This window comes from Corvus hawaiiensis, chromosome 19 (genome assembly GCF_020740725.1).
Source record: "Corvus hawaiiensis isolate bCorHaw1 chromosome 19, bCorHaw1.pri.cur, whole genome shotgun sequence".
Taxonomy (NCBI): Eukaryota; Metazoa; Chordata; class Aves; order Passeriformes; family Corvidae; genus Corvus; species Corvus hawaiiensis.
The window spans coordinates 1,489,575-1,559,357 of record NC_063231.1 but is presented as its reverse complement, the minus strand read 5'-3'; the positions used below and the strand labels follow the sequence as shown (position 1 = coordinate 1,559,357).

The 69,783-nt window shown below is 58.0% G+C and overlaps 1 protein-coding gene and 1 long non-coding RNA gene across 2 annotated transcripts; one reads left to right on the top strand and one right to left on the bottom strand.

Moving 5' to 3' along the window:
* Positions 1–9,077: 9,077 nt before the first annotated feature.
* On the top strand, positions 9,078–17,902 carry LOC125336038 (E3 ubiquitin-protein ligase RNF113A-like; the record flags this gene model as incomplete). Its single annotated transcript, XM_048324147.1, is given in 4 exon segments — positions 9,078–9,186; positions 9,189–9,291; positions 9,293–9,699; positions 17,703–17,902. Coding segments are annotated over 4 exon segments (819 nt in total), but the record flags the coding sequence as incomplete, so codon positions are not given.
* A 10,205-nt stretch (positions 17,903–28,107) lies between these two features.
* On the bottom strand, positions 28,108–69,529 carry LOC125335926. Its single transcript, XR_007207590.1, has 3 exons — positions 69,300–69,529; positions 62,918–63,391; positions 28,108–28,882 (listed from the first exon to the last, which is right to left on the bottom strand). It is a non-coding gene; the product is annotated as an uncharacterized LOC125335926 (long non-coding RNA).
* Between the last annotated feature and the right edge of the window lie 254 nt (positions 69,530–69,783).

Below are 69,783 nucleotides of genomic sequence, written 5' to 3'. Positions count from 1 at the left end.
TTTGGGAACCCCCCCTGGCACCCCCCAGCCGGAGGAATGTGGCAGGGGCAGTGCTGGCTGCCCATGGAAACCTCTGGCTTTGCACCAAATGCAGAACTGAAACCATTCCCTGGCCACCTTCTGCCCCTCCACACCCACTCCGCGCCATGGGAGGCCAATAATTATTTACCCAGTGTTCTATTAAAGAGAGTGAAAAAAAGCAGGGGTTTAGGACAAGCAGAGCTGCTTATCATTTCCTCCAATCTAGGGCTGGGTTTTGGAGAGTCATTCACCTACAGGTGACTGACAGCAGGGCTTGTGATGAAATCCTGGGTGCAAAAACATCTTGCCTCAAAAAGGCTCTGGCAGAGCCAACAAATTCCAGCAGCTGAGCTGGCACTGCCACACCAAGCCACTGCTCAGGGATGCAGCTGGACAAACCTGCGGCGGGGAGCTGATCTAAGGGATATCCTCCAAAATCCTGCCTCTTTGTGACGAGGAAAATCTGATTTGAATACTGCTCTGAACACAGCCTGTCCCTGGAGAGGTGGGAATGTCACCGGGAATGTCGCCAGGAATGGCAAGGCACAGCAAGCCCTGGTCCAGCCCTGCATGCCCAGGCCAGGAGCCCCGGGGTGCCTGGTGGCCCTGGGCACGCTGCTCCCTCCCAGGAGTGCAGCAGGGAGCAAACAGCGTGCAGGGACAAGACTGGACACGCTGTTCCCTCTTTGTGGTGGCTCTGGATGCCGCCAAGCAGCTCCTTGGAAAAATCCATGTTCCAAGTGGCCCGGACAACAGCAACGCAAAGGCACAGGGGGATTTATCTGCTCCTTTCCCAGATCCACTCCTTTCCAGATCCGCTCCTTTCCAGATCCGCTCCTTTCCTAGCAGGAAAAGCGACAAACAGACTTTGCAATGTGCTGGCAGGGGGGGAGGCAAAATTGCAGTTCTGCACAGGGAAAACAGGGATACACAGAGGAAAAGGGGTGAGCCCAGCAGCAAAAATCAGGAGTCTCTGCATTCCAGGACACAGTGTTGTATTTTTAAGGGCAGAAGCCCCAGAATGTTCCAAAACCGAGATTCACCTCAGAAAGCAGCACAGCAGGACATCCCTGCAGTTCATCGTTCCATCACCACACTTAGGTTAAAGGAAATCATTTGAGAATCCCCAAATAAGAGCAGGTCAGTAAAAACAACCCTTTTTAAAAGCCCGAGCGACCCACGAGCTCAGCCTTGCTACGCCCGCCCTCTGCCAGGTCTGATATCACAGAATCCCAGACTGGGTTAGGTTTGAAAGGACCCTAAATCCCATCCCATTCCACCCCTGCCGTGGGCAGGGACACCTTCCACCATCCCAGGGCGCTCCAAGTCTCATCCAACCTGGCCTCGGAAAGCCCCTTTTAAAAAGGGTCTTTAAAATGGGCTTTTAAAGCCAGTCCTTAATGGGGCTTTGCTCTTTCAAAGCCTCCCGAATATCCAGAAAGCCTCATCAAAAACGCGGATATGAGCAGAGAGATCAATGCCACCCCTGCGTCCCAGTGTGCCAAGGACTGTCACACCTGCTCGGAGAGGAAAATGTCCCCAGGCACGGGCGTCACCTCCCCCAGCCCCTGCGCTTCCCCTGGGAGCCCAAGGAGAGCTGGCAGCCGGCATCCATCCTAAAATACAGGTCCGGGCTGGTGGCTTGACTTATCCACTCAGCTCAGCTCCCTCACTGCTCCCTGGCTAAATCAGTTGTGACAGGTTTGGCCCCGGCCGCATTCAGGCAGCCTCACGCAGCAGCTCCCGGTGCCGCTGGATTAACCCCGCTGATAAATCGCTAAATCCCAGGGCCACCCATCCCGGCCCCACAGCCTCGGGGCGCTTTGAGTCAGCCCAAGCCAGGTCCACCCTGCTCACACCCCTGGGAGACCTCAGAGAGCCGCAGCGGGGTTTGGAACCGAGAGAACTTAAAAAAAAAAAAAAAAAAAAGAAAAAAAAAAAGGAAAAAGCAAGCAATTATTTAAAAAGAAACCTGCGCGAGGTGGAGATTTTGAGGTGATTAACCCAGCCGGGGTGTTCCCCGCACCTGGGGCTAACGTGGGGGAGCACAGGGAGGAAAGGGAACAGCCCATAATATGCAGCCGGTGCTTCGCAAAGGTTTTTACCTAAATGTTGCCAGGGTGATGTGTACACAAGGCTGTCCTGGCTCTGAGCCGCACCCCCGGCCCGGCAGCAACACCCGGCTGGGATCCCGGCATGGGAACTGCCAGGGCAGCACAGCGAGGGTTTGGGGGTCCCCTGGGGGGTCCCGGGGGCTGCGGGGAGCTGGGAGCACCCCGTGAGCGCTGCTGCCCCTCATCCCACCGGGAATGCTGAAAACACGGGGGAAAACGAGCTCGGGGGACAGCCGGACCTGCAGAGGCCAAACCCGCCCAGTCTGGGAGGAGCTGGGAACTGGGAGCCCACGGGAAGGGGCAGGGAGGGAATCTTGGGGGGTTAAAGGTTTTCCTGAAAGGTGGTTGACAGCATCCAGCGAGAAACTCCCTGGGTGTGACCAGCAGGGAGATAAATTTGAGGGGGAGTCACTCTCAGAGCGCCCCAGCTCTGGTGGGATGAGTTTGGGACAACACTCCAAGGAATCCTGAGGACCAAGTCCAGTAGATGCTCAAATATAACCCAGCCGAGCTCCCTGATCCCGCACCAGCCTTCCCACAGCTCAGCGCCCAGCAAGGACGAACCTCCAGGACCAGGCAGGGAAAAGCACCAGGACAGAACCAGACCTGCACCGATCCTGATGCCAAAAACTCCTCAATAGCTCCCTTAGAAAACAGCTCTTCCAGGACTCGGCTCCTATGGATAACCTCCCTCTCAGGATTTTCCTGCAGGGAAATCTCTAAACAGCCAGAAAATCACCAAAGCCACTGGCCAATATTCCTCCTTTTCCTACAATTCCCAGGAGCTGTGAACATTGGGGTCCTGCTGCTGCTTTAGGTTGACAGAGGGGAGGATGCTCCATGTGGCAGGGAAGGACAGGGCATGGAATGGGTCCCTTTGGAGAAGGATTTTCCTGCTCTGTTGGTTCTCCACCAGCCTGGGATCCCATGGATCTGAGGCAGTTTTGTTGAAACTGGCAATTTAATTAGTGAGGGGGGGAAAAAATCTCCAGTATAATTCAGGAAGAAACCTCATTTCCAAGTTAATGAGAGAAATATTTTAATTGCGGCACTTAACAAGTTATGACTTTGCCAAGATGTTCTCTCGGGGAGGCTGCACGTATTTTCCCTGAATTTCAAGCAAGGGAGAGTGGGAGAGGAGAGGGGAGGAAGAGAGGAGGAAAACCATGGAGAGGAAGAGGAGCAGCAGGAAAGGGTTTGGTTAAAGCAACAGGAGACTTTTCAAACTGAAGAGAGACCAGGGAACATCAGCTCAGGGGCTCTCTGGTGATCTGGGATAAGGATTTAGGCTGGATTTAGATGGGATACTGGGAAGGAATTCCTCCCTGTGAGGGTGGGGAGGCCCTGGAATAGAATTCCCAGAGGAGCTGTGGCTGCCCCTGGATCCCTGGCAGTGTCCAAGGCCAGGCTGGACATTGGGGCTTGGAGCCCCCTGGGACAGTGGGAGGTGGAAGTGGATGAGCTTTAAGGTGCCTCCCAACCCGAATCATTCCCTGATTCCCTGCAGGCTCTCCCCAGGCCCGCGGGTGCCACGTTAACGCTGAGCCCTTGGCAGCTCCCAGGGCAGGAAGTTCTTCCCTTTGAAGGCGGCTCCTGGGGGTGAGATTTGTTTTCTCTGCACGGCTCAACAGAAATATCAATTTCCTCCTCAAAGCTGCAGCCCTGGCTCCTGGCAGCTCAGGTTTCCTTCCCGGTGAAGTCCCTCCACGGCAGCCAGGTCTCTGCTCCTCTTGGGGACACTCTGGACTCACCCAGCATCCCCAAGTCCCACTGCCACCAGACACCACCATAAAACCAGCATCGGTTTCAGCTTGAGATGAGCTCAGCTTGATAAATCCACAGTATCTGGCAGATGATTCATCGATCCCCATGACCTCCTGACAGCTCCTCAGGCCTTTATTGGTCCTGAATCACATCTGCTCATAAATACCAGAGGGGTTTTTCACACTTTGCATTATTATTAAAGGAGGACTCGTTTCGGCTGCCTTTGAAAAATGTTTCCTGCTCTTTTGGGCTTCTGCAGGATTCCAGGAAGGGCCTGGCAGCAGAGCCTCCCCCAAACACATCCATGCATCTGCTGGCACTCCTGGCTTCAGCCACAGTTGGAGGAATAAAAAAGTTAAATAAGAGGAGAAAGAGAAAGGACTAAACCCAGCCAGAGTCAGTGTTTACCTCCCGTGTTGGTTTGGAGACGATACCAAGCTCCAGAGCAGGAACTCAAACAGCAGGGACTCACCTGATGATAAAACACATCCTTCCTCCCTCCTGCATCTGGAGAGGAGCTCCCGCAGCTCGGGATCCCCTGGAGTGAGGGAGACCGGCATTCCCAGCCCTGCAGAGCTGCTGAACCTCTCCCTGTGCCCGGGCTGGCACATCCCAGGGGCTGCCAACAAGGCTCAGACAATTCCCTGTCCTCCTTGGGAGCCCAAAACCACCAGAGCTGGAGTAAGAGAGGAGCTGGGATCAGAGTGAAGCAGGGTGGACACTGGGCTGCATCCACAGGGGCATCCAGAGCCTGGAGTTTTCCAGAAAAACATGAAAGTAAAACTTCCAGCCCATAAAGTGTTCCCCCAGCCCTCATCTAAAGGTACAGGAGTAGGAACAGCCCAGAAAAACTCCCCCCATTCCTTGTTCGGGAAGCAATGGAGGGATTTCCCCTCTGCCCGGGGGAATGACTGAGCCATGAAGGAAATGGAATTCCCTGGAGCCAGCGTGGGAAGTTCACCCATGAGCAGGGCTGGCTGCAAGGCCAGGAGCCCAAAAAGCCCCAAAGGCCTGAGCTGACAGCCTGAACCCATCTTGAGCAAGCCCCAGCACAGCCTGCCCAGGTGGGTGACACCGCCCGCCAGGGCTGCCCTTGGCTGTCACCCGTGTCACCTGTCCTGTGACAGCTCCCAACTTCCTGAAACTGGAGAGCATTGTTGGCTTTGGCCCGGCTCTGGAACATGCCAGAGGCTCCTTGGGAACGCGGGATTTAACAGGAGACCCAAACAGCCTGACTCCAGCCCCACTCCAGGCTGGAAGGAGGCTCCAACAGCCTTTGCCGAGCTGCATTTTCCTTTGGAATCCTGCCCCAAGCCAGCAGCCCAAGCTCCAAGCAGGAACTGGGAGCTGGGACAAAGCCACTGGTGCTGCTGGTGCAGTCCCACATCTCTGTGTGTGCAGCCCTACCCGGCTTTTTCCAGCTCTCCCCCAGCCCAGAAAAACCCCAAGGTTTAGAAACCAAACGGAAAACCTTGGGAATACACCCAGGATCCAGCTTCACCCCCGCATTTGGGAACACCTCCCTGTAAAGCCTCCCAGGCAGAGCCCAGGCGCCTCAAGGACGGGCACTGGGCTGCTCAGATTTGGGGTTTTTTTCCCCTCCACGTGGATATGGAGCAAATTTTCCTAATTTCAGGATCCGCAAAGCTCCAGCAATTGTGTGAGCTGGGTGAACACAAGGATTAAAGGAGGGGGTTCCCAAAACTACACCAGAAAACAGCTCGGAGCTGGAGCCAGGCCTGGCCAGGAGGGCTCAAAGCACAGCCTGGTCATTGATTTCTCTATTTGGCATTTGCCAGGGAACATTTTGCAGGCTGGGCAGGCCCAGCTCCCTGGGAAGCTGGACACGGATGGGTTGGGATGAAGCGAGGAGAAAGGGATGATTTCCTTTGCCCAGAGCTTTCCCCCCAGGAGACTGTTCCACTCCTTCCCTGCTCAGCAAAGCAGTGACCCCGACCTCCCTCCTTTAGTGCAGCCACAGCCTGGGAATGTTCCTCCTTTTGTCCCGTGCCACATCCCAAGGGAGTGCTGGCATGGCGCTGTCCCTGGCCAGGCTGTGCTTGCAGGGAAGGCGTGCAGGACACCTCCAGCTGGCGCTGGGGGATGCAGGTGCTGTCCCTGCCACTGCTTTGGCTGATCCAGCCCTGGGTGTCCCCCCCAGGCAGGACCTGGCTCCAGGAGCTCCCTGAAAAACGCCCGGAGCTGGAAGGAGTTAAAACCCCCTCATTGCTGAGGGATTTCTCCCTAATCTGTGCACATGTCCGGGGGATCAGGGCTGTGGGTGGTAGTGCAAGCCTGTGGCAGTCGTTCGGGCCCATGGCCCAGCACCTGACTGGCTCAGCAAACCCTCTTAGCCCAGCACTTTTCAAATTTAATTAAGAGGCTCCTCTGACAGGCTTAAGGCCGCTGCTGTGCCAGCTCCAAAGCGCTCCCAGCAGCCTGACAAAGGCAGGAGGGAGCAGGGACACTTGGCTACCACGGGAAGGGTTTGCAGAGTTTCACCCAAACCACAAAGCAACAGCAGGGAGCAGGGGGGGGAAATAAAAAAAAAAAAAAATCCCTGAAGGTGATGGTGAGAGTTCGGGGTCAGATTCTTTCCTGCAGAGGTAATGGGGGAAGCAGGAGGAAATCCAGGTTAATAAAAAACGGGCTCTGGTGGTTAAAGTTTGCCAGCCCAGAGGATCTGCTCACCCTGGGATGTAGCCAGAGCTCCTGATCCGTGGGGCTCACAGGGCAGAGCTGCTGCTGGCACTGCCAGGGGGCACGGGGAGCCCTGCAGGTGGGAGAACTCCTGCTTGCTACAGCTCAGGTGCAGCAATCCTCAGGGATCCAGTCCATCCCTCCTCAGCCATGCTGGTAAGAAGCAAGCCCAGGGCACATCACAGCACTATTTCAGTGTCTCTCCAGGAGAATTTAACCCAGGAAAATCAGCTCCATCCAGGCAGGGACCCCCAGTTTGGCAGTGTAAAGGTGAGCACCTCAGAGCACCATCCCAGGTACCCCAAACAGCCTAAAGACACTCAGTTCCCAAAATTAGTCCTAGGCCAAGCTCCCACGTGGAAGTTACGCCAGGAACTGCAAATTCAATTACCTAGATGACAGCAGCTCCATGCCCTGACTTGAAATTTAAACTTTTGGGTTGAGGAGTGTGGGTTCCCTCCGCCCAAACCCCATTTTTGGCTACTTGGCAAAGTCCCCCCAGCAGGAAATTCGGAAGAGAAACAGTCTCAGTGTCAATAGTGCCCCGAGTCTGTTTACCCAGGGCTATTTGCACGAGATAATCACTCCCAAGTGTCTCACCTCCTCCACTCTGCCACAGCCAAATGATGTCATGGAAGTGGCATCCAGAGCAGGAGCCAAAGTGAACCAACATAACCCAGGCCCAGCAGGAAATCGCTCAGGAGCCTCTCCACGTGCAGGGAATGGAGCTCCCCTTCTCCCCAGGGCTGTCCAGGACAGGGAATCAGCTCCCCTTCTCCCCAGGGCTGTCCAGGACAGAGAATGGAGCTCCCCTTCTCCCCAGGGCTGTCCAGGACAGGGAATCAGCTCCCCTTCTCCCCAGGGCTGTCCAGGACAGGGAATGGAGCTCCCCTTCTCCCCAGGGCTGTCCAGGACAGGGAATGGAGCTCCCCTTCTCCCCAGGGCTGTCCAGGACAGGGAATCAGCTCCCCTTTTCCCCATGGACTGCCCATCTCCATCACAGAAGGAAAATCTATCCCCTCGCCCACCCCAAACAGCCTGGAAAGCATCCCTGGGGATTAAATGCCTCCATAAAAGTGTCTGAGCAAGCCCACAAACCCAACTGTGCACAGGTAATTCCATGAGTTCTGTCCTTTCCCTTCCAAGGAGCCCAATTAGGGTCATTAATCAGGAATTCTGCCAGATCTGCAAACCAATCTGAGCTCTGTCCCCTTTGAATTCTCCCTGGTCAGCGCCAGCCCTGGCAGCGGCAATGCTGATCCACCCACACACGTCCGAACACTGCCTCAGGGAGCTGCTGCCCAGCTGGGGCGCTTGGATGGGGATCATTGCTGGGGAGAGTTCCCAAACCCCAGCCCAGCCCTCCCACGGAGCTGCAGGGACAGGGCAGTGGGCTGAACCTGTTGGAAATGATACAAAGTTTAAATATTTTATGTCATTTCAGTCATAAAAACTAGGTTTTAATGAGTTTTGCTCGCCTTTGCCCCCCCGGGAGGGAATTTGAAGTTTCTTTTCAAGGCATTGTTCCACCAGGCTCAGCCTGATGAGCCGAACATCTCAACTGACTGGGAGTAGCAGAAAAGAGACACGAGAGATAACGACCATCAAGGACAATTAACAAGCCTTAGCTCCAAACACCACCCCTGGCATGGTCAGAGAGGCCTGGTCTGGGAAAAGACCGGTAAGAGAACCAAGAACGAGAACCTGATTAACACCGATGGGATCAATAACCAATAAGAAACCAAATACTAAGAACTGCACAACTTGGGACCAATGAACATTGAACCAATGAATCTCTGTGGGTTTTGGCTGTATAAAAATGAGAAAAATCAGATAAAATTCACGTGTGATGGAAGGATTTCCTCTGCACACCTGGGCTACGTGTGGGTGAAACGGTTTCTGTGTCACAACTCAGCCAGAACAGCAACCTGGCCAGAATAATTTTCACTGCAAATGTTGTTGGGAGAGTTTTTTGGTTTTCCCGCAGTTTCTGTGACAATTTTGGCGACCCAGATGGGACGGGGCTTTCAATGCTCTATGCATTCCGGGATTGTGAGGGGCTCCAAGTGCACACAGGAAATATCATCTGGGGAGGCCTCGCATTCCCTGAGTCAGGTGAGTTCAAAGCAAGATGGAACCCTAACCCCAACCCTAATGAAGAGGTGTCGAAATCTGTTGGCCCTGAAGGCACAGGAGCCACAGTATGGTATGAACAGGAGGAGGAGGAGAAGGAAGGAGAAGGAAGGAGGAGGAGGAGAAGGAAGGAGGAGGAGGAGAAGGAAGGAGAAGGAAGGAGAAGGAAGGAGGAGGAGAAGGAAGGAGGGGGAGGAAGGAGGGGGAGAAGGAAGGAAGAGAAGGAAGGAGAAGGAAGGAAGAGAAGGAAGGAGAAGGAAGGAGAAGGAAGGAGGAGGAGAAGGAAGGAGGAGAAGGAAGGAGGAGGAGAAGGAAGGAGGAGAAGGAAGGAGGAGAAGGAAGGAGGAGAAGGAGGAGCTGAGAGGAAAAGAAGATGATAAAATTTCTCGTGGCAGTAACAGCTGCCAGCAGCGTGTGAAGCCCAAGGACACACGGATGGGAAACGCCTCTGCAGGAACAGGACAGGGCCCATCCGTGCTCTGGAGCACTCACGGGTGCACTGGGACACCCGGCTCCAGACCTGCAAGGACCACAATGAGAGCGGGTTCTGTGCCTTCGGGGCAGCTGCGAATTCCGCACGAGCGCTGGGACTGCAAACACGGCTGGCAGATCCCATGGGAGCCGCACCAGGGCCGCGACGGCGCCAACGACGATGGAAACGACGAGGTGAGCAGCCAGGAGGGGGACCTGCCCTTCAAATGCTTCATCTGCAGGGGTTCCTTCAAGAACCTCGTGGTCACCAAGTGTTGGCGCTGCTTCTGTGAGAGCTGTGCCCTCCAGCGCCGTCGCAAATCCCAGCGCTGCCGCATCTGCGACAAGCAAACCAACCTGTGTTCCTTCAACCCCGCCAAAGAGCTCATGGCAAAGTTGGAAAAACACAAAGAGGAGGAAGGAGAGGAGCAGCAGTCAGAGGAAGAAGAGGAGCAGCAGTCAGAGCACGAAGAGGATCCGCAGCAGCGGAGCGCTGGTTTGTATGTAACTGAACACAGCTTCTGTGAGAGGAAAAAAATAAATTAAAAAAAGTTAAACTTTGTATCATTTCCAACAAGCACAGCCAGGAGGGTCCTGCTCGGAGGGCACCTCTGCACCTGGATGGATTTCCAGGCCTCGTTAAAGCAAGGACAACTGGGACGCTGACATTCCCTCCAGCTCCTTTCAGCTCTCCGCGTTCCCAAAAGCTCAGGGACCACAGGGACAGCCCGGCTTGGCAGCCCTCAAAAAGAAACCTCTTGCCATTTTCTCCCATTCTTTAAAAAACTAAAAGCCAAGAGGGAGGTGGAGACTGGGAGGGTATCAGACGATTAAATATCCCCAGCAGCCTGGAGAAAGAGGAGCACAGGAACAAAGGGGAGGAAAAAAATCTGCTTTTTATTATTAAACTATTCTCTCAAATTTCTAATAAGCAGGTTGAAGTTTAAATTACCAGATCTCTGACAAAGTCAGGATCCAAACAGTTCAGGAGCTGCAGATAACAATCGCCTTCCCCAGATCGCTTTCAAGGCCTTTTCTGCCGAGACAAAGCTCCCATTCACAGGGGCACAGGGACCTCGGGGCTTTGATTTCCCTCAGCTCCGGAGCCCCAAAGGCTCCGGCAGGGAGAGAAGCAGGTCCTGCACCTGCAGCAGGATGGCACAGAAAGGACCAGGAATGCTGGAAAACCAAGGATCCACGGCAGCCCAACCCCTGGAAGTGCAACCTGAACCCCTGCCCAACGCAGCCTCACAAATCTCCCAGATTTGGGGAAAAAAGGGGGGAATGAGGAGCCCTGGGGGCACACAGACCTGGCTGCACCAGCGGGGAGCTGCTGGAGAAAGCAGCTGTGGTCCCACAGTTGGGGTGCTGTGGAGGATGAAGCCAGAGCCAAAGGATGTGCCACAGCTCATCCAAGGTGGGATTAAAGCTGGAAGCATTCCTGCCCCGGGAATCTGGCAGGAAGGATGTACCAAATCCCTGATAATAAAAGTTCTGATGAAATTTAAGGGGAAGAGACATTTGACAGTGGATTGGGAAGGTGAGACCGGGCTGGGAGAACCAGAGGTGAGAAACACGGAGAACCTGGGGCAAACAGCAGTGACATCTCCATTTCCAGCACCACAAATGGATCCAGGTCCCAAATGGATGGAAGGATCTGCAGATCCCAGGCTGATTTTACCTAATTCCTGTGTCACAGTTCATCTGGGATCTGTCCCCAGCTGACACAGGGTGACAGACACAGACACCCACTTCCAGCCACGGGTTTGGATGTTCCAACCCCATTTTCAGCTCAAACCCATGGATTGTGTCACCACGGGAGCCTCGAGCAGCTCCTGGTGCCACCAGCTGCTGGGAGGGCTGTGCCCCTGCTCCCCTCAACCTGTGCCCCTGGAGGCACCAGCACGGGGCTAATTGGGGTTAATTAAGCAGGTGCAGTAGCGCATTGCAGTGCCGCGGCCAGAGCTCGTCAGGAGCCAGCTGGGGGACCCTGACTCCAAGTCACAGGCTCGGCACTCATCCCTCGGGATCAGCTGGCCGGCAGGAGACGGCAAACACAGCATCCCCTTCACCCCCAGCAGCACAGGAATTGAGGATTCGCCCGGAATTGTCATCCCTTCCATCCCTCCCCTCGCCCCCAGCCTGCTCCCTTTCCATGGCGAGGGAGGAGGAGGAGGAATCTGCTTTCCCCGTGGGTTTTCCCCTGGCTCCCAGCTCCCCCCGCTCCCCCCGCTCAGCATTGAGGCCGATAATTACGGCTGAAAAGCCTCCACATTCCCATGCTGCCAGCCTGCCCTCCCTTCCCACCGCCCCCGGAGCGGCTGGAAGGAGCAGGAGCCGGGCTCAGGGGCAGGCAGAGCCCTCGGCCCGGCTCACCCCGAGCAGGTGAGATCCAGAGGGATGCCAGGAGCCAGCACGGACACTGCCGAAAGCAGCAGGAATTTTCCTCACCCTTCCCAGGAATGTGTTGTTCCACCTGCCCAGCAGCTCATGGAGATGCCAGCGAGGTAAAGGACAAGAACAAACCGACATCCCCTAAATTCTCTTCTCTTCTGGAGCCTGGAATTGAGGCTGGATTTCCTCCCTCCCGGAGGTGCCAGAGCCCAGCACTGCTCAGCTTCAGGGTGGTGTGTCCCACCTGCTCCACTTCAATGCCAGTGCCACACACACCAAAAAAAACCCTAAAAATAGGGAAAATGGCCTGAAGCAGCATTTGGGATTTGGGACAGTTTCCCCAGGGACACACTGTGCCCAGGACCATCACCCCTGCCCACCCCAGTCGTGGCTGAGAGCGGCTCCAGCAAACAGCCTGGGAAGGCAGAGGAAGGAGATTTAATTCCTGCTCTGCCAACAAACCATAGATCACCCTGGAAAACTTCCCCCACACCTTCCCGGCCCAGCCTGCCTTCACAATTCCTCTAATTAATTCAGGAGAAAATTAATTACAGCAGGATTTGCGGCAGCACAGCATCTAATGACCGACTCCTCTGCTCCAAAGCAGATCATCCCAGGCTCCCGCCTGCGCTGCCAAACCTGGCCCTGCCGCCTCCCCCTTCCCAGCCCAGCACAAAGCCCTGCTCTAAATTAGGCAGGGAAAGAGTGGCTTGGCAAAAGCGAACCAGAGCACCGAGGTCAGGCCCTGAAAAACAACAGCGGTGCCTAAAGAAACCCCGGCGTTAATCCCGTCATGCTTCCGCCAAAGATTCCCCTTTTCAAGGGTTTTCTTCCTGGTAAACAAAGTTCTCTCCACTGGGCTGTGAATTTTAGGGCATGGTTGCTTGGTGATGCCAGGCTGCAAAGCAGGAGGTTTGTGCTCCCCAGCCTGCAGAGGATGGCGCAGGGTTCAGTGAGGAAACTCAAAAGGAGTTGGAATCTCAGGGCAGGCAGAGCTGATCTGCACCGCGATTACTCCAACCTGGAGTCGAGTTTTGCTCCTGATAATTTGGATTTATGGGAAGATGCTCTCCCCATCCCTCCCCTCGGAGCTGGCTCTGCCCATCTGCCCTTGCTCCTGAGGATGTTCCCAAAAGTTTGTGATGCTGAGTGCCCAAATCCCAGGATTTGCATCTCCCGCAATGCCCCGGCTGCCCCAGGGCACCGCTCCAGCCTTGCCCTGGCTCTGCTCCCCTCACACAGGGGCTGGGGCAGCTTCTCCCCAGTGCCACCTCCCTGCCCAGCTGTAGAGCGATGCCTCCCTCATGGCTGTGTCCGCCCTGCCTCTATTTCCCTGTCCCTGGGGCCACTTGCACCATCTCAGCCCCCTGCACACCCACGCTGGCACTCGCAGTCACCCTTGCCCTGCAAGCCACGTGCTCCCACACGGAACAGAACCCTTCCCATTCCCATGGAGCAGCTCCTCCTGCCAGCATCTCCCACATTGCACCGGGGAGAACGAGCTGGGGCACCAGCCAGGGTGGGGGACGAAGGAAGAGCACGAGGTGGGAATGCTGGAGCCACCCCGGTGTCCCTGAGCATCCTCCAGTGTCATCCCAAGGGAGGCGAGGGGGTCAGCGAGGGCACTGCACCCACAGGAACACAGGTTGGCACAAGCCTGGTACAAACAGCGAGAGAAACACTCCCTGTGCCTGCCCTAATTAAATCCCAGCATGGTTCCAGCAGCTCTGGGAGCTCAGGAGGACATGGAGATGCTCTTGGTCCCACAGCTGAGGCCCCTGCACGCCGTGGGCTCCCAGCAGCGCCCACGAGGAGAGGCCAAACGCCGGCGCCGCGGCCCAAAGGGCTCCTGGCAACCTGTGAGGAGCAAACAATCCTCCTCAGCTGGCCTGAAACAGGTCAGGAGCCTTTCAGTCCCGGGCTGGCACAGCCTCCGCTCCCAAAGCCTCGATCCCACCGATTCAAAGGCAGCTCGGCGCCGAGTCCAGCTGGCCCCAACTTCAGAGCGTCCCCCGAGTCTGAGCGGCTCCGGGGCCGCTCCTGGAGATCCCACAGCTGCTTCCGGTGCCCCCAGCCCTGCAAACAGCACCCCGGGCACCCAGTGCTCACCCTCCCGAGCCCCTCCGCTGGCAAAGGGCTGGAAAGTTGTTCAGCTGCCTCAGGAAGCTCGGGAGAGCTTTTGGGGGAGGGTTTGTTCCAGCTCCTGGCTGGCCCTGCCAGTCCCACTCAGCCATTATATAATCGATGAGAAATGCCAGTGCCTGAGCGGCACAGAGGGCACCGCCAGCGGCCAGGGCTGGGGAGGGGAGCAGCTCCAGGGCCACCCCAGCAGCAAAAATACATTTTCAGCCCTATTTACCCCCTGATCGTGGCACAGACAAGATCTGGGGAGATCAAAGCAGGCTCTCCCTTATTTCAGCCTCTTAAAGCTCCATTAAATGTTTGATTGTGCCACTTTGCCTACGGTGGGGTGACACCTCCCTCTCCAGAGGCAGCAGGGGCAGAGGGGCTCAGAGCATCTCCTGATCCCACCTTCCCCCCTCCCCAGGTCTGTTTTTCCCAGGTTTCTGCTGGAGGGAGCAGAACCAGGAGCGGCACCCCTGAGCAGAGCTCTGAGCTCACCAGGAAATTTGCATTTTATCGGTATTCCCGCTCCTCGAGCTGCTCCAGGGAAATCAGCCAAGGAAACTGAACAAAGTTCTAGAAAGGACCGGCGGATATTACAAAGTTACCTTTAAAGTTGCTTGGAATTTTGGGAAGTGGGGGTGTTTCTCATCAAAAACAGCAACCAAAAATAGACAAAGCAAACCTAACTTGGTGCAAAACTCAGCTCTTCACCCAAACTGCTTCTAAACCCAGATTTGAATAAAAACACGGTAAGATTTTATAGGGAAAACAGCAGAGATGATAGCAGAAAAAGCCTCTCCCTGCTGAGAAAATGAGGGTCCATAGTGCTTCCACAGCTTCCAGCCAGCCCTCTCCTGCTCCAAAAACAGGGAGTGAACCCCAACGCCCGAGCGTGGAGCCCCGAACGTGGGAGGGAGAAGGTGAAGCCCCGGCTGTGCCTCCTGCGTGGGGCTGCAGCCCCTCCAGGCCCCCTCCAGCACCCCCCAACTCCACTGGCTGTTTGTTTTCCCAATTTCTCCGCAGCAAACCAGGCCAGTTGGAAAGAAAAGGAGTAAAAAACAGAGGGGAGGGGGAGGGAAGGAGGGAGGGAGGGAGGCGGAATTAACTCTTTGCCACCGCGTTGTCCATCTCCAGCAGATTTTAATGCTGCCGCAGCAAGGTCAGAGTTGAAGCCTGGGGTAAAGGGCTTTGTTTTGTCCTTGGGAATTGCGTGTGACCAGCGGCAGCCGGGATCAGCTCGGGGCCGTGGGCTGGAGGAGGCAGAGCACAGCCCCCGCTCCGAGAACCAGCTGCTCTTACCTCCCACTGCCATTTCCAACGCCTCACCCTTGAAACTGTGGGGTTTTCGCTAAAATGTTTCTTTTGTAACGTTTGAAAGTTTCTTTTCAGCTTTGTCCTCCCCGCAAGGCAGCGGTCGGGGCTTTAAGAAGAATGATTTGGGGGCTGGGGAGAGATTAAGTCGTGCTGAAGGAGCTGAATGCAGCTCGTTTGACTCCTGAGGGACGCTGAGCATGGGAAAGGCTCCCCCCGAGCCGAGCAGAGGCTGCTCAAGGTGCGAGCTGGGGGTGTCAGCTCCAGGGGAGCCTCTCCCACCCCGCTCCAGGTGTCAACGCATCCCAAATCCCAGCAAAAGAGGCTTTAGGAGCCATAATTGATGGCGCACGAGTGATTCCAGCCCGGGCTGGGCGCGGGGTCCCCGCCGATCCCACGCTCCCCGCGGGCAGAGCGCGCATCCCGTTCCCATGGCAACGCCGCATCCCGGCGGGATGGGCGGGGATGGCGTCATCGGCCAGGCAGCCAATGGGAGGCCGCCGAGGTGATGTCATGGCCGCGCCCCCGACCCCGCCCGGCGGGAGCGACCCCCGGGCCCCGCGCGGGTGGCACCGCCGGGGGACAAACCCAGCCGAGCCCAGCTCGGCTCTGCACCCACAGGGCTGCAGCACCTCGAGGTCTCTGGGGCTACGGCCAAGGTTTTATTTCGCCTGTTCCCTGAGATTTTACCCCGAGCTCGGACAGAGGTTGGGAGCATCCCAGGATGTCCCCAGGCTGAGCCCTGACACGAGGTGATGCTCTCAGACAGCACAGCAAGGTCAGGAGGTGCCACTTGGAACCAAACGTGGAACAGGGAAAGGCCCGATGGCACCAGGAGGGACACGAGGCCTGGCAGAGCCTGGGCACCACCGGGAAAGACGCTGCTGGAAAAGGGGAGAACAGGGAAAACGAGCAGAGACATTTCCAGGCAGCGCTGGGAGCACACTGGGAAGGAGTTCAGCAGTGCCAGGAGGGCTCCGGACCACGCAGCTGGGTCCCAGCAGTGTCCCCTCTCTGCTCCCCTCCCTGGCAAGGGACCGGGGTGACTCAAAGGGTGACTCAGCCCCCTCAGCCCCAGCCAGCCATGAAGCTCTGGTTTCAGTCGGGCTTTAGATTAACCCGGGCTCCTAAAAGCCTTTGCAGGGAGGGCCCCGTGCCCCGCTCCAGGCTCGGGACCCCCGCAGCCCCGGCTGGCCCTGCCGCGGTGCCAGCAGCAGTGTCACGGCTGTCCTTGCCCGGCTCACCTGCTCAAACACTCCACGCGTCACTCCCCGCCTGGCGCTGTTGCCAAAACTGCGGCTCGGCCGCTCCCAAGAGAGAGGAGGAAAACCTGGCCGGGCACAGGGCACGGGTGGTGCCACCCAGCCCCTTCACCCACCCCGGGGGGACAGAGAGGTGGCACCCGGAGCCGTTTCCCGCTGGCATCCCAGGTGGGCACGGCCGGGAAGGTGCTCAGAGGAGACACTGAGGGGAGGCAGAGCCCCAGAGCCGAGCCCAGCATCACCCCACAGAAAGCCCTGCTAATCAGGGCATCGCAGCACAGGAATTTTATCACCTGGGGACAGTTCCAGGCAGGTTTCTCCTCGTGTTTATCAAACACCCGGCCTGGCCAGCACAGCACGGGCGGGTCCCGCTCGGCTCCGGTTTAGGGAGGGGGGGTTTGGCTGCTGGGTTTTGTCCACCTGGCTGAGCCAGAGCCAGAGCTGCGCCCTCAGCTCCTCATCCCAGGAGAGCATCGCTCCGTTTTCCCAAGCTCTGCAATTCCAGGCAGACACAGATGGGTGGATGAGTACCAGATACCAAACACGTCCCCAAGTCGGGCATTTATTTTTGGCAGCAGACAGGAAAATCCCTTCAGAACCGGGAGTTTGGGAATCAGGCAGCCAATGGCTCAAGCTGCAGAGTCCTCAGCATCTCTGCTGCAGCAAAAGGGGCCAGGCCATGCCCTGCTCCCAGCACAGCTCCAGGATCTCCCTGTCACACGAGACAAGTGCCTGGCACTGCAGTTCAGCATCCCAGAGCCTCGGGAAACCGCAGGAGGTCTCTCCAGGGATCACCTTTCCCTCCCTTCACAGCCCGCTCCCAGACATGGCCACCCAAGGGCTGTCTCCAGGCCCCGGGAATTGGAGCTGGGAATCAGATGGAGACCTCCAGGCCTTCTCCAGCACGTCCCAGCTGCTGACCATAGTTTTGCTGCAATTTCTGGTTTAGGAGGAGATTTGGGATTGGATTAGAGGGGGATTGAGGATGATAACGCTCGTGATACCATGGCTGGTCAGCCATAAAAGGCCAGAGTGTCACTGTGGACTTCAGGGTAGCCCAAGAGCCCTGGTTCTCTGCCGAGAGGAGGTGAGAGCACCTCAGCAAGGACAGCTGGGCCAGAGCCCTGCCCAGCCCCTGATGTGCCAAACAGGGTGCCCAGAGCAGCTCTCTCTGCTCCAAGGCTGGAACCAGGCCCTCCCCGTCTGCTCCACCGTGCCCAGAGCAGCCTCTCCCCGTGCCCGATGAACACCAACCCCTCTCCAAAGAGTTTCTCCTGCACACACAAAGCCTCGCTCGCCATCCCCAGAGCGCGGGGAGCCCCAGGGCTGCCCCCAGCTCCAACAGCTCCGGCTGCCAACCAGCGGCTCCTCCCTCGCTTGGCTTCCCCATGCCTGCCATTCACAGAGCCGGGCCAGGAGGAGGATTTGTCAGCTCCAGTCCTGCCTGACAGGTTTGCTCTGCTGTCCCGCATCGTTCCTGCGGCCGTGAACCCCCCCGGGCGCAGCGGGGCACGGCCGGAAGCGATTGCGATCGGCTGCAAAAGCGTCGGAGCAGCCCCGGGGCTCGCCCAGGGCAGCCCGACCCCCCCTGCCCCGGGTCTGTGAATGGGGAAAGCCTCGTGTTCCTATAAAGGCCGCGATAAATCACCTGGGGCAGTCCCCTCCCGGCACGGGCAGCCGCAGCTCGTTAATGGAGACATCAACCCCAGTCACGGAATTCTTTTCTTTTCCGGCCCGGGGTGGGGGATATCAAAGGAAGGGGCAAGGATAATGCCCGGAATTCCAAAGGTTTAGCCTTGCCCACCTCACCTGCAGGCGTCCTGAAGGGGAAAAGCCTCTGTGGCCGCTCAGAGCTGCCCTGGGGTCGCAGCGGCAGCACCCAGCGGCTTTGGGAGGAAGGAGGGCAAGGACAAGGACAATCCACGGCTTCCTCACTCCAAGGCTTTGCAGCCAAATGGGGAATCCTGGTGGCTCCAAGGGACACCCAAGGGTCTGTGAGCACAGAGAGCTCCAGGAGGGGCTCAGCTGACCCTGCCCAGCCCCTCCAAGCACTCCCCACCAGCCTCTCCTGGATCTGCCAGGACAACGATCCCTGGGCCAGGACTGGAATCACAGCTTTACTTTGGGAAAAGAGCTGTCACCTCCTCACCAGGCTCCATGAGAAGCCATCCTATCCCAACAAAACCCGCTCCAAGGGGACAGGCTGCCCTCCCAGCACCCTCGGGATGGGTCATCCCCGCTGCTGCTTTCCCTGGAGCTCAGCTCTGTTTTCCAAAACACACTGGGAAGAGGAGCAGCTCCTTCCCCACCCATGAGTCACCTTCTCCCAGCATCGATCAAGAATTGCTAAAAATAGCCCCAGATAATGATCTCAGGCTCAGGTGTTGGCTCCCTGGCACGGCAGGAGAACAGGGAGAGAGCCGTGGGCTGTGCTCCATAACATCATCCCACAGCTTTGACTCAGGACTTGGGTATGGAATGACAGCCCCAGACACCCTCCGGGGGCTGCCTTCGGGGGATTTGGGGGAAGAACAGGATCATCCCAAACTGCCAACAGCATCTCAAAGCCCTGCACCTCTCGGAGATGGGGTGAGGAAGAGTCAGGGCACATTCCTGAGCCCTCTGTGTGCCAGGGTCCCCAGAAATCCCAGCTCAGCTCCCGGGCTGGGAGCACATCCTTTAGTGGGGTACCCTGGGTTTGGGACTCCGGAGCAGCTACCACATCTCCGGCTGGATCCCCACAGACACAGCCCCAGAAATAAAACCAAAGCCAAGCCTACCAAGCCCCTCCAGCTCCAGGGGCTCCCTTCAGGCCCCAACTCGTCCGGCAGGATTGCTTTGGGACCGCAGCTTATCCAAACACCTTCATCTCCTCCATAAATCCAATCCCTCCTTATCAGCCCTCAGGAGGAAAGGCGGGAGCTGGAAGGGAGGGAAGTGTGGGGAAGAGCCCAGCTTGGATTTACCCACCCAGGCCCCGGGGGTCACTCCCAGCTCAGTCCCGGGGGATTCATCCCCATGTTCCCAAGCACGTCCTTGGAGCCGGGCTGGAGGGGGCAGCTTCCCTTTGGATGGAGGAGGGAGCAGGGAGGCTGCAAATGCTCATTCCAGGACTGCCAGTTCCCAGGATTAATAGGAGGCTGTTGAAAAGCAGCAGCTCTCCTGAAATCCTCTGGAGCCGTGGGAATGAACTGAACCCCAACTTTAGGCTTTGGTTTAAAAATTAAAAATGACATTTCTGTAGCTGCCAGGAGGATTTTTTTTTCCATGGAGCACACCCCAAAGGGCTGATTTTAATGGCAAATCAAAAACGCCCCAAAATCACCTTTAAAAGGGAAATATTTTAGGTTTTCTATGCCCATTTCATACATTTTAGAGCACGTGGAGTAGGAGAATTTTTAGGGAAGCTGTGTTTGCTCCTGCACCCACCCCAGCAACAACAGCAGCTTTTGCAAAGGGCTCCTCTTCAGCAGGAATCTCCCGAGGATTGGATTTCCTGCACCACAGGAATGTTCACTCCCGGCGCACAGCGAACCTCCCGGGATCTGTGTCACTGCCCAGGTGAGGGTTCCCAGCGCCAGCCTCGGTTCACAACCCGGGCACTGATGGGTGTTTGGCAGCCCTCAGCCCCCAGACACCCCTGGCACACGGGCAGGGAGAAGGGCTCTTCCAGAGGGGGGGAAAAAAATCCTCATTTTCACTCTGAGCAGCCCCATTCCCCAGGACAAGGTGCAGCAAGAGGCGCTGTTTAACGAGGCATTAGCAGCGGAGCGCAGGGAGGCTCCTTTCCCACACCCAGACATCCTGGCACGAGCCAAACTCACACAAAACCCTCCAGGATGCGGCCAGGGAGACATCAGCACCTTGCCCCAGGGCAAACAGGAGCTGAGGGCACTGGGAACGGGGCTTTGTCCAGCACGGGAGCTCCCGGCTCGTGCCATCCTCAGCCTTATCCATGGGCAATTCCCTGCGGGCTCTGTGCAGACCCTTCCCACCTCTCTGTGGTGGCAGTGGCCATTCCATGTCCCACCACTCTGCTCCAGGATGGGGATGAATCCTTTCTCCCACTCCCCAAAAATCCTCGCCCACCATCCTCCTCCTCATCCCAGCCGTTTGCAGCTCCTTGTCCTGCTCCACCCCCAGGGATGCAGGGATACCCCAGTGGTTTGGCCTCTGCATTTATGGATGCTTTTCTCCTTCCCACCAAGGGCTGATCTCCTGTTCCCACCGCCCTCAGCACTCGGGAGCTCCCTTTCCCACATTCAGAGAGGTGGAAGCAGCAGGTTTTCCCCAAAAGCATTCCAGTCATCCCAGGATATTGAAGAGAAGGACATTCCCTCCAAACAGAGGGGAAAGCACAGGGAGCAGGGTCCTGGCAGCACAACGGCACCAGGTCCTGGCTGGCCAAGCTTCCTGGAGCTGGGATGGAGCTGTTGGCAGAGGGATCACCGTGGGAGGAGAAGGAAGCCCAGAGTGAGAGCCTTAAAAACCACGGAGCAACTCGGGGCTTCCAGCAGGAACAGCAGGAAAAGACTCTTTGGAGGATTTTCTCCTGCTACTTCCCAGTTTTCAGGGGTTCCACCAAGCCCCGTTTCCTGCTCCAGAACCTCTGGAGTGAAGTAGGCAACAATCCACAACCACAGAGGCCACGCGGGATGCCCCAAAATGCAAATCCCAACTTCCCAGAAGCATCCTGCAGCCCCTCTGCATGCGCAGAAGGGCCAACGCTCCAGTTCATCCCAAAAAACTGCCGGAATGAATCCTCAGAAAGCGGCAGTGCGGGGAGGAGGAAACTCCGATTTCCAGCACCCAAGGGCACCTTCCCTGGGCACATCCCCTCAGCAGCGAGGTCGGAGCAAGGAGAAGCTGCCAGGGCTGGCAGTAAATCCAGCGCTGCAAGAAACACAGCTGTGGGAAGGGGAGAGCAGCAGGACGGGGATGGATCCAGCCGGCTCGTTCCTACAAACAGCTCCCTGATAAGCCACAGGAAGATTCCTTTCGGGAGCAGGGAGCAAACACATCCCCAGGGCACCTCAAACTGTACAGGAGAGCTCAGAGGGCAGCAGGGCTGGGCTGGATTAGATGGCCCTGGCCAGGCATTCCCCCAGATTTCATCTCGTTGATTCTCTGTCATTCCCACAATAACGCTCCGTGGTTTTCATTAGGCAAACCCCAATATCATCCCAAGGAGAGCAGGGACAAAGCCTGGCTGCCCCTCAGCAGGGCTGAGGTGTTTCCAGCTCCCACTCGGATCCTGGTGCTGGACACAATCACCAGGAACCTGGCAGGTGGATTTTCCAAAGGGGCTCTTCCTTATTTCTCACAAACTTCTCCAAGTTAGGAAGCTGAAAGGAATCCATTCTTCCATGAGGGCCACCAGCATCGCCTCACTCCAAGAGATTTTTCCCAGAGGACAACACACACAAGACCTGAAGGCCTCGGGAAGGCTCTGACCCACAACACCCCTAAATCCATGAGATGGACACCAAAAAATCCCCCTCTCCCTGGCCAGTCCCATCCCACCTGAGCTGCTCCCTCACTGTTCTTCCCCAAAACCTCTCCCCAGCAGTGCTGCCCATCCCCGTCACTGCTCCGACTTCCACAGCAAAATTCCCACAAATCCCGGAGTGTTTGATTTTCCCTTGCGCAGAAACCTCCCAGACCTCGCAGCAAACAGCAGCTCCAGTCTCAGCTCAAACCCCAGAAGTTAAACAAAAAGAACCTCAAAATGGATTCTTGGGTTATTGGGGTTGGGTTTTTTCTTTAAAACCTTGTGGTTTGGAGCTCCTGGTTGGATTTGCACATCCCCAGGGCTCCTCCAGCCATGCCAGGGAAGCCTCTCAGGAAACCTTTGGGGATGCCCAAAAATCCCTCCCAGTTTTCCACTCCAGGCTGTCCTCAAAGGTGACAAAGTCACAGCAGCACATGGAAGGCACAGAGGGAAACGTTCAGGGAAAAGCAGAACTGGGATGCAGGAGGTGGAGGTTCCTCAGGAGAGGAGGAAGAAAGGTTTCTCCATCGGGATCCGTACAAGAGACGCGAGGTCATGGAATGGTTCGGGTGGGATGATCCTAAAGCTCAGCTGGTTCCATGGGCAGGGACACCTCCCACTATCCCAGGCTGCTCCAAGCCCATCCAGCCTTGAACCCTTCCAGGGATGGGCATTCCAAGCAAACCCTCCCTGTGCCTGGATCCCAGCAGGAAAACTCCCAAAAAACTCCGTGCAGCGCAGAGCTGAGGACCACCATCCCCCTCCTTTTCCCTATCCCATGTCGGGACGCCCAGGTCATTCCAGAGGCCGGGAATGCCCGTGCGTGGCACTGCCCTAAGCCCGTCATGCGCAGCCCCGCTCGTGCCAGCGGCTCCCCCCGGAGCAGATTAACCCCCCGCGCCCCGAGGCCGTGCGGTTGTGTCACCGCGATTAAATCAGATTTACTGCCCCCCGCCCTCTCCCGAAAGGAATTCCACTGGCTGCGCGAGGGGAAGGGCCGAAAAGGAGAGAAATCAGGAAATGCTTCATTCTCCCCTTGGAATAATCCTCCCCTGGAGCCAGAAACCCCCGGCTGGGCCCAGCACTGGTGGCACCGTTCACCCTCCAAGGCTGGCATTGCCAGGCTGGGGGGCACACTGGGCCCCTGGACGTCACTGGGGCCACTTTGGGGTGCAGGGTGACCACTGAAGGAGGGTTAAATCCATGTAAATCACCAGCTTTGCCTGGGGCACTGCTTAATTAGCAGGCACTAATTAACATTTAAATCCCCGCCCGGTTGGAATTTTAGCCTAAACCAAGGAGACCCATTTGGGTTCCTCATTGTTCTTTCAGCACCTGAGCCCAAACCCACAACCCCATCGCCGCGATAAGCGCAGGAGCTTCCTCCCCTCGCCGGGAGAACATTCCTGCAGTGCTTCCACACCCACATCCCCGGCAGCGGGCAGCCAGCTCCCAATTACAGCAATTAACATTATGGATATTAATAAAGCCTGGCTTTCCTAACAGGAAAACCTGCAGGGGCTTGTTGGCAGAACAGGGAGCCCCGAGCGATTTTTGGGGGCGGATAGGGGAATAATTGGAATTACAGGATGAGACCACAGAGTCTCCAGAGGTCTTGGAAGCACATCCTGCTGTGGGGAGAGGTGGGAAGACCACGAGTGTCCTCTCCCCATCGCAGGAAGCTCCTGCAGAGCCTCCGGGCAGGGAGATGAAGCTCCTTTTCCAGCATGGAATTATCCAGGAGGATTTCTGAAGCCCCTGTGCTACACCCCCCGGAATTTACGGGCCACCCATTCCCAAAATAACCTGGATCCTGCAGGGACCCAGCTCCAGGAGGAGTGCAGGGACACAGGGAACATTTCCTCCTCCTGGGGCCAGGAGCAGCTCCTCACCCTCTCTGTCCCATCCGGGAAGGTTTTATCCCCCTTTTTGTGGTTTTTAAGGCAGGGTGGCCGCGGGTAGGAAAGGAGCCGTGCGCTCCCAGCCCTGCCCTTCCTCCCCTCTTTCCCAACGCTGTTTTCCCTTTCCAAGCACAAGCGAAAACGCTCGGGAGCAAGACCAGACACAGAGAGAGGAAGCAGCGGCTTCCTTCCCCATCCAATTATTCCAGGTATTATGCAAGCCACCCATTCCCATCGCCAAACCCCGGGATCCTTCCCCCTTCCCTGGAGCACAAAGGAGCCCTCACACCTCGGGCAGCCCCTGCCCAGAATGTCCCACCCTCGAAGGGAATTGGGGCAAAAAATTCAACCCAAAGGATTTTCCTGCAGTCAGGGAGTTCCCATGGCTCCTTGAAGCTTCCCAGGTGGGATTCCCTGGTAACCCCTCAGGCCAGGGATCCTTGCTCAGCCGGGCTCCTACAGCTCCCCAGAGCCAGGGCATTTACATCCCGTTTTATATGGAAAGCACTAAAATGGGATCACACCTTTTAAAACAGATATTTCCACCTCGCTGAGACGCCCAGGCCCAGCCTCTGCCTCCCCCTCTGCACCAGGCCTCGGATTTTAATTAAAAAAATGTGATTTAGGTTAATTGGCAGCAGATGAGTTACAGGCCTCAAAAGCACGGGAACATTTGATCCAGCAGATTTATGGCAGCAGGGAACCGACCATCCCAGGTTTTGCATCCCCCTCACAGCCCCGCTGCCAAAACAGCTCAGCTGGCCAAAAAAAAAAAAAAAGTAATTAGTGTTTAATTTCTTAACAATTTTTTTTTTACCTTCCTTTTAATTGCTCCACATAAAACTGTCCTAGAATTTTACAGCTTGGCCCAGTCCTCTTTGCTGGTTTTAATTAGGCTGAGGCAGGGCTGGCATTTAATTTGAAGAGGGGGAGGACGTCAGGCCACGCTCTGGGAAGGCTTTGCCATTCCACGCACCCGGAAAACATCAGCAGGAGCAGCGGGGAGCAGGACCAGTCCTCCCAGAGGTGGGACTGGGGGCAACTCATCCTGAGCACGGCTCCTTGCTCCAAGAAATCCCCGTTGGAAGGGAGCAGAGCCCTCTCCCAGCAGGAGAATTTCCTCTCCTTGAGAGCACCCAAGCTTAGCTCGGAGCAGCTTTGGGGTTAATTCCCATTCCTGGGGGATTGGGGTCGAGGCTGCCCAGCCTTCCCTTGGAGAGGGGCTTTGGCAGCCCAAAACACACCCAGCCTGGAGGAGGAGCCAGGGAATTCCTTGCAGTCCATCAGAATTCCCCAAAGGAGTCTCTGTGCACAAGATGGGAGAGAGGAGGGACAAGCAAGAGGTGGAATGAGTTGTAGGAATAGCTGGGGAATGGCTGATGGAGGGAAATCTACCCCTTTCCCACCCTGTTTTCTAAGCTCGGCCCTACTGAGCAAATCCTGGGATGCCTGGAAAGGATTTTTCCAGGCAAAGACAAAGGCTCGGCCCCTCCATGAACAGGCAGCGGGCTGGGCTTTGCTCAGCTGTGTTGTCCAAAGCACAAAAACCAACAATCAGCGATTCCATCGCTGGGTTCCACCCTCTCCATACATGAAATCCCGTGGCAACATCACACGGGCCCAGAACCCCCCTCCCACAGCCAAATCCAACGTGGAAAATCCAGGAGCAGAGGTCCAGCCTCCCCTCCCTGCCCCAGCACGGCAAAACCCCTCAGCCCCCCAGGACCCAGCTGCCCCCTCCCCACAGAGCACCACCCCCCTGCGGGGCTGAGCTTTTAGCTGACACCATAATGAGGGACACCTGGATGGGTTTGGGGCGCTCCCAAGGGATCTGGGATCGGGAATTGCCCCCAGGTGCTCAGCATTAAAGCAGAATGAAGCTGGCACCAAAGCTGTGCCAGGCCGGAGTGCAGCTGGCAGGGGGAGAGCCTCGAGATCCCCGTGATCCCAAACCTCGCTGTGACACCTCTGGGGCTTTAACAATTAAAACCAGACACTTTGGGAGAGGCTGGGTGATGGAAAAGGGGCTGAGAACCCCCTCCAAGAGCTCTGGAGGCTCCAGCTGAAGGCACAGCCCCGGGGGTTGGGCTGGCCTTGGGAGGGCTGGGTGAACCCCGTGATCCAAAAGGGTTTTTCCAATCTAAACCATTCCGTGATGCAGAGAAGCCCAACCAGCCCTGCCCCAGCCCTGAGGGTGTTTTCTGGAAGCTTCCAAGTGTCCCTGTGGGTGTGGCCCTGCAGCATCCCGGGGGATGCATCCCTCACACACTCACAGCAATCCCGACCCCGCTAAACTGTCACAACAAACGGGATGAGGCACAGCACCTCCAAATCCACACCCCAGCAGCTCCAGGACCCAAGCAGGGGCTGGAAATCCCTCCCAAGCTGGCAGCAGCTCCAGCAGATGCGTTTTACCATTCCCAGAGGGAAAATAACATCCAGATGAGCATCCCTGACTGCCTGGAAATACAGCCCAGCTGGGGAGGGACAGATGGAACAGGGCAGAAATGGGATGGGGATGGAAAATTGGGAGTGGGGGGCTGGCTGGGGTTGGTCTGTGCTCCCCCCTCAGCTGCTCTCTCCTCTTTCTCCTCTTCCTCCTTTTCCTCCTCCCTGCGATGGCTCCTGGATTTTAACTTTGTCTTTAATCAACCTGAAACAAGCAAAATTAATCCCTCCCTGTCCCCATCCCAGCTGGACTCTGCTCCCCTTTTCCCCAAGCAAGGAAGGGCCCTCTGCCCGCTGAGCCTCCTACGGAACGGGATCCTCACACCAACAATCCCAGGAAAAGTAACCGTGGCTCCTCCAGGCCATCCCTCATAGCCCTGCTCCCAACAGCTCCTGCACTTCCAGCCATGCCTGGAGTGGCCATGGATGGCATTCCCAGGAGCTGGCTCAGGGATTGCCCCACAGGGAATTACTGGGAAGTGGCTTTAGGGTGAAGGAGGGAAGATTTAGATGGGATATTGGGAAGGAATTCCTCCCTGTGAGGGCGGGCAGGCCCTGGCACAGGGATCCCTGGCAGTGCCTAAGCCAGGCTGGAATAACCTGGGATAGTGGAAGGTGTCCCTGTGGAACTGGATGGGATTTAAGGTCCCTTCCAACCCAACCATTCCAGGATTCTCTCCAGCAGGATCCTGTGTCACCCTTCACTGAGCAAACGAGCCCCAGGAGCTCTCAGCTGCTCCGGGCTGGCCCCACAAACCCAAACAGCAGCCGGGAACTGTCCCGAGGGCACCGGGGGGATCAGGACACGCCGGAGGGGAGCTGGGAGATGCTGGAGCGCGGCAGATCCGCCTGCTCAGCCCCGGGTGGGATCAATCCAGAGCAAAAGGGACACAGAAGTGGTTCCGCAGAAACTCCCGGAGCAGCCCTGGCCGAGCACGGAGCAGCCCGAGGCACACAAAGGGCCACAGGCAGCACCGGGCCTGAGCAGCGAGGGTTAATAGTGTTTGCATTTGGGAAAGCAAACTCATAAATCCCCCGGATTTCTCCGTGCTCCCAGCCCGTGTTTCCCGGGAGGAAGGACAGGCTGCTTTTCCTGCTGCTCACCAGGTAAATACAGGCCCAGTCCCACCCTTCCCCGGCCGTGTTTGCTCGGAGCACGGGGACGCCAAAGGCAAGCGGCCTTTGAGGGAAATATCCCTTAGGAACCCCAGAAATGCCGTATCCGAGCACTGGCACCCCCCAGTCGATCCCTGGGTCTGTCCCTGGAGCGGGGCCTGCAGCTGAAAGCAGCCCCGGTGCCAATCAATGGATCCACGCAGGATTCCAGGATTGACCCTGCAGCTCCCGGGCAGGGAATTCTGCTGGGAAAGGATGGGAGCAGGGGCTCGGTGCTCTGTTCTAATGGACAAGGCGGGGATCAATCCCAGCTTGGACTCAGTCTTGGAGATCTTTTCCAACCTCAATGATTCTGGGAGAAACTTCCTGTCACCCTGGCTGCTCCCAAATAATTCCACTGAATCCATGCTCATGAGGCCGCTGTGCTTTTTATGTGTCAGGACACCTTTTTTTGGTTAAATAATGTTCTAAATCTTAAAAAAATAATGATCCCAGAAGGATATTTCCACTATATAAATATCCCTTTTATGTTCTATTTCCACACAGCACCTCGCGGTGCTCACAGGGTAGGAGGGAACAGAGTCCAGGGACAATTAACAACGGGATTTAAGGGGGAAAAATTTGCGTCTCAGCAGCTTTTGGAGCGGGAGGGATGGCAGGGATGGCAGTGGTGGTTAAAGGCTGGAAAGGGGAAAGGACAGGGGAGAACATTCCTGCAAAATAAAGGTGATAAACTCTTGGGCCAGCTTTGTTAGGACAGAAGTTCCTCAAGGTTTCCTGGACAATCCAAGACATCCCCAAAATCTCCTGGAAGTGTGGCTGAGCCAAGGCAAAGGGAAAACAACATCCAGCACTCATGGAGCCAGTGGGGTTTATTAAATGCAATTTAATTGTCTCTGAGGGTGACGCTCCCCCCGTTGTGACATTCCCCTCGCTGGGGTCTGGCTTCCCCCCATTCCTGCTCCTGCTTCCCAGTCCCACCTGGGCTGGGATCCATGTGGGATGTTCCAGGTGTGGCAGAAGGACCCTCCCAGCACAGCTGGCAGACAGTTTGAAACCCCAGCATCACCAGCTCAGCTCCTGCTCTTCCAAAGGCTCCAGCTCCCACCACGGGATCCACCGCAGCTCCAGCGTCCTCAGGAAACACCCAAACCCCCAAAAGCAGCAAAAAAAGAGCGGAGGCGTAAAAAAAAAGACCAAAAAAAATCCACTGGAAACGGGACAAGCGCTTGGTCCTTCCCAGAGAAAAGCACTGAGCTCCTGTTTGAGCCAAGAGCTCCTCAGCATCCATCCATCGCCAGGATCCAAAAGGATAATTCCCAAAGCCCAGCTGAGAGCAGCTCATTAAGTCCTTCCAGTTCCACGCGGGAGGAGCTCAGCTCCTGGAGGAATCCCCTGGGAGGGGGCTGTGGAGCCCCGGCAGTGTCCCGGAGGAGCGGGCACGGAGCTGGTTTTGGTGGTGGGCGCTGAGGGGAGAGCCTCTCACAGCCCTGATGTTCCATCGCTGCCCAGGCCGAGCTGCTGGTCCCCGCTGTCCGTGTGTCCAGCTGCAGTGTCCGTCCTCGGGAGCTGCTCCTGGGTGTCCTGGCTGTCCCCTCTGTCCCTCACCCCGAGCCTTCAGCACGGACCCTGCGAAGAAAAAACACGGCGTGAATGGAAGGGCCGGGCTGGGGTGGAGCAGAGGGTGAGTGATTCTTCCTCGGCACCAAACCCAATGTTTGGAGTGATGTGGGAAAGAGGAGAGGGAGCAGCAGCCCCGAGGCCTCCCCTGAAAGCCCCTTTGGCACCAGAGTTCACCCCACTGCTGAGGATCCCCTTCAGCTCTGGAGGATGGGGCTGGGTAACACCAGGACATGAGCGGAACATCTGGAAGCTCTTAAAGGCTTTCATTTTTTAACACTTTCACAAGAGGCAGGGACAGCGCTCTGCACGCTGGGAGACGCTGCACTCGCTGCAGGCAGAGGATTTGCAGCTGGGGTGCAGCAGCATCCCCTGCCTCTCGGGCATCACAGAGCTCTGCAGGACACCGACCCCAAATTCCCAGGCTCTGGGGACCACGGCACAGAAGGATCCGGGATGAGCAGGAGCTCAAACATCGGTGGTGGCAGTCCAGAGGCACCTCACAAGCATCACTGGGGTTTGCAAGGCTCTAATCCCAAATTCCCAGGTTCTGGGCATCACTGCACAGCGGGATCCGGGACAGGCAGGGAGCTCAAACATTGGTGGTGACACTCCAGAAGCACCCAGCGCCCCCTAAGAAGGTCCAGAGGCACCTCATGAGCGTCACTGGGGTTTGCAGGGCACCGACCCCAAATTCCCAGGCTCTGGGGACCTGCGCACAGCGGGATCCGGGACAGGCAGGGATGGTGGTGACATCGCAGAGGCACCCAGATGAGAACACCCCGGGGGTCCAACCCCACCGCTGGCAGTTCACATCCCCTCAGGGGGCCACGAAGGTCCCCCAAAACGCTCGGGGTGAAGCTGCGAGCGTCCCCAGCCCTGCGCGGGAGCGCCGGGTGCAGCCAGCCCCGGTTTGCTCAGGGCGGGTCCGCTCCGCGCCGCGTTTGAAGGCGCCGCGGCCGGGAGCGATCAGAGGCGCGCGCGGGCGATAGCGCGGCCCCGGGCGCAGGCTCTGATCTGTTATCTGCTATCTGCTATCTGTTATCTCGGGCCGGGCAGTGCCGCGGCGCGGGTTTGAACGCGGGGTGACACCCGCGGATCAAAGGCGCTTCCTGCTGCCCCCAGCCCCGAGGAGCCTTTGGGCAGCGCGGGATGAGGCCGGAGCTCCGCGGGGATGGAGGCACCGGGGGCAGGAGCGATGCGTGCAGCCCCGGGGACTGCTGCGGGATGTCCCCTGCCCGTGCTGGGGCCAGCAGCACGTCCTGAATGGGTGAATCCCGTTCGGTGCCGTGGGGGTGCCCCAGTTTAACCCGCAGGACAGAGCCCCTTGCTTTCTCCCAGAGACATCCCCACGGACACCACCCAGCCCCCAAAAAATCCTAAAAAACCCCACTCCTCCCCCCCCCCCCCACTGCAGCCCCCCAGCGCTGAACCCTCACAGCCAGCCAGATTTCAGGTGCAGTTGATTTTTTTCCCGCTGCCTCCCACACTCCCCATGAGGGATCATCTGCTTCCCTGTGCCCCGGCCCACTCCAGCCCGGAGCAGCACAGCCGGGCCACACACTGCGAGCCACCAGCGTCTGCTGGACAGCAGCCCCGGTGTTTTCGTCCTCTCCACGAGCCCCCACAACATCCCGGGAGAGCAGGGATGGAACAAGGGCTCAGCAGCATCCCGGGAAGAGGAGAGGATCCATCCCGAGCCAACAGAGGAGGAGGAGCTGAGCCTGCAGCAGGAACGAGGATGACCTGCACATTTTGAGGTGGGGATCTGCCTCCTGCCCTCCCCAAACCCGCGTTCTCCAGCAGCAGAGCAAAGCACAGGAATAAAACGGGAATTCTGGCTGCGGAGGGTGGGAGCATCCACAGACAGCGAGAGCACGAACTGTGTGGGCAGCAAAGCCAAACAGGAAAGGATCCAAGGGGCAGGGACGGGATTCTGGCAGCTTCCACCTCCCTGCTGCTCCCTCTCCCGGGTGTCCCTCCCTCAGACCCCTGGCCCTGCTCAGGCATGCCCCAATTCCGCTTTTACTGTCGGAATTCTTCCCATCCAAAGGGCTGGATTTTCAAAAATGCAGCTCGAGAGCCACAGCCCGATGCAGGAACCGGTCCCAGCACAGCTGCCGCAGCACCTCGTGCCCTGGCCTTGGACACTTCCAGGGACGGGGCAGCCACAGCTTCTCTGGGCAGGGTCGGGGGTTCCTGCGAGACCTCAGTGCTGTGCCGGGCTTGGAGCAGCTGCCTCGCTCCAGGAGGATCTAAACTGGCCAGGAAGGATCACCCTGGCTCGGGGCAGCCCCTGCCACAGCCACAGCTGCCCTGAGCCTTCTCCTTCAGCCCCAGCTCAGCCGAGCTCCCAGAGCCCCAGTCCCGAGCGATTATCCCAAAGCCTGCCAAAACCCCAGCCAGCCTCGGCGGGGTGTCACCGCAGCTCCCGGGCCAGAGGAGTGGTTTGTTCCCAGGCCGCCCTTCCTGGGAAGGTGTTAATGAATAACCGTGGCCCAGACAGGCAGCTCCGTGAGTCACCGAGCGGCCCGGCACAGCCGGCTCTGACTCACCGACACCCCGGCCCTGCCACCAAACACCCGGCCCGAGCCCCCCGGGGCACTGGGGATGGCAGTGCTGGGCTCTGGGGGTCAGACGGGATGAGACTCCCCCAAACCCTGGCTCTGTAACCCCAGCACAGCCCGCGGTGGTGGAGAGCTCGCCCTGAGATTGACACCAGGAAAACCTCAGAGGGTTGAGGTGCAGCAGGACCTGCAGGAAGGGCCCCCGGACACCACAGCACCACCCAGAGATCTGGAAGGGGGTGGCTGTGAGGGCCAACACGCCCTGGCTGCATCCCAAGGGATGGTCCAGGGGTGATCCAGGGATGCAGGGGCCACAGGTGGGTCCTGGCAGTGGCTCATTCCCAGAGGGACGCACTCCTAGCGCGGCATCCGCTGCTCCCAAAGCATCACTCCCACCTCCGTCTGCAGCTTCCTCCTCAAATTCCAGCTCTGACCAACCCCCCAAACCCAAGCACAGGTGGAAGCCTAAAAATAGAACTTCTCACCCCCCCCAGCCGCACCCTGAGGACTTTCTCGTTCACGCACTCCAACCTGTTCTGCCTCCCGCTCTTTCGAGCAATTTTCCCCCTCCCTCCCCGCAGGAAAAGGCCACCCTGGTTCTTGAACGCCGTGTGTCACCTGGGGCTGGGCGAGGAATGAGGAAAGTCCCATTCTCCTTCATTTTTGCAGCAGGGTGATCAGCACGGGGTGACACCAGGCTGGGCCAGCCCACAATGCCCCAGGTTTTGGGAAGGCTCTGGCACCCGCTGACAGTTCTGGGTCATTTATCAGAAGTGTCCCCACGGTGACAAAGCCCTGCCAGGCTGAGGGATGGGCCTGAGCCGTGCAGAGACAGTCCCTGAGCAGGAGCTCTGCTTGCTTCCCAGCATTTCTGCTTTTCCTGCTGGAAGTCCGGAGCCCCTCGCTGTGGGCAGGCAGGAGCTGAGCAGCTCCCCTCGGGTTCTGCCAGCAGCAGGAGCTCCTGGTGATCCATGTGATCCGTGTGATCCCTGGATCTTCCAAAGGAGCTGGAGGGCTCTTCCCCCTCCTCACCAACAGGGAGATCTCCATCTGCTGCCTGGAGGCAGAGCAGGGGTGCTCTGAGGCGCCTCCTGCATCCACAGAGGTGAGCAGGGATTGGATCCCCAGGATAAAAGGGATTACAGGGGGCACCCTCCTCATTCCCACACTCTCTCCCATCCCAGTGCAGAATAAACTGCTCACAGGACGGGAAAAGCGCTGCACAGCCTCCATGGTTGTCCCAAAGAGAGGATGGGTTTGGCCGTGCATCCCACAGGATCCTATCCCAGGGATCGGCTCCGCTCCCCACGGCCTGGGGATGTCCCAAATCCTCACATCTGGGTCAAAAAGGTGTTCTCCGGAAAGCTTTGGCTCAGGGAGTGACACCACACAAGGGTGCAAAAGCCACCCTGGAGTCCTGCCCTGTCCCCACCCGCTGCCCTCAGAGATGGGAGGGAGGGAAGCAGGAAAACCCGTCCGGCTGCACTTTTACTCCTGAGCAGATTTCCAGCCCAGGGATTACCAATTTCAGCGGTGTTTCTTCCTGTGCTGACCCTAAGCTGATTAATTCTCCGTGCCCTCCCCTTCTCCCCTCTCTCCCTTCCTTCTTTCCATGGAAAAGGAGGGGATGAAACCCGGTGGAACGTGCCAAGGCAGAGCTGGATGCAGCGCGAGCGGAGCAGAGGGAGATGCTCCCCCAGCCTGATGGGATCCTGCCACCCTATGGAGCTTCAAACCACCACGATCCTTATCTCCTTATCCCAAAGGATCTGATATCCCTGAGGGAAGGGAGAAATTCCCTGTCCCCGATCCCAGTGGGTCATGGTGAGGCCCAGCAGCACCAGCATCGCTCTCCCAGAGAAATGGAAACTGTTGGTCCCGGAGACGCTGGTGGGACTCATCCAAGAGCAGCCAAACCTGCCCTGGCACGATCCAGCCGTGCTTCCCGAGGGCTGGAATCTCCTTTTCCAAGAGCCATCGCTCCCCGTGAGGCCCGGGACGCTCCGGGGTTTGCTCCTGAAGGGAGGAATTGCGGAGACTCAGGATTGGGGGATGCAAGAACCGCAACCCTTGGGGAGCCTCCGGGGCACCTCCATCCCAATTCCCAGAGAATTCCCAAAACACAGAGCCAAGCCAGGTGTGCCAGAGCACCTCTCCCACCCCGACACGGCAGGAAAGCCGGGAACACACCCTTCCCTATAAAAAGAGAATGATACAGCGGGAAATCAGCCCAGCAAAACCCTGCTGAATGCCCCCACGGACCTCAGCCTGATCCAGAGGCAAAATTCCCTCTCAGCTGGGGTCAGGATTAGGGGATGGGGAAGGGTGGGAGAATTCAGCGACTCACCCGGAATTTGGTGTTTGGAGGGGAGTGGGTTTGGGGCTCTTTGTCCCTTTTGGGTGCCTGAAGCTGGAGAGTGACACCAAAAACCCTTCAGGGGCATCGAGCAGGGCAGGGTTTGGGGCCCAGCCTCGCTGTGAGGCCGAAATGTGGGGGAGTTAAAATGATTCCTTTTGAATAACTCCCCTTTGAGTGGAGCAGCAAACCGGGATAAAACACGGATAAAATATGCATAAAACAAGGATAAAACACAGATAAAACATGGAGAAAACACGGATAGAATATGGCTAAAACAAAGATAAAATATGGATAAAACATGCATGAAACACAGATAAAACACAGATAAAACATGGGTAAAACATGGATAAAACATGGGTAAAACATGGATAAAACATGGATAAATTATGGATAAAACACAGATAAAACAGGGATAAAACACAGATAAAATATGGATAAAACATGGATAAAACACAGATAAAACATGGATAAAACAGATAAAATGGATAAACACGGATAAAACGGATAAAACAGATAAAATATGGATAAAACATGCATGAAACAGATAAAACACAGATAAAACATGGATAAAACACGGATAAAATATGGATAAAACACAGATAAAATATGGATAAAACACAGATAAAGCATGGGTAAAAAATGGATAAAACATGGATAAAACACATGTAAAATATGGATAAAACACGGATAAAACATGGATAAAACACGGATAAAACACAGATAAAATATGGATAAAACACGGATAAAATATGGATAAAACATGGATAAAACCAGATAAAACACATAAAACATGGATAAAACACAGGTAAAATATGGATAAAACACGGATAAAACACAGATAAAATATGGATAAAACACAGATAAAGCATGGGTAAAAAATGAATAAAACATGGATAAAACCCAGGTAAAATATGGATAAAACCCAGATAAAGCACATAAAACATGGATAAAACACAGATAAAACATGGGTAAAAAATAAATAAAACATGGATAAAACCCAGGTAAAACACATAAAACATGGATAAAACACGGATAAAACATGGATAAAACATGAATAAAACATGGATAAAACAATCCAGTCTTGCAGCGTCCAAGCCAAGGACACGCGGCCGAAGGAATTAAACACCCCTCAAACACACAACCCAAACCCACCCTCATCGGAAAGGAATTGGGGAAAAGCCTTCATCCCACCTGGATCCCCATTCCAAGCTCTCCTCACTCCCTCCTGAGCTCAGCCTAAAGCCCCCAGTGACCACGGGCGTGGATTCCCCACCTCTCACCCTGCAGGGAGCCGAGGGAAAAGCGCAAGAAAAAGGGCTTTGTTTCCGTTCACATTTGTCCGAAGTGGGTTACAGCAAGTTCTCCAAAAATAATTTTCATGGATTGCAGGGAAAAAAGGAGGTTTTGTTCCACACCCACTCGCACTGATCCCTCTGGAAGTGAAATTCATCCGTGCGTGGCCGTGTTTGGGCTGGCAGGGCGTGGGGACACCGCGTGCGATCCCCCACGGCTCATCCCAACATCCATTGGGATCAGACAGCGTGGGATTCCCGGGATCAGAATTCATCCCTGGGATGGGGAAGGGTCACAGGGTGGGTTTGGTGACCCCCAAAAGTCCCACAGGGCCGTTCCCAGCGGGAGGGGAAGCCATGCAGTGACCCCACGGGGCTTAGGTGGGATACTAGGAAAAACTTCCCTGGGAAGGTGGAACAGAATTCCCAGAGCAGCTGTGGCTGCCCCTGGATCCCTGGAAATGTCCCAGCCCAGCGTTTCCTAGAATTTATCGGGAATTTTTTGGAGCTGTTGCTGGCTGAGAAACGCCAACGGGTTGAAACCTAAACTGGACGCAGGAATATAAAAATGTAGGTCAGGAAAAAAAGCCCCCGAGTGAAAAGCTCCTTGTTCCTCCCTGCGCCGCCTCCCGGGCGCTGCCGTCCCGGGGGGAAAAGCTTGGGAAGGGCTCACAGGGATGAGCACCTGGAAAAGGGCTCAGACCTCGGGGCTTTTACGGGACAGAGCAGCCATTCCTGCAGTGCCGCGGCCGGAGGGCACGCTCAGCCACGGGCACACACTGGCCTTGTGGCATTTCCAAGGATTTCCCGGTTATTCCAGGGATTCCGCGGTTCACTGTAAGGCACAGGCTGTGCAGAGCCGTTAACGCCTGCTCCCATCATCCTGGCTCCCGTCATCCTGGGATCGCTCCCACCCATCCCGGCGTTTCCGACGTGCCCTGGGGCACAGCAAGGAGGGGAAAACCGAAAGGCAGCGATTTCCCCACACAGTCCCGATTTCCCCACACAATCCCGATTTCCCCACACAATCCCGATTCCCCCACACAATCCCGATTCCCCCACACAGTCCCGATTCCCCCACACAATCCCGGAATGATTCCGGTTGGAAAAGACCTCGGAGTTCCTCCAGTCCAACCATGAACCCAACACTGCTGAGGCCACCACAAAGCCCTGTCCCCAAGCAGGGCAGTGTTCCCACCCCTCCAGCAGCATCCCGAGGTTTGATCCCAAAATTCCAGCGAGTTTCAGGTCCCGTTAAAGAGCCCCCAAACGCCCCAGGGCCAAAGAGGTTTGCTCAGGACAGGGATGCAGCCAGTGTGACCCAAACCCGACAGCAAACTGCAGATCTTTGGGATAAATCCCAATCCCTTCGGCACAACCTTCACAAGCAGCTGCTTCTCCTCATTGACATCCATGTCAGATCCACCCGGAGATGGATTTTGGGAGAAAATCCCACCTTCCTGAAGAACTGGGCACTCCCAGCGCTCTCCCCTGCCGGGCTGGGGAACAGCTGATCCCTTTTCAACACTTCCACATATCCCAGCTGTAATTTACGGAGCTCATTTCCCCGGCACCCGGAGCTCAGCACCCGCCTGCGCTGGGAGTTTTGTTTGCTTTAATTGAGGGGAGAAAAAAGAAAACCTGGAAAGAGGCAAAACACCTCTCCCAAGCCCCAGGTTTAATTTTTCAGCTGCCTTGATTTATTGATTGGCCCATTCCCTTTTAATGGGCTCTCCCTGCCGGAGCCTGGGGGTTTCCTGTGGGGTTTGAGGGGTCCTGCCATGTCCAGAGACTTCATTCCCAACAGCTTCCCTTGGATTTGAGGAGAAGGAAGGTTGGGTGCACCGTCCATTCCTCCATCCCCATCCCTGCTTCTCCCCCTTCCCAACACCTCCCAGCTCTCTGCTCCCAGTTCCCAGCATTCCCACAACCAAAGCCAGTCTACAGCAAAGCAAGATTCCAAGGGAGATATTTTCACGGGATAACAAAAGGAGTGCGGGCACAAAAGCTGATTTTTCCAAGCTACACCCACTTCCCTGCTCCCTCCTTCCTCCTGGCTGTGCTGTTTTCTGACTGAAACCATAAAACTTCAGTGGGAAGTGGGATTTGGGATTTGGGAGGGGAATCCCGAGGGCTGAACAGCTCCTTCCTTAGGGCAGGTGAGCGGGAGACCCGGCCAGCGCTGGAGCCCAGCAGTGCCCAGCCTTCCTCCCTCCCAGCTCCTCCTCCTCCCCCAGCTCCCTCCGGTGCCTTGGGCAGGATCCAGGCCCAGAGCCTGCAGGGAGAACTCCCAGCGGATGAGATCTGCATCTCCTTTAATTAAATTATTCCTCTGGGGTTAAACGAGAGGCTCTGCCCAGCCCAGGCTGCGGCAGTGCAGCACCGAGCCCGGAGCCCGCTGGGTTTTCCCTCCCCAGCTGGACTCGGGAGCTGGAGGAGAGGCTGGCTCCACATCCAGGAGGTGCTCAGAGGAGCTGGAGACCTCTGGATATGGACAGAGAGGATGGGTGAAAACACAGGGTGGAGATCCATGTGCAGCCCAGCTGATCCAGTGCATCCCCAGCACGGGGATGCTGAGGGAAGGAGCCGTGTGGGGAACAGCCCCTGTGGTTTCCCAGCTTTGTGGGCTCCTCCAGGCTGTCCCCAATCCCAAACTGGGATCATCTGGGAGAGAAATCCCGACCCCACTGCAGGTTAAAAGCAGCAGAAATAAGGGGAAAATGGGCCATGTGCCAGCTCCAGCCATTCCAGCCCAAAGCATTCCAGTGAAACCATCCCGCTGAAGGTGGGGATGTCAAACCTGCCCTGGCAGAGGAGGGGGGGCTCTCCCAGCTCCCCCTGGCCCAGTTCCACCAGTTCAGCCTGGCTGAAACCACCGGGAGCCGCGTTTGCCGTGGGTTTGGCCTCTCACAATCAGGGGTTTTGAAATCCTCTCTATCGCGGAGGAACCTCGGCCCTGGCTGAGCCCCAGCTCCCAGCCCCTGGATAAACACGGCCTACCTGGCCTGGGACGTGCCAGAGGCTCGGAGGCACGATCCTTTTGGATAAACATCGCTGCAAAGGCAGCCCTGAGCGCCGCGGGAACACTCGGAGAACGCTCCGTGCGTGGGGTGAAGTGTTTGGGAACACCGGAGCACCGCGGGATGCTCTCCCTCCCTCCTGCCTGCCCCGGGCTCGGGATTTAAAGGGGATTTGAGGGCCAAGCTCAGCACAAGGCTCAGGAGGAGGAGAAGGAGGATGGTCTGAGCCTCCTGGGGGTCCAGGACAGGCAGGTGGAGACGTCCCCATGTCCCTCAGACCTCTGGGGGAGGCACAAACGAAGCTGGGCAGGCGGGAGAGCCAGGGCTGGGATGCAGGGGGGGATCCAGCCCTTGGAATGGGCACAAAAAGAGCTGCAGGAAAAGCCTCGAGGTGGGGGAAGTTCAGGATTGGGGTCTCACACACTGACCCTGCACCAGGGGCTGGGAATGGATTCAAACTGACAGAGCAGGGTTAGGTGGGATATTAGGAAAAACTTCCCTGGGAAGGTGGAACAGAATTCCCAGAGCAGCTGTGGCTGCCCCTGGATCCCTGGAAATGTCCCAGGCCAGGCTGGACATTGGGGCTTGGAGCAGCCTGGGACAGGGGGAGGCATCCCTGCCCATGGTGGCACTGGATGGGCTTTAAGGTCCCTCCCAACCCAAACCATTCCACGACTCCACGATCAGCACTTCCAGGATGAACTATCCTGGCTGGAGCATCCCTGCTGCCCACGGGAACACTCCACGGTGCAGAAGGAGCACAGAAAGGATTCCTGCCCAAACTTCCCGAGCAGGTGCCGCAATCCAGGCTGTGCCAACCTTTCCCAAGGGATTTCCCAGCCCCGTTTTCCCCCTCCTTTCTCCCTCTCCCTGCCCTTGCCCTCCAGCCCTCGGTGTCCCAGCTTCCAGAGGGTTAACAGGTGTGTTCTCCCGCAGGGCTGGGCTCTGTTCCCTCCCTCCTGCCCCTCCATTCCCGGCATGGACTTGGAGACCGGAGGCTCTCCAGATTTAATCTCCAAGACAAACACCCTGGAGCCGGAGCCGGCTCCGTGCGCGCTCAGCCCACGGGCACCGAGGAGCAGGGCCAGGCTCAGGGCTCTGCCCGCCCCTCCTGGGGTCCCTCCTTGCCTCCGTGCCAGGGAGGTGCCCCAGCTTTGCAGCAGGGCTGGCTTGGAGCTGGGAGGGAAGAAATTCCCACCCTGAGAGCCTCTGGGTGGGTTTTTATGGAATGGGAGCAGCTGGAGCTTCCACGGGGGCTGATGGATGCGGGAAAGGGTGGAAGATGAATATTGAAACACCAAATGTGACCCTGAGTGTGGCTCAAGGTGCTGATCCAGTGAAGAACCAGGCGGTTTGTCCCCAAAAGTCACCATTTTATGGCCTTTCCTCCTGAGATCTCAGGAAAACTCTGGAGGAGGAGGTTTGGGAGCTGCTGGAGGACACCTGACACAAGCCAGGGGTCTGTGCATCCTTCAAGGTCATTGTCGTGACAAAGGTTTAACTCTCACATCAGGTCAGAGCCCAGCATTCCAGAGAGATCCAGGTAACACCTGGATGCTCCCGTTGGGAAGAGGAAGGAAAAGGTCTCCAGGCCATTTGGAGGCTCCCATGAAACACCTCCACATTTCAGTGGGAAGTTGGGAGATTGGGTTCATTCTCCACGGGGAATGGGAGAGCAGAGGCAGCCAGCAGGAGCTGGGCTCAGCCCTGGAGCTGTGGGCAACTCCAAAATCCACCTTCCATCCTTAAAACCTGCAGAAGGACCCTGGTGGGTGGGAATTGGGTCCAGTCTGGACATTGAACTTATTTCACCCTGAGAGATGCATTTTCCTGGGATGTTGTGGGATTTCCAGGAGAGAAGAACTCTCCCAAGCAAACTGAGAACTGAATTAGCTCCGAATGGAGCTCGGATCAGCTGGATCTGGGATCACCTGGGATCTGCCCGCTCCCCAGCTCTAAAATCGCTCTCTGAGGATGGTGGCTGCATTGGCCACCCCACACCGATGTTTCCATGAAAAAACCTCTTCCCTAAAACCTGGGGGAGCAATAAAAGTATAAATAGAGCTGCAGGCACCACCAAACGGGGCTTTTGAAGTGGAGCTATTTTTTCCCTGCGCTCTGCAGGGTGGGATTTAAGGACGAAGGGAGGAGGAGGAGGATGAATCTGAGCTGCTCTGTCCAAACACCCCACAGAGCTTTGGTGGTCCCCCAGACCCCCAAATTAATCACCTGGCCCCATCTTTCATGTGCCACCCATGGGAATACATCCAGCACTTCTCCCCAGCTGCAGCCACTGGCTCCCAGCACTCCAAAATCCCAGCCCGGCTCCCTCCACCCAGATATTTCTCAATATTTGCCTTTGAGATATCTTTTGATATCTAAAGGTGGCCACAGCCCTGTCCCTGAGCTCGCTGGTGGTCCCAAAATGAGCAGCCAGAGGATCTCAGCTCGACCGCGGCCAGGTCCTTGTGGGCAGCCGCAAACCCTTCAAAGGAGCCCGGGAACAGGGAGGCTCCAGTTCCCTGCGGCCCCTCCGGCCACCGAACCCCTCCAGGCCACCCCACCCAGGGGACACTGCTCAAAGTGAGCTCAGTGTGCCCAAAACCCCGGCCAGGCAGGGGCTGGGCAGGCGGCAGAGGGGGGAAGGAGGGAAAGCCGCAGGTCCTGTGCGGCATCCCAGGCACGAGGTCAGCGCGCTCCCTGTGCTCCGGCCAAGGGAAGAGGGTTTTTCCTGGATGGGGCCATTCCCTGCACACATTCCCGCTCCAGGCCAGGAGAGGGACAAAGGGGGCACTGTCCCTTCACTGCCACCTCGCCAGGAAAGGGGGGACAGCCCAAACCGCTCTGTCACCCCGCCAGGTGTGCCCTGGGGACAGGGGGGGACCCCTGCTCATGGACCAAACACCTCCTGTGGGTTTTCCCCTCCTCTCTGGGATTGAGCTGCCCCCAGGCTCCGGGAGGGATGGGATGGGCTGGGGGAAATGAAGGAATTGTGTCTCCTGCAGCCACAGCAGTGACAAGGAACTGCCACTGATGGGCTGGGATGTCCCGGGATCAGCCCAGCCAGGGGGTCCCACCAGGCAGGAGGAGGGAGAGCACCTGGGAACTGCCCAGGGATGGAAAAACCCCTCAGGGTTTTACTGTCCCCGTTAATCCGTGATGGAAAAGCCCTCAGCAGACCCTTCCCTCTCACCCACGGGTTTGTTTCATTCCCAAATATTCACTCCAGCGTTTTTGTCCTTTGCACCTTCCTCCACCACCACCACAGAATTCCCAGGTTTTCATCTGCACAAGGATAAAACTCCACCTCCATTCACTGCTTTGCATCACTGTCCGTGTCACACAAACGGGGAAACCGAGGCACGGAGAAGGGAGCAAATCCAGAGGATTTCCCTAAATCCAGAAAGGCCACGGAGGCCATCGCTCACCCCTCACCCTCATCCCAAGGGAGGGATCTGTTGGAATGTTGGATCAGTTCTTCCCCGATTCCCACAGGCAGAGCTCTCCTGAAGCTTCACCTCATCCCCCGCACGACAGCAATAATAATTAACCTATTAATTAATTGGCTGTTGCAGTGATTCCCTGCTCCTGCTGCTCCCTCAGCCCTTTTTCTCCAGCCAGTTCTCCCCTTTATTTTTGTTCCAGGCAGGAATATCGCCCCTGACACAAACCCCTGGCCAGGAGCAGGAGCGGGATCGGGATGGTTATCCCGGATTCCCCGTGGGAGCAGCCAAGGAACAACACCCCCTCTCCCAAACTGCACCGGGAGCCAGGAAATTTTGGATTCCAAGATAACAACAGCCCCAAGCTGCTTTTTCCATTTGGAGTCTCAGGAGCCGCTGATCCGGGCAGGAAGTTTGGGAGGACAGAGGGGACAACTCTGCGGTGTTGGAACATCTGCTCTGCAACACCCAGGAGCCCCTCCTGGCCAAAAGCCTCGGGGCTGGAGCACGAGGGGTCTGAAGGATGCTGCAGCTGCTGGGAGGAGGCTGGCTGAGCTCCTGGCATCCCACAGCATCCCGGGAATCTCAGGAAATCGGCACACGGAGCCCGGGATGCCGTCCCAGCGCCATTACCTGAGGGCCGGGTGGCTTTCCCTGCCTGTTTACAGCCAGAGCCGTGGCAGGCGACAGCCCCGTCCTGTTTGCTGGGAAGCAGCAGGGAGAGCCCCACTCCTGCCTGGGAATTCCCCAGCTCCGGGCTCTGGAGCTGGCTGGCAGCAGGAAAACACGGATCAGTCCATGCAGGAACACCCATCCCTGTGTCCAGAGGGCCTCATCAAGGCAAAGCCCCCTCACCATCCCTGCTGGAGCCCCTCCTGTGCCCGCAGCTGCTGATTCCAACAGGATTTGCCACCCTCAGGCACTGGAATACCTCATCCCCACGGGAAATGCAGGGAAAGCTCCCTGTCACAAGGCAGAAATCACCTGGAGGTGTCACTGTCCCCTGTCCCTCAGGCTGAGGGGCTTCAGTCCTGCTCCAGGGACAGAGCGGGGCTGAATGTGCAGATCCAGGCCCCTTCCCTCCTCACCTCGCACGGATTTTAACACTTCCTGCCAAGGAATCGTGCAGAGGTTGGATTCCTGGCAGGAACCTCCTGTGTGCTCCCTGAGGAACTCGGGAAAACCCTCGGGAGCACAGGGACACTTCCCTGTGCCCACAGGGATCCACGCAAGGAATGTCGAGCACGGGAGCAACACCCCGGGGGGAGGCAGAACAAATCCTCCCATCCACGGGATTCCCAATTCCTGCACTTTGCTTTCCAATGAATTTGGTCCTGGCCCCACACGGGCAGGGCCGAGCCAGAGCCAGAGCATCACCTGGCAGGGATGAAATCCATCCCATGCCTCGGCAGGGTGGATAATCCAAGAAAAAAACCCTCGGAAAGGGGTGCAGGCATGGACACAACATTCCCTCACTGCAGGGCAGCCCCGGCTCACAGGGATTCAGGAACCATGGGAATGAGGAGAAAGGTTCTGGGGTGAGGCCGACTCGGTTTGCACGAGCACAGCTGATTTTCCTGGGAAAACAGCCTGAAAGCCACTGGAGAAGCTGTGCAGGGATAGGAGAGCGGAGGTTTGGAGACCCGCTGGGGCTGGGGGTGGGAATGAGCTGCAGGGGATGCCCGGGAGCCGTTCTGGAGCTGAGCTGGGATCGGCTGCTGCCCAGGGCTCATCCCGCATCCCGCAGCCATTCCAGCAGCGCTCTCCCAGCCCCGGGCCACGCCGAGATTCCCAGAGCCATCGGAAGGGCACAGAACGATCCCAGATTCCCAGAGCCATCGGAAGGGCACAAAACGATCCCGTCCTCATGTCAGGCTCTTGGCAAGCGCCCTCCCCCCGACAGACGCATCCTGTTCGTATCCGGCTTGGGAATTCCAGGAACATCTGCAGCTTCCCTCTCCGCAGCTGCGTGTCCGTACCTGCAGCGCCCCGCGGAGCCCTCCCACATCCCACATATCCCACATCCCACACCCAGCGCGGCTGGAGAAGGCAGCGATCCCTCCCCAGCACCGCTGCGACTCCCGCAGGAGCCGAAATGTTCTGTCCCCAACAAGTCCCGGCGGGGAAACAAATAAATTGGGAATGTCAAAAGCGCTGTTCCATAAAACACCTGGAGAGGCGGGAGAGGAGCAGCACAGGTGGATGTGTGTGTGTGGCACATTCCCAGCTCCTGAGGGAAATCCTGTCCTCTCCAGGAGGAGAATTAGGAAAAGCAGGAGCAGCACCGTGATCCCGACAAGGAGCAGGCAGGGAGGATGCGGCTGGGAATGCAGTGCAGGGGATACGGCTCGGAGCAGAGCAGGGATTTAGGAAAGGGAGCCTGTAAAACACCGCTGATCCCACCCTGAGTGCTCAGCAGCTACAGCAGGAGGGCCCTGCAAGCCCTGCCGGCATTCCAGGAGAAATCTGGGAAGTGGCAGCTCCTGCTGTCCTATCCTGGTGCTATCCCTAGGCAGGAAAAGCTCCCTCAGGAGTGGGACAAGCCCATCCTATTCCAGCCCTGCCATGGGCAGGGACACCTTCCACTATCCCAGGCTGCTCCAAGCCCCGTCCAGCCTGGCCTGGGACATTCCAGGGACAGCACAGCCACAATTTCTATGATCCCACAACCATTGGCAGGGATGAGCTGCAGCGCTGAGGAGCATCGGGGCTGCCCCAGGCATCATCCCCATCCCCACCCCGATCCCATGGACACGGAGCAGTGCCAGGGCTGGGCATGGAGAGCTGGATTTGGCTCCCAAGGGGGAAAGGAAGGTTTGGCACCTGACCTCTCACTGCTGAACTCATTTGGCTGCTGCAGGGAAATCGGTGGGAATGGGGAGATAAGGGGGAGCTGATGGGATGCACATCCCGGTTCCCAGCTCCCCCCAGGCACCTCTGTGGCTCAGGGGGGCAACTCCTGTTCCTGCACCTCGGGAATGAGCTGAGAGAGGGGGACAAAAGGGACGCTTTGTGGAGAGGCTGAATTAATCCAGCTCCGTGCAGAAGGAAATTGGTTCCCTCTGCCAGAAGGAAAACAAAATGGAGCAGGCAGGGAAAGGAGCGGCTCTGCTCCGCTCGGAATTCCAGGGGCAAATCCCCCCCGGTGCTGCTGCAACCAGCGCTGCCCCGAGCGCCACGCCAAGGGCACCGTGTCCTGCCCACAGCCCTTCCAATTAGGATGCCAGGAGACAGGGAATGAAAGGGAAGAGAAACTCGGCTTAATTGAGAGGCTGCAGCCAGGCCCTGCTCGCCCGAGATTATCCAGAGGAATGCGAGGCTCCTTTACAGCGGATTCAGCCGCTCGAAACGCAGACGAATAGAGCAGACTCCAGGCGGGACAGGAGAAGGAAAATAAGGACTCATATGACCTGGCTTTAGGCTTGGGATGAGATCTGGTGACTGCCCCAGGAGCGCAGAGCGCTTGCACGCTCCCGCCCCGCTCGGTGTCCTCCTCCAAAAGCATCAATCCCAAGCACGCACCCCGCTCCTCCCGGTCCCCAGGGAACGCCATCCACGCTCCCCCTGCTCCTGCAGCAGCAGCCACCCTGCAGGGACCTCCTGGCCACCCAGGAGAGGGCCGTGTCCTCTGTGCCTGCGCCAGGAGCTCGGGCAGTGCCTGGCTGGGAGGGGCAGCGCTCCCTGCCAGCCCCAGCAGCAAAGGGACACGATCCCAAACTTATCCCACTGCGAAGGGAAGGCAAAAAGCATCTCCCAGCCGGTTTTATTATCCAGTGGGAAAGCTGAGAGCCCTGAGCCGTCCCAGACCTGCCCGTGGGGCTGCAGGAGGCACTCCCTGACTCCTGTATCCATCGAATCTCTGCTGGTTCATTCCCATGGGGGAAAATCCATCCTTGCCATGGACAGGGTATTTCAGAAGAGGCCACTGGGACCTCACAAACCTCCTGCTCCTCCTCCAGCGCCAAGGACAGCATCCATCAGTATCTACAACCCCTCCTCAGGTTTCAAGTCCACCAGATTTTATCCTTCAGGAAAAAATCCCAACCTTCAGAGAGCCAGAGGGAGCAGCACACCATAAACCAGCAGCACCAAAATCTTGCAAAACTGCATTTTATGGAATCACAGAATGGTTTGGGATGGAATGGACCTTAAAATTAATCCAGTGCCACCCCCTGCCATGGGCAGGGACACCTTCCACTATCCCAGGCTGCTCCAAGCTCTGACCAACCTGACCTTGGACACTTCCAGGGATGGGGCAGCCACAACCTGTCCTGCATGGAGGATTAAACCCGGCTTAAGCTCCTGGTCAAGGGCAAGGCCAGGCCCCAGGAATGAGCAGGACCTCAAGGCGGACACACCTGGGGCCACCACAGCCTCATGGCTCCCATCCCACAGGGCTGTCCCTGCTCCCCCCAGGCCCAGCAGGGATCAGCACACGGATAAAGAGTCTCAGAACCTCACCCACCTCACAGCCCCTTCCCAAAGCTCCCCCACAGGGAGCTGCTGGGCAGGGCCCTCGAGGTGCTCACAACAAACCTGGGGGCTCCAGGATTCCCCCGGATCCAAGGAAAAGAAGGAAAAGGTTAAACAAGCAGAGAAAGCAACGGCGGCTCCATCCAAGAGCAACAGCGTTTGGCAACTTGGTTTGGAAAAATTCATAATTCTGCAAAATTTCAACAGCGGGGAAGTGGATGGGGAGAGGGGGGAAAGGCAGCTTGGAAATTCAGAAACCCCTTCAAATTCTCCCCCCAACCCAACCCCAAGCAAGGCTGGGAAATAAGGAGCAACACAACACGTTGTTGATGACTTTTCCATTAAATCCACGCTCCAAACCTGCTCTTTGTATCCCAACCTTTACTTGCAGCTCAGCAGGCCCCACTCCTTCCCCCCCCCCTTTCCCTCCTTTTTAATAATAATAATAATAAAAAAAACCAAGCTGTATGACTTTAATTAAATGCACTTATTAAAGGGTGAGCTGTGTGCAGAGCTGGGGTTGTGCTACAGGCACATTTTCCAGGGAGCTGCCCAGCGTCTGCATCCGCCCGCCCCGGGCCCTTTTTAATGCCCAAATAAATCCCCACCTGAGGTGCTGACAGCTTTTTATGCACTGAGGCAGCCAAGAAAGTAAACACAGGGGCAGAGTTTTAACCTCTTGCAGGCACAGAAACTCCCCCCAGCCGGGTCGGGCTCAGGTGGGAAGGACCAGCAGCAAAAGCGTCCCCCCAGTGTCCTCCCCGTGTCCCCCCAGTGTCCTCCCCGTGTCCCCCCAGTGTCCTCCCCGTGTCCTCCCAGTGTCCTCCCAGTGTCCCCAGGGCTCAGCTGGGCCATTCCAGCCTCTCCCAGCTCAGGGAGCAATCGAAAGGAGCAGTAAATAATTATAAAGAAATGTTAATGAAGTCACAGGGCCATGAGGATGCTCCAAGGGGATGGAGCAGCTCTGGAGACTGGGAGAATTCACCTGGAGATGGGAGAGCTCCAGGGAGACTTCAGAGCCCCTTCCAGAGCCTGAAGGGAGCTTATAAAAAACAGGGAAAGCAGAGCCATGGAGCAGCTGGAGAGCCAGGGCTGTGCCAGAGCCCAGGGAACAACCCCAATCCCTGTCCCCAGGGCCAGCAAGGCTGACAGGACACAGGGAACGGCTTTCCACTGCCAGAGAGCAGGGAGAGCTGGGAAGCTGGCGAAGAATTCCTGGCTATGAGGGTGGGGAGGCACTGGAATAGAATTCCCAGAGCAGCTGTGGCTGCCCCTGGATCCCTGGCAGTGCCCAAGGCCAGGCTGGATGGAGCGTGGAGCAGCCTGGGATGGTGGGAGGTGTCCATGGCACGGGATGGATCCATGGACCGGATGGGATTTAAGGTCCTTTCCAAGCCAAAGCATTCCACAACTCCGTGATAACAGGAAAGCGCTGCCTGTCCCAGCAACACCAGAGAGGTGTCAAGTGATGGAAAACATCCTTTCCCTGTGGGAGCCTCCCAGCAGTGCCCTGAGGGTTGCAGTTCCTGGGATGCCATGCTGGGCACGACTCCACAACATCTCCACATTATGCAGGATTTGCATCCCTGTTCCCAAAGCCAAGCCCGGGGTTTGCGTTTTCCATTGCCGGTGGGGGAGCAAAGATGGAGCAGATAATGGACAGACTCCAAAGGAATCCAGGGAGGGAGAAAAGAAAAGGAACCAAACCTACGAAGATGCTGCTTTTTTCCTGGGCAGCCCGTGGCATCCCCCTTTTCCAGAGCTGGAGCAGGAGTTCCACCAGAGCTGCCACACTTGGAAACTGCAACTTGGAATTCCACGGCACCAAACATTGCCCGATTCCCAAAGCTCCCAGCGCAATTAACAGCCACTAATTAACTCCGTGTGCTCAGGCCCTGCCAAAGCCAAGCTGGGCTCCTCAGAGCTCGGCTGCCAAAAGCAGCAGCACATCCCAAATCCAGGGGATGCAGGAAGCTCCTCCTGGGGATCCAAGGATGCTGCAGCCACCTCCTTCTCCAAGGAGACTCCAGGACCGAGAGCAGCATCCCAATCTCCCGGATGAGGAATTCTCTGCCAAAATAAGGGATTCCCACAAAGCTGCTGGTCAGCGCTGGGATGGGCCAGCTGAGCACCGCGTCCCCTCCTGCTGCAGACCCCAATTCCTGGGAGCTGGGCAGAGGCTGCAGCACGGCCAGGGAGCCTCAGCCTCTGCTCCAAAGGCTCAGGAAAAGCTGGGATCCTTCGGGATGTCCTGTAGAGCACCGAGACTCAGACAAACCCCGTGAGTCCCTTCCAAGCCGGGATATTCTGGGATCCTCTGGCCCCTCCGGTCCCAGCCACGAGCGGCAAACAGCGGCATTCCCAATCCCGCCCGGAACAACGCTTTGCACGGCTTCTTTTGATAATTTTTGGGGGAATTTGCAGCCACCCAGCCCAGCCCAGCCTCCAGTGGGTCACTGGGGCAGCGCGTGGGTCACTGGGGCAGCACGTGGGGGGCCGGGCTCCAGCAGGAACATCCCTCTTGTCTGGAAAAATTACAGCCTCGGCCGCTGCTCCCACATCTGACAAGACGCCGCATGCTCTGCTAATCCTCGCCGGAGATTAACTTCTGATTTAGGATTCCTGCCTCTCCATGTGGCAATTAGCACAGGGTGCTGCTGCTGGGGTTTCATTCCCTTCTTTAAGCTCTTGGCAAGGAGGGAACTTTCCTCGAGCTGGCTGAGCAGGGCTGGCTCCAAGTGGATCTCGTCTCACTTCCCCTCCCTAAGCCGAGAGCCCCGGAGCCTCCCACACCAGGGGATGTCCCTTGTCCCATCCATCAGCCCGCCCTGATGGCACCTAGGCAGCCAGAGGTGCTGCCCACTTCTGGGGAGAGGAAAGGAGAAGATTTGGAATGGATTTGCTGCCAACGGATCCTCACCAAAACCTGCTCCTCCTCCTCTGCCTCAGGATCCCCCAAAGTGCCACATTTCACCCCAAAATGGCTGCAGGAACCCTAAAGATCCAACGGGGGATCGAACAGAGATGTGAAAAGCATCAGCTGCTCCAAGGAATCCCAAAAGCCCAAGGAATTCAGTTTCAAAACAGGAAAAATCAAACCTAAACCAAGATTTAGATAGGAAATAATGCCAAATACACGAGGACACGAGTTTTTATGGAAGCCGCAGCCTGGTCCCGTGCAGATCCCAATCCCACACTCCAGGGCAGCTGTTCCCACTCCACAGGCACAGAGAGCACTCCAGCAGCTTGTGGGAAACTCAGGAAAGGATTCCCTGAACAGAGCAAAGACAACTCCTACTGTACACTGAGAAAAAGGGAAAAAGGGGGAAAAAAGGGGGGAAAAAAGTATCGAGTGCCTGGAGCTGTCAGAAAGATTTCTGCAGCTCTGGCGAGACAGACACAACTAATTTAGCACAGCCTGGATGAGGAATATTAAGGAATATTAAGCTGTCAGTCCGGATGATAGGAATTTAATCACCGGGAGCAGATCAAAGCTCGGCAGCACCATCGGTGGTGGGCCGGACCCAGGGGGATCAGAGAGCCGGGATGTGCAGGGACAAGGGGCAGGAAAAGCCTGTCCGGCAGGAACAGCCCCGCCTGGGATGTCACTGCCACAGGGATCGTGTCCTGAGGGCTGGCCTGATCGCTGCGGGCTGGCCCCGAGGGTGGGAATGCCCTGGAGAGGGAGGATGAGCCATCGGCATTCCCATGGGGGAGGCACAGAAATCCCTCCCTGTGAGGGAGGCGAGGCCCTGGCACAGCTGGGGCTGCCCCATCCCTGGACGTGTCCCAGGCCAGGCGGGATTGGGATGATCCCAAGCTCCTCCATCCCTCCTGTGCTCAGCCTCTCCCTCGCATGCCAGGGCGGCAGCTTCCCTGCCACCACAGTGCCAAGGATGACCCTTGGTGCCACCTCCCTTGCTGGCAGAGGGGGAATGGCAGCTGGGGAGGGAGAATTCCCAACTGGACCCAGCTGGGAGGAAACTCCCGTTGCTGTGGGGATTTAGCCAGCATTTCCCTGGGATGTTTCAGCCTTCGGCTGCTCCTGTCACTTTTCCTGGGGTTTGCTCAACAGGAGCTGGGAAACAGAATTCCCATGGGATCCGCCCACATCTGGGCCCTGGGAAAACGCAGCCCTCGCTCCTGGGGGCACAAACCCCTCTGGCACTGGGTGGGCACTGGACCAGCCCAATCCCTCCTGCTGCAGACCCCAGTTCCTGGGAGCTGGGCAGAGGCTGCAGCACGGCCAGGGAGCCTCGGCCTCTGCTCCAAAGGCTCAGGAAAAGCTGGGATCCTTCGGGATGTCCTGTAGAGCACCAAGACTTGGACAAACCCCGTGAGTCCCTTCCAAGCCGGGATATTCTGGGATCCTCTGGCCCCGCCAGTCCCAGCCACGAGCGGCAAACAGCGGCATTCCCAATCCCGCCCGGAACAACGCTTTGCACGGCTTCTTTTGATAATTTTTGGGGGAATTTGCAGCAGCCCAGCCTCCAGCAGCTCCAGAGGCCAGCAGAGCCCCCGGCGCGCTTCCCAATTAATCAGCGCAGCCCTCCCCGATTAGGGAGCGCGGTTACATAAACCTAATTAGCAGGGCTGCGCTTCCAGCACGGCCAGCGGCTCTGCTAATCCGGGATTTGTTCCCCGGGAGCTGATGGAAGCTGGCAGTGCCAGCTCACGTGGCCCAGGGCACGGTGGCCCCGGAGCTCTGTGCCCCCAGGAATGAGCCAGGAGAGGTGAGCCGGGCTGGGGTTTAATCCTCTCAAACAGCCCCAGACAGGATCGGCTGCTGCAAAAAACCCTGGAAAAAACACCCTAAGATTTGGGGAGAAAGGTCAGGATTAGGCTGGAGCAAAGCTGGATCCTTCAGTGCTGACCCAGCTCCACCAGCAGCTTTTTGGGATGGGGGAGAGGTCACAGCCACCCTGCCAGACCCCAAAACGTGCAGCAGCTCTGCTGCATCCCCAGAAGTCCTTCCCAAGGACTCTGGAGCTCGTGCTGTGGGAAAGGGAAGCTCCTGTGCTGCCAACTTCAGCGGTAGCAGCTCTGAGCGAAGCTAATCCCAATCAGGGATCTCCCGGCTAACCCCACACCAGCTGCAGGATTCCCCAGGCGCTGGAGGATGGCACCGGCTCGCGGTAATTGGATCACTCCTCCAGCTTCGAAAACCAGGATTACATAAAGGGAAAATAAATCCCGAGACCTGACCACAGAGAAAATCCAGATTCTATTCCTTTTCCTCTCCTTCCTGGCATTCCAGACTTCAGGGCTGTGTTATCAAAATTGACTTTATCAACTGAAGAGCTGCAAAGTTGCCAAATAAAAAAGGAAAATGGGAGTGCAGAGCACTGAGCTGACACCAAAATCTCCAATTTTAAGCAAAACCACCACCCTAAATCCAGGTCTGGCGTGGGAGAAGCGCCAGCTCTGGCTCCTCTCACCAAGCCCATCCAGAGGGAGCAGAGCAGGGCCTGGCTGGGATGGATTTCTCGGGATTTTCCTGTTCACACTCCCGTCTTGAGCCAAGGGGAGCAGTTCATTCCCTGGATTGTGGGAGGTGAGGCCAGGACAGCTGCAGCATCCAGAGCTCTGGCAGCAGCCTTCCCTCTGCGGCAATTTGAATTTATAACCCACTCGTGGCAGCTTGGAGAAAAGCAGGAATTGGGCTCCTAATCCCTGAAATTAAAGGGAATCCAGAAATCACAATTTGGGAGTTTTCTTCCCCCCGAGCTTCCCACAGACAGCTTGGTGCTGCCTTGCCAAAGTCGGCTTTCACACCCGGCCCTAAAGGAGGATTAAATCCCACACTGACACACGGCTTCATCATCCCAGAGGATCCCAAAAATCCCTTTGGCCAGGGAAACTCCCCCTCCTGGAGCGCAGAACTCCGGGAATTTCAACCCTCACGTGGATCCTTGCTTAGGAGCAGCTCTGCAGGGCTGATGCTCCCGAGGCCAGAGCGGAGCCAGGGGCGCCTGGACCAGCCCTGGGGACAGGGAAGGGACCCACCCCCTCCTTCCCTCAGGTGAGTCCTTATCAACCCCCGCCCCCCCCCGAGGTGAGCCCTTATCAGCCCGCGGCACCACAAAGGGCCATAAAGGGCCGGGAGGTGACAGCTGTGCTCCAGGTGTGCCCCAGGTGGGGCAGGGCCCTTTCATCTCGCCTCAAACCTGGCACAGGCGGTAAAAAAACCCCACCAGGATGGGCTCGGGGGGTTATGGAGACCTTGGGAATGTTTTATTCCCTGGCATCCATCCCTTGGGAGCAAGAGGCAGCTGGGCTGTGCTGGCACTGCCCCATGCCGAGGGATTTAGGATGGCTCCAGGGGTGGCATCTCAGCAATGAGAGCCCCGGTGCAGCTCCCAAAGGAAGGACGTGGCTGTGGGGAGAGGAAAACACAGGGAAAATAAAGTGGGAACCTCGTTTTGTGGCCAGACTTTTCCTTTTCCCAAACTCCCCGAGGACACGGCACGGTGGGATTTTCCCAATGGGATTTTCACCCCAGCCGGGCACATCCCAAGGGCAGAGGTCGCTCCTCACTCCTCCCTTTCAAGCTCCGGCCGCAGGTGCCGGCCGTGCCCACGGGAAGAGCTGTGCCAGCCGCACCAGATGTCACCGCAGGGGTCACCCCGGGGCCGGGGGACCTGTCCTGCCTGGGCAGGAGCTGGCCCTGGCCTTGGGCTGGCAGCAAACACCCCCTTATCTCCTGTCCCTTATCTCGCTGGGCAAACCGGCCCGGACAATGTTTGATTGCCCCAATCCTCGTGGGAAGGGGCAGCCGGGGGAGGCGGGAACTGCAGGGGAATTCCACAACGGGAGATGAAACGGAGCTGGGGAAGCAGCAGGTAAACAGGGAATGGCCCGGTGGGATCAGCTCAGCCAGCAGGAAGGGCTCACACCGTGTCCCAAATCCCAGACAGGGAACGTCCCGGTGGGATCAGCTCAGCCAGCAGGAAGGGCTCACACCGTGTCCCAAATCCCAGACAGGGAACGTCCCGGTGGGATCAGCTCAGCTCCCTGCAGGAAGGGCTCACACCGTGTCCCAAATCCCAGACAGGGAATATCCTGGTGGGATCAGCTCAGCTCCCTGCAGGAAGGGCTCACACCGTGTCCCAAATCCCAGACAGGGAACGTCCCGGTGGGATCAGCTCAGCTCCCTGCAGGAAGGGCTCACACCGTGTCCCAAATCCCAGACAGGGAATGGCCCAGTGGGATCAGCTCAGCTCCCTGCAGGAAGGGCTCACACCGTGTCCCAAATCCCAGACAGGGAATATCCTGGTGGGATCAGCTCAGCTCCCTGCAGGAAGGGCTCACACCGTGTCCCAAATTCCAGACAGGGAACGTCCCAGTGGGATCAGCTCAGCTCCCTGCAGGAAGGGCTCACACCGTGTCCCAAATCCCAGACAGGGAATGGCCCAGTGGGATCAGCTCAGCTCCCTGCAGGAAGGGCTCACACCGTGTCCCAAATCCCAGACAGGGAATATCCTGGTGGGATCAGCTCAGCTCCCTGCAGGAAGGGCTCACACCGTGTCCCAAATTCCAGACAGGGAATATCCCGGTGGGATCAGCTCAGCTCCCTGCAGGAAGGGCTCACACCGTGTCCCAAATTCCAGACAGGGAATATCCTGGTGGGATCAGCTCAGCTCCCTGCAGGAAGGGCTCACACCGTGTCCCAAATTCCAGACAGGGAATATCCTGGTGGGATCAGCTCAGCTCCCTGCAGGAAGGGCTCACACCGTGTCCCAAATCCCAGACAGGGAATATCCTGGTGGGATCAGCTCAGCTCCCTGCAGGAAGGGCTCACACCGTGTCCCAAATTCCAGACAGGGAATATCCCGGTGGGATCTGCCCAGCTCCCTGCAGGAAGGGCTCACACCGTGTCCCAAATTCCAGACAGGGAATGTCCCAGTGGGATCTGCCCAGCTCCCTGCAGGAAGGGCTCACACCGTGTCCCAAATCCCAGACAGGGAATGGCCCAGTGGGATCTGCCCAGCTCCCTGCAGGAAGGGCTCACACCGTGTCCCAAATCCCAGACAGGGAATGGCCCAGTGGGATCTGCCCAGCTCCCTGCAGGAAGGGCTCACACCGTGTCCCAAATCCCAGACAGGGAATGGCCCAGTGGGATCTGCCCAGCTCCCTGCAGGAAGGGCTCACACCGTGTCCCAAATCCCAGACAGGGAATGTCCCAGTGGGATCTGCCCAGCTCCCTGCAGGAAGGGCTCACACCGTGTCCCGAACTCCACAAGCCCCAAACCCAGGATGTTTCCGCTCCCATCTCCCGGGACATGGGAATTCCCGGCTGGAGCAGGGGCTGCTTCTGCACCGACCCGATGGATGCAGAACATCCAGTGCTGGGTCCCCATCGCACGGGGCCAACCCGAGACGTTCCTCACCCCTTGGAGGCTTTGCTGAGCCCCTAAAGCCTCTCCCGGCATCTCCTGCAGCCCCAGGGAAGGGCAGGGCACGGGGAGGGCACAGCCCCGGCAGAGCCCCTCTGCCCCTCCCGGTCCCCCCGAGGTGTCCGGAGGCTTTGGAAGCCCTGGCACAGCAGCTCCATCCCAGGGGTGCTGAATCCAGGCTCCGAGGCTGCATCCCACGGCCAGGAATGCGCTGGGAAGGGCCGGGAGCGCTCAGGGAAGGTGTTAAAGAGCCCGGCAGTTGTTTATAACCCGCGGGAAGCGGCGATTTCCCCTTGATTACCCCTTAATCCTCCGTGAGCGCCGCTTTACGAGCCGGGGCTCCCGCGGAGCCGCACAAACACCTGGACAGGGAACCCTGGAGCGCAAAAATCCCCCGTCCCCACCTGCCCCGAGCCACCACTCCCAGGGGATCAACCCCCAGGGGCCGTTTTGGGGTCAGACTGGAGGAGATGAGTTAAAAATAAAACTAAGCCAGGCAATGCCCCTGGGCAGGCGGTGTCGAGCTGCTCCCACTCCGGGCGGGAGACGAGCACGGGAGGAACCCACAGCGGGTGATGCTCCAAGGGGGATTCCTGCTGCAATCCCTTTTCCGTGCTCCCGACCTGGACGTTCCCAGCGCCACCAGGACGGAACATTTGAGGTTTCCCAGCTCCTTCCCAGCAGCTGCTCCTGGCCCTGGGCTGGCAAGACTGAGCCAGCCTCTCCCCACCAGCGTTCCCACCCCGATGCTCCCGGGCTTCAATTTAAGGAATAAGGAGTGGCCTGTCAGATGCTTTTCCAAAATCTCCTCATCCCGGGCTCCAGGGAAGTTGGATGCAGCCGAGATCCCGCTGGCACATGGGGATGGGGCTGAGGGAGCAGGGCTGGAGGTGAGGAACACAGCCAGGGCTTCCAAAGCCCCTGGCAGTGCTCCCTGCTGTCCTGCAAATGCCAACAGCTCCCCAGTCCAGCCCAATCCTCCTGGAAGGAGCTTTGGGATTTGGAGAGAGCCAGGTTTAGGAGCATCCTGAGGAGTTTTGGGATTTGGAGAGAGCCGGGTTTAGGAGCATCCTGAGGAGTTTTGGGATTTGGAGAGAGCCAGGTTTAGGAGCATCCAGAAGAGTTTTGGGATTTGGAGAGAGCCAGGTTTAGGAGCACCCGGAGAAGTTCTGGGCAAGCAGGGGGGCTCGGCATGGAGCTCCTTCCCCAAGTGCTGCAAAGGACACCAAAAACCCTCAGCACAAAATGCTCCAGAGCAGCTTTATCCCAGTGCCCGACCAGGAAAAGCCCTGGCAGCTCCCACCCTCTGCTCCAGCCCCTTTGGGTTTTTAACTGGATAAACTGGGAGTCCTTCCCAACCATCCAACAACAGCTGCCGCCTCTCACCCAGCCCCAAAAGCTCCGAAATACCAAACTCTCCCACCTCAGACATCACAACTTGGGCCATTCCCATCCTCAGCCCTGCCTGCAATAGCTGGGAAGCCGCAGCCACACAGCTGGAAAACCAGCCCTGTCCCAAAACCTGATCCCAGGTTTACTTTGTGATAAAGCTCACACAGAGCCTTGATCCAACAACTCGGGGCAGTTGGATCTGCCTAAATCCACAAAGCAGCTGCGGAAAACATCCTACTACGGTCCTGCCAGGGAAAAGGGGCGTTTTCCCATGGAAAGGGGCATTTTCCCATGGAACACAAAAGCAGCACCCACAAAATTCCAACCTGGAGAGAAGGGCTGAGCAACAGCTCCAAGAGACCAAAAAGCGCCCACCCCGTGCAGGTCCCCCCAAATCCCCCAAACCCAGAGCTGCTCCTTCCCCACCCCGAGGAAGCTGCTCTCCACCTGCCCACGGATTTGCCTGAGCTTTGTTTTCCAAGATTTGCTTATCACCCCCATCCCGTGGCTTCTCCCGGGTCTCTCCCACCCACGGCGGGGGCGGAAAACCATCAGGAAAGCAAACTTTGGAATGTCGCAAGGGAAAGCTCCAGGAGGAAGGAGCTGTGCTCCAAACATATTTGAAGGGATTCTCAACCATTGTGGTGCCTCAGTGGTTTTGTCCTGGAGAGTTGGGATGCACTGGATGCCACAGATCCTGAGCTCAATATTCCATCCCGGCCAGGAATTTTACACAGGGGCTGTTAAGGAACTCAAGGACCTGCGGGTCCCACTCTCCTTAAGCAGGAGGCTTTAGGAAATCCCAGCCCTAATCCCTGCTTGCCGTGGGAGCCGCCCTTCCCTGCTGTAAAAACGGGATAATATCCTCTTATCCCAAAGGAACCTCAGCCTGGAGCTGCTCAGAGCCTGCCCTGGAACAGCCTGGAAGTGGCTGGGCATGCAATTGCTCCCCAAACAACTCCTGCAGCACCTTTTCCTTGGGATCCCTTTCCCTGCAGCTCAGCTCAGCCATTCCCAGCCCCAAGGATCCAAATCCATCAGTTCCCACCATTCCTGTGTGACTTTGGATCGGTTATTTCACCCCTCACAGACTCAGTTTCCCCTCGGGATCAGTGAAAAGGACACAAACGCCCCTTCACCTGCCCGGCCACAGGCGTTTCCAGCCCCAGTGGCTTCCAAAATCCTTGGAAAAGAGGCAGGGAAAGCGTGAGAACAGCCAGAGCCCCCGTGGTTGCTTATGGGATGAAGAAATTGAGGCTGAGTCACAGAGCCAGAGCCGAGCGTTCCCAGGAGAGCCCCAGACTCCCAACAAACTGGTTCCAGACAGGATTCTGGTGCTGATCCCAGAACAACAGCATCCTGAGGTCCCAGCATCGGGAATTTGGCAGGGCTGGAGCAGCTGGAAGGGATTTGGGGCCATCACTTGCAGGGGAGGTGGGATACACACTCCACATGCACCCGAAACTTCCCAGAGGAGCATTCCCAACCACCCCAAAGGAGTTATTTTATCCCACAAGTGCCCTCCTGCAGAAAGAGGACAGAAAAGCTGGGCTCATCCCGGCAAAAAGAAGAGGGAAAAGCTGGGCTCATCCCTGCCAGAAGAGTGGTGCCCTGGGAACACACAATTCCCTTTAAATCCGCCTTGTCCCTGCTCCTGCCCACGCCCCGTCCCCATCCCGGGATATTTCTGATCCCATTTCCTAATCTGCAGCACATGATGCAAGAGCAGAGCCCGGCACAGAGCTGCACGTGGAGAGGCAGCCACAAGCCGGGGATGTGGGAAACGCTTCCCTGACTCACAGAGGGACTCGAGAAAGCAGGATGAGGGCAGCAGGAACGCCAGGAGCAGGCGCAGGCTCCTGGGAAGGATGTTGGAGGTGGAAAAAACAAGTGGCTGCTTCCCCAGGGACTCGGCTGAGTCATGGTCCCACGACAGAGCCAGGGGCCAGCAGGACTCCCAGGATTCCGTCATTCCACAGATTCACTGGAGACAGGGAAGGGGGAGATCTCAGGGTACAACAAATTCCATCCCAAATCCATCCCTTGCATCCTTTATTCCTTCAGAGCACTTCCAAACCTGATCCTGCCCTTTCCTCATGGAAAAGGGAATCCCTCTGCAGCCAGGCCGGGCCAGGCTCCTTCCCAAGGGCAGGGAGAAGCCCGGAAGCAAAGGAACTGCAGGGCATGGAAAGCCTTGAGAGCCTCGGAGCAGCTCCTGCAAGGGCAGCGAAGCTTCCAAGGGAAAAGCAGGAGTTTCGGGGGCCATGGAATGGTTTGGCTTGGAAGGGACCTTCAGGATCACGCAGTTCCAACCCCTGCCACGCATTTGGTGGCCAAAAGCCACCGTGAGCCCGGGAAGAAGGACGGGAAACAAAGGAGAAGGGCCGGGGAGGGAGGAAGAAGGTGAAGGGGACGGGCAGGAGGGGATGGACGCAGGGGAAGGATTTGCTCGGAGCCAGATCCGCAGCCTGTTCCTGAAACTTCCCACCCGCGTGCCAGGCGCTCCCGAATACTAATCAGAGCCGAGAAAACACCAAACAATTAGGAAGGAAAAGTCTCCTGGCAGAGTTTCTCCTGGAGACGTCGGGCTGGTTTTGTTTACGAGCGGGAGGAAGTGGGAACCGCTCCTGTTTGTTCTGCGGGAGAAAAGAGAAAGCTCCAGTGTTTTAATTTCTCCGCCGAAAACCCCGGAGATTTGGCCTGAAACGGAGCAGGGAGGCTGATCCAGATTCACCCGCAGCCCTTTGTTACAAGGAAATATTTGAGGCGCTTTTTCTCCTCCCTCCCCTTCTGCGTGGGCAAAGAAAGGGGCAGTGGATACAAAGGCGGCATTTTTTGTTCCCAGAAAATATCAATGAAAAGAGCATTCCAGAGGCCAAGGGCGCAGCGCAGCTCCCAGGGCACGGAACATGTCCTGGCCGGGCCGATGCACCCCAGGAAGGGCAAAAACATCACCTCAAAAACCTCCTTTTTGTTATAAGGGCAGGTGAGCGACACTCAGGGAGCCTAAATCCACTTTTTCACCAAATTTTTGCCCCCCCCCCCCCAGGGACACACACGAGGCTGGGAGGGGACGAGCTCACACCAACTTCACTTCCTCGGAGGCGCAACTTGCAACTCCTTGGGTGGAAAATCCCTGGATCGACATCTCCCTTCGATTTTCACACAGCAGGGCCTGAAGCAGCACCCCGGAAAATCAAATAAACCGGGTTTAGGGTGGGCTGTAACAGCGAGCAGGAGGAGCTGGGAGAGGAGCTGGGACAGTTCCCGGGTGAGGAAAAGCAGATCCCAGGACAAATCCCAGCATCCCAGGGCCAGGGGGCACTCCTGGAGCGCGGAGCAGCGTGAGAACAGAGCTTGGGCTGCCCCCGAGGCTCTCAGGGGCCTTTCAGAGCTCTCTGCTGGGCTCAAGCAGCTCTTTCCCTGCAGGCAGCAGCCCGGGGATGGACAAACTGTGCCATTCCCAGCTAAAAACTTCCCAAAAACCCGGCTTTTCGGAGCAAACGCCAAATGGCTTCACCATGGAAACCCAGCCCGGGGCTGGTAGAGCCGCTGGAATTCGCCCTTGGCTGCGGCCCGGGAGGAGCCTGGACAGGGAAACCTTTCAGCTCGGGAAGTGCCAGCCCAGGAGTCTGGGACTGCTCGGGAAGTGCTTCCAAGGCAGCCAAAGGCGCGGGATTATCCTGCAATAATTCACCATTCCCAGACACCGCCGTGTGGAAGCAGAGCCAGAGTCGGCTCCCGATCCCTCCTCTCCCCGGGGAGCTGGAAAAGGGAGGGGACAGCAAATGGGGAAGGGAGAGGCAGAGTAGGAGCTTTCCAAGCTTTTCTTTGGGAGAAGGGAGCACGTTGAGCCATCCCATCAGGAGCTGGAGGCATCCCAAGGCAAACCTCACGCGCTGTCCTCCTGTCCCCGTGCCCACTCCCCAAACCCCACATTCCCAGCTCACGCTCGTGGATCAGCAGCATTCCAGACACGGTTTCAGTTTTCCCGAGTGCCTCAGGCTTTTGGCCAAAGGCACAAACATCAGTGTCCCGTTTATCAGCCCGGATCCGCTCTCTCCTCAGCCCCACCTCTCACTCCCTCGGCACTCTGGTCCCGGGGAGTCAAGAACCAGACTGGGGTTCTCCAGAACCATGGAATCTCCAGAGCTGGAAGCGACCCACAAGGATCAAGTCCAGCTCCTGAATAATCGCTTGGTTTGGGGTCTGGACTTCCACAGGCATCCCGGCAGGTTGGGAATTGCCCTTGCCCGGGAGCGGCACCCACGGGCACCCATCGGGGTGGGAGCGTTCCGGGCGGGCGCTGGAAGCCACCAGCGGAGCGGGAGCGGGGAATGGAGGCAGGGCCGGGCCGGGAATGCCGCGGGCCGGGAATGCCGCGGGCCGGGAATGCCGCGGAGCTCCGCTGCCATCCAGCGGCCGCGGGACGGGGCTCCGGCAGCGCCGTGGGCTCGCTGGAAGCCGCGGTCACCCCGCACCCGGCCCGTGCGGCTGCTGGCACAGCGAACACCGCCTGGATGGGTGCTCCCCAATATCCCGCCTCGTCTGGAGCAGCCCTGCGGGGTTCAGCTGCTGCTCCCAAGGATATTGGCCGCTCCATGGGGTTTTTACACCTTTTTCCCAGCTTTTTCAGCTCAGAGAGCAGGGGGCTGGAGCAGCTCTGCTCTGCAGGGAAAGCTGGGAATGTTCAGCCTGGGCAAGACAAGGCTCCGGGGAACATTTAAAACCCTTTCCAGCGCCTGAAGGAGCTCCAAAGGAGCTGATGAGGGGATATGGACAAGGGATGGAGTGACAGGACAAGGGGGAATGGCATCCCACTGCCAGAGGGCAGCGACGGATGGGATACTGGGAAGGAATTCTTGGCTGCCCCTGGGTCCCTGGAAGTGTCCAAGGCCAGGCTGGACACTGGGGCTTGGAGCAGCCTGGGATAGCGGAAGGTGTCCCTGCCCACGGCAGGGGCGGCACTGGAGGGGCTTTGGGGTCCCTTCAATCCCATCCCATTCCCGGCGATCCCACAGAACCCCGGGCCCCCTCCCCGCGCGCCCCCTGCGGGCCCCGCCGGGCACTGCAGGCGCTGCCGCTGCCGCCGCCAGGGGTCAGCGCGAGCCCGGGAGAGATCCCCGAGCCCGCTGGAAGCCCGCTGGAAGCCCGCTGGAAGCCCGCTGGAAGCCCGCTGGAAGCCCGCTGGAAGCCCGCTGGAAGCCCGCTGGAAGCCCGCATTTCCCGCCTGGAGCGCGCTCCCGAGCCCCGGTGGGACCTGGGATCCAGCGTCCCCCTGCCCAGAGGGGGTCACCTCATTCCCAGGAGCCAGCTGCCCTCTGAGCAGGGATCCCCATCCCAAGGCGCCCTTCCGAAGGGATCTGTGCCACTGGGGACACGGGTCAGTGGCGGCCTCGGCAGCGCTGCGGGAACGGTCTGACTCTGGGACCTTTGAGGGCTTTTCCAAGCGGAACGATCCCGTGATTCCACGGAAGGGGCTGAGCAGGGTCAGGGAGGCCCTAAAACCTTCTGCACATGGGGTGTCCCTGAGCCCAAACCTCACAGGCCTCAGCAGCCCTGGGCTTCCCTGGAGCACCCCTGAGTTTTACTGGGACAGATCCTGCTCTGGGGTGCCCGGGGCACCGACCTGCAGCGAGAAATTAACAGTGACAAGGAAACGTCACAGCCAGGGCTTGAGAAGGGATTGCTGAAGGCCCTGATAAAGATCCTGATAAAGATCCAGCCTGCAGCTCCAGGTGAGGATCTCTGCAGCCGGATTCAGTTCATCCTCCCTGCAGGATTGCAAGGCCAGGTTGGACAGGATCCTGTTCTCTGGAAGGTGTCCCTGATCACAGCAGAGTTGGAACAAGATAAACTTGAAGATTCCCAATCCAAACCATTCCAGGAAGAAGTGCAGCACCAGGACAGGACTCTCAGCTACCACAAGCACCAACATCTGTACCACGGACCCAGAAACCACAGGAGATCCCTCAGAAAAAGGGAAAAATACAAAAAAGCCAACCCAAACCCCAGTATCAGCCCGGCCCCAGAGCCAGGGAGGGCTGGGCTGCTTTACAGCAGCTCAGGATAAAAATCTGCCCTAAATCAGCCCAAAGAGCTCAGCCCGAAAATGTGGAACTGCAGCAAGGTCACGGGCACAAATCTCATCCCTCCTCCTCCTCTTCCCTGCGCTGCAGAGGCAGGGACAGCACAGGGAGCCAGGAGACTCCTGATGGAAAGGGATGAAGCCAAGGGCTTGGTACGTTCATGGGATCATCACGGGAAAACCCCAAGGGATTGGGGAGGGACTGAGCTGGAACAGCAGCGACAGGGAGGGAAACAGAAACCCCAGCTCTGTTCCAACACCTGGATGCTGCAGCGCTCGGAGGCTGAAACCCAGAGCTGCTTCAGCCACTCTGAGCTCCAGGTTTGCATTTGCCACCGCTGGGAAGAGCAAACACCAGATCCTCCTGGATCTGTGGTCAACAGCAGCTCATTCCCCACCCAAAAACCCTCCTGCTCCATCCTCCTTCCCCCAGGCTGTTCCCAGCATCACACCCGGATGGCAACACCAGCACAAGTCCCCTCAAAATCCAAAGCCTGGCATCGTTTTCCAGCAGGAAAATGGATTTTCCATCCTGAGCAGACTCACAGCAGCCTCTCCTCCAAAGGGAGCCTTTCGGCTCCTCCCCTGCAGCCACCAGGAGCCCCTCAGGATGAGCCACACGTTGTCCCCAGTGACCCCGACAAGGGTCCCCCCTCTGCCACCCCTGGCTTAGGAGTGTGGAAAACCATCAGGGTTCCATTCCCGAGGGAAAGGAAGGAAAACCTCCCGGGAAGCTGCAGCCTTTAACCTTTTATGCATTGCTCAGCAATAAAACACCAGGAAGGAAACTCCTGTTGGGGATTTCCAGCTGAAATAGCACTAAAAATTCCGTATTTTGATGAAAGCAGCCAGTCCAGCTGGCAGAACAAACCTCTCTGCTCCCTCATTCCCTCAGAGCAGCTCATTGCATTGGGAATGGTTTTCCTCGAGACAGGGAAAATATCCCATTTTCCAACAAGTCCAATGGGAAGGTGCTCAAAAAAAAAAAAGGAAAAATACATATTCCTGACTCACCTCAGAGCAGCAGGATTTGTCCCACGGGAGTGCACGGAATCCTCCCTCCTCCAGGGCCAGGATGCTCAGAGCAGCCCAGAAAAAGAGGGAATTGTAGCCTTGGGCTGTAAGTGCTGCTTTTCCACCTCTGTCCCTCGGGAGGTTCCCTGTATCAGCGCCAGTCCCGCCAGGATGATGCCAACAGCAGTAAATCCACGGGATTTTGGGAGCAGCAGGCGCCTGCAGCCTCCCGGCCGTGCCATTCCCAGCTCCGGACAGAAGGGAGCATCCAAATCCCACCCGAGGCTCAGCGCTCGGGATCCCAGAGCAGAGGGACCATCCAGGAACAAATCCTGCCTCGGGAGCCTTTCCCTGGAGGAGGGGATGAGCCCCAGCCCTGGGCACGGTCAGGCTCGGGCGTCCTCACGGCTGGCACGAGGAGATTCCAGCAGCTCCTGCGGCCGATGGCGTCTGTCCCCTCAGGAATGCCAAAACCTGTGGGAAACAAGAGTCAGGTGAGGGACAGGAGCGACCTCGGGCACTGCAGCACGGCCCCGTGCCCAGTCCTTGCTCTCCTCGGGGCACCTGAGCGCATCCCACGGAATGGGGCTGCAAGAGATCCCCAAATCCAGCATCCCAGAGCCAGGATTGTGCCAAATTGAGGGGCCCGGCTGCATCTTCCCTGCTGCTGCTCAGCACAGGCGCTGGCCACGCTGGTGGCCACGTCCCCAGGGAGCACTGGCCGGTTCCTCGCTTACGACTGGTCCCAGGCACGCAGGATTCCTGCTTGAATCCATCCGGGGAACAGAGGGACCGGTTCCCTCGCAGGGAAGCACAACTCCGGCAAACGCAGCCCTGGCGCTCAGAGAGGCGACAATTCCCAAGCTGAATTCCCACCAGGAAACCACGACCTGAGCCCTTCCAGGATCTGGGCAGGGCTCAAAGGCTGAGCACGGCCTTACCTTGGTGACAACCCCGGCAGAGAGCCCAGCACGGGAGCAGCTCCTCCCTAAACCAACCCGCGGAAGTTTGGGACGCGCGGGCAGCGGGAGCAGGGACAGCAGCGGGAGCAGGGACAGCCAGAGGGTTTTTGGGGGCGTTTTGGCTTCCTCGCCGTGTGCCAGGTCCCCCCAGAGCCCCTCACGTGGCCACCCCGCTCGCCACAGCCCCGTTAGGCCTCGTTAGGGCGCCGCTGCCGCCGGCACAAAGTCCGTATTTGTTTCCCCGCAGGGGTGGAAAGAAAGGGGGTTTTGTGTTTTCTTCCTCTGCTCTTTGCAGGCTGCGGGGAGTTTATTTGACACTCCAGCACTCTTTGTGAGCTGAGTGCCCCGGGATAAATGCTACCCTTAAGAGTTACTTGGCGTTAGACAGAGGGACCCTCTTCAGAGGAGAATGGGGGCTTGTTGGGATGGGGTGGGAGGGGGGCGCGGGGAGGGGGGCGCGAGGAGAGCCCTCATAGAAGGGTCTCTGTCCTGGCCTCACAATGGAGTGAATTCTTCAAGATACCGGGAGCTGAAAGGAAGGAAGGAACTTTCCTCCTTTTAAAAAGGATTTTCAGGAACAATTGAAGAAGCCATAAAAAGGGGAGCATTATTCCCTGTCCAGGCTGCTGGGCTGGGAAGCTTCTCCCTCCCCCTCCCAGCCCTGGGCTGGGCAGATCCGACAGATCCCACTGGGATAAATGGAGAGGTGGGATGAGGGTCACAGGCAGATTATTGAGGGGACTGTGAGCAGGAGGTGTCCTGGTCCTTGTGCTCCCTCCCACAGCCAGGTACCGCTTCCATGAGCCACCTTTTCCTGCCTCCAGCTCCCTCTGCCTCCGTAGGAAACAGGGATTATCCCAGGAACACGGATGAAACACGCACTGACGGCCCAGGGTGCCACCACCCTGGCAGGGATGCAGGAGCTGCTGTCCCCACAGACACAGCCACGCAGTCGAGGGTGGCATTTCCATGGAAAACGGCTGGAGAGGGCCCTGCCGGGCACTTCCAGGTGAGCAGCTGCTCCTCCCCAGCCTCGTGGGGCGTTTTCCGCACACCCTCAGCCCAGAGAGAGGATTTAAAGCCGTGGAAGTTTGGCTGGTAAGCTTCACCACAGATCCCAGCCCCCTCCAGGGTGATGGATCCAGCTCCCACTCCCTCCCAGTGGCCACTGGTGGCCAAGTCCTCCTCCTGCCCCACCCCAGGGGCTGCAGTGCAGCATCTCCAGCAGAACCACAGCTCAGATCCCAACATTGCCCCATTCCCAAATCCCTGCTGGTCCCACTGGCACCCCAGAGGATCCCTCATTCCCTCCAGTTGCTCGGGAGGTGCTGGAACAGGTGCTAAGCCAAGCCCAAGGCTGAGCTGGCTGTGAGGAAACCTCCTGGAGCTCATCCCAACACCCCAGCAGGGAAGGGACCTGCTCTCCAGAGCCTGAGATCGCAGGGAAGCTCCTGGCAGCTGGAATTCCTGGAGTTCCCGGCCTCAGGGACAGGCAGCTGCCTCTTGGTGTCACTGGCAGCCCAGGTGCCAGTGCTGGCAGCAGCTCCTGTCCCTCCAGGGACACCTTCCCTGCCCTGGGCCGGTGCCAGCCTGGGCTTTGCCTGCAGGGAACGAGGAGGGCAGGGCAGCAGGGACTCCCTGGGCAGCCACCCTACAGCCCTAAAGCGCCCCAGGCTGCACCACCCGCCTGCCAGCGGGACCCCCCGCCCCAAAAATACCTTTTCTCGTACAAACTTAGGGGAAACTTCCAAAAATCTTAAATACTTCAGCCTGAGAGCGCAGTTTAAAGGAGCAGCAGCTGAGCCAACTCCAGTGACAGCCGGGACACCCCAGACTGGGGACAATGTGACACCAAGGCCCCAAAGCAGCTTCCTCCACCTGACCCCGAGCAGGACACGTTCCAGGGGCCCAGAGCAGCCCTGCAGAGCCAGCCTGAAGCTCCTGTATGGCACAAAACCCCTTTGGCCCTGCTGATCCCATCCTGTTCCTGGCGAGGCTCAAGGCTGCCTTAGGCTGAGCTTTACCCAGCAGAGCCCCCCCTGCTCCTTCAAGAGACCTGGGAAGGTTTTCCCGCAGCTCTGATCCCCTCCCAGGGAGGAAAAGCAGGAATAAAACCCCGGAGGAATCAGCTTTACCAACAGCCTGAGCAGACGACGTTTGCTCCCAACACAAAAACCCGTTCCAAGCTTTATTTTTTTCCTCGGGAAAGCTGCACAACCACCCAGGGATCAAACACATTTATTTAAAGGCTTAGGTTTTAGCCCTCAAAAAACATCTGTGGCTTGGCAGAGGGAGCAGCCAATTGAATTTAAAAAATGCTCCCTTCTGAGGGCACGGCAGCGGCGCAACCCCGGGGCCGAGGGCTTCGCACCTCATCAGCTCCGGGGAAGAATCACACCCAGAGAGGGACCGGGGCTGGGAGCAGCCGCGACCGCCCTCGCTCCGCTTTTCCTCTGGGTGCCGCGCCAGGAAAGCGCTTCCTGCAAATTCCAGTGCTGCCGCAGAGCGGGGGGAAACCCAAAAATGGGAAAATTGCAGCTCTAAACTCAGGCTGGGAGCAGGACACCGAGCGCCAGCGAGTCCCCAGGGACCCGTGAGGCGGCAAACCCCAATCCCGCGCTGAGAGCTTCCATCCGAAACGAGCAGCGCTTCTCAGGCAGTCACGGGAGGCAATAAAAGCGTTTCCACGCCGTGTTTGCACCACCCCGGGGGACTTTTTTGCCCCCTCATTTCTGTTCTTAATCCATCTTTGCCGCTGGACTCGGCCCCGCCGAACAAGGGCACCCTTTGTAAAGCAGCTCCAGCCCCCGGCCGGCCGCGGTCACTGGCAGAGCCCTGCGCTCCCCTCGCCCTCTCTTTTGTTGCTTTGCTTTTCTGTTCAAAGTTCAAACAACCCCCAGAGCCCCCAGGAAGCCGCACTGTGCTCCCGGCATTGTCCCCCCGCTGTCCGGGGCTCCACAGGGAGGGGGCGGGTGTGGCCCAAAACTTTTGATCTGCCGAAAATTTAAGGCGCTCTGATCGTTTATAATCCAGGAGAGCTCCCAGATGGAGGAGCTGGAGTCCAAAAGCGTCCAGATCTGAGGCAGCTGCTGCTGAAAATCGCCAGGGAGAAGGGATGCTGCTGGGCTGGGTAAATTTAAAACCAGGCTCAAGGGGAATGGAGAAACGCAGCCCTCGGAAGAGCCAGGTCAGAGCCAGCGATGTCCAGGTGTCCCAGGCAGAGGGATCCTAAAAAGAGTCCGGGTCTCAAAGTCCCCCAAGTCCTCTGTGCACCTGAAACCCTGAGCCCAGCCCAGCCAGGTGCAGGTGAAGGGGCACCTGAGCTTAGAGACCCCTGAACCCCCCAAAATCCAGTTTAACTCAGAGCTGCCCCTCAAACACCGCAGGTGACACCGCTCGGCTCATGTGGCCACCACTGTGCCGGGCTCTCGGGGCATTCCTCATTCTCCAGCCCTTTAGGGGTGAATCCGCATTCCCCAGCAGCTCCCAGACCCAGCACCGCCATTCCAGAGGCATCTGGGGATCCTTCAGCCACAGGGAGCAGCCCCTGCTCAGCACCTCCAGACTGGGTCCTGCCGGCACCCCAAAGCCTGGGATGAGCCCATTTGGGATCTCCCCTGTCTCTGCTGGATCCTGCTGGACTCCACAGCTCTGCATTCCTGGCTCAGCAGATGAGCTGGGACATTCCCGCTCCCAAATCCCTTGGGCAGGAGAAGCACCTGCAGCTCCTGGGACTGAACCTGGCAAAGAACACCTGAGGCCCGCAGGTACCCGCCAGAGCCTGCTCCCCCTGCCCTCCCCAAAATCCTTCCTGCCCTGGGAGACACCTCAGCCCTCCCCAAAATCCCTCCTTCCTCAGGAGACACCCCCACAGGGACGCTCCTGCCCACAGGGTGACTTTTCCTCCTCCTGACTGCACAAAAAATGGGATTTGGGTTTCTTTCCACACTCGTTGTGCTCACAAAGCTCCTTCACACCTCAGCTGGAAGCCTCTTCCCAAAGGATCCACACTCCCACAGCCAGAGTGACCCCGCTGCCCTGCCCCAGCCCCAAATGGGGCGATCACTGCCACATCAAACGGAGTTTGAGGGGTGCCACATCTCCCAAACCTTTGTTTGGGGACACCTGAGCACGGAAAGCACCTGGTAACCTTCAATAAAAAGCTTGATAGAAAGAGCAGATCCAGCTGGTTTTGCAGGAAAGCCTTGGAAAAAGAGAGCACGGAGCGATTGTCTCCACATCAGGGCTCTAACTCCCCACACCTGCGGGAAGGATTGAGGTGAACCAGGAAGATTTTTTTTTTTCCCCCCCGTAATTCTACAGGGAAATGAGAAATTTGACGTCCTGAAAGCATCACCTGGCTGCCAGCGGGGAGGGACAGTGGCCTTGGGAGCCCTGCTCTGCTTCCCCAGCTGGAATCTCCCCTCCACAACCCCGGGCAAAGCAAAACGCAGCCTCTTCCCGAGGCCTGAGTCACCAACGCTCTGCCCCCACTTCCCTCCCCCCGTGATTATAAAAAGATGTCTCAATTAGCGAGAGCTGAGCAATTCCCGCAGCCTCAAAGCCTTCGGAGGAAACACATTCCGAGCCGGCAGCGAGCAGCACCAACAATGTCCGGGCAATAAAAGCTCCTCTTGTTTCTATCAAAGGAACCTCAAACATCCTTTCCCCAAACACGCATCCCTGGCACTCCGGAGGGATCCCGGGCTGGAGTTCCCCTGGCCACGCCGGGTCCCCGGCAGCAGACAGCGCTAATTTCTGTGTGTGCTCTTGGTTGCAGGTCTAGACTGGTGTGGTCTTTTTGTTGTAGGCAGCGAAAGAAGGGAGTCATTCATGTTTTTCCAGGATTCACACAAAAGTGCTCTTGTGCATCCCAGATCCCGCGGATCGCCAGCCCCGAGCCGGCTCCGGGCTCGCCCCGGGCTTGGGGACAGCCCGGCGGGGAGGGGACGGGGCTCCGAGGGGCTGCAGACGCTGCCCGAGGCCCCGCCCGGGCACCTGCCCCGGGGCGAGACTTTTGGGGAAGGAATTCCCACGGCAGGGAAGGGAAAAGCCGTGTGTGGGTCCCTAAAAATAAACCCCAAACCCCACCAGAAATACCGAAAACAACGAAGGAAAACAGCGGCCACACGGCTTTCCTTGAAGAGGAGGGGAAAATTCCCCCCATGCTCGCCGGGACCCCCGAACCAGGAGCATCCCAGGCCGGAGCCCCGGGCAGGGGAAGGGCCGGGGGGACACAAAGGAGATGGCACCGGGGGGGAAGCGACAGCGGGTGCGGGCACCGAGGGGACCGCAGCGCCCGGCGCAGCCCCCCCCGCGCCGGGACCCCCGGGGGACCCGCAGGAGCGAGTGCGGGGCGGAGGAGCCCCGTGCTGACCCCCCGAACCCCCCGCACCCCCCGAGCCGAGCGGGGCACCCACCTCCGCCGGCAGCGCCCGAACCCTCCCGGGGCTGCGGCTCCCCCGGTGCGCGGAGCGGCGGCATCCTCCTCATCCTCCTCCTCCAGAGCCTCAGCCCGCTCCGGGGCTCCGGGTATCGCCGCGCTCCCATCTCCCGGCGGGAATATCCCCGGGAGCGCCGGGGCGGGAGCGCGGGATGGGCTCGGGAGCGGCCCGGCCGCAGCCAGGGATGCTCCGACTGCGGCTGCCGGGCCATTCCCCCTTTTATAGCCCCGCGGCGGCGGGCGGGCGGCGCGGCTTCACGGGACTTGTAGTTCCTCCCCCCGGCCTGGAGCCGCCTCCCTTCGTCCCTCTGTCCCTCCCTCCGTCCCTCCGTGGGGAGGGGAGGGCGCGGGCGGTGGGGGAAGACCCGAGGGTCGCGGCGGTTCCGCTCTTCCCCGGGACCCCGCCGCTCTCCGCCGTCCGCGGGGGAGGGAAGAGGCGCTGGTTTTGCCTGGAAAAGCCC